At 41.5% G+C, this 62,717-nt stretch overlaps 4 protein-coding genes across 6 annotated transcripts; 2 read left to right on the forward strand and 2 right to left on the reverse strand.

The window, feature by feature from the left end:
- Positions 1-2,814: 2,814 nt before the first annotated feature.
- Positions 2,815-13,729, reverse strand: LOC117006558 (dual specificity protein phosphatase 3-like). The gene is made up of 3 exons (XM_033079085.2): positions 13,548-13,729; positions 7,929-8,155; positions 2,815-4,044 (listed from the first exon to the last, which is right to left on the reverse strand). The coding sequence occupies exons 1-3, from the start codon at positions 13,667-13,669 to the stop codon at positions 3,839-3,841; spliced, it is 555 nt and encodes a 184-aa protein (XP_032934976.1). The 5' UTR covers positions 13,670-13,729; the 3' UTR covers positions 2,815-3,838.
- Positions 13,730-13,762: 33 nt separating this feature from the next.
- On the forward strand, positions 13,763-20,223 carry LOC117006400 (ras-related protein Rab-18-B-like). Of its 2 annotated transcripts, none has more exons than XM_033078827.2 (7): positions 13,763-13,920; positions 13,991-14,046; positions 14,214-14,275; positions 16,292-16,364; positions 17,274-17,392; positions 18,281-18,347; positions 19,146-20,223. In XM_033078827.2, the coding sequence occupies exons 3-7, from the start codon at positions 14,237-14,239 to the stop codon at positions 19,319-19,321; spliced, it is 474 nt and encodes a 157-aa protein (XP_032934718.1). In that variant the 5' UTR covers positions 13,763-13,920; positions 13,991-14,046; positions 14,214-14,236; the 3' UTR covers positions 19,322-20,223. The 2 variants fall into 2 exon arrangements, with proteins under 2 accessions (XP_032934718.1, XP_032934717.1); XM_033078826.2 differs by having other exon boundaries at positions 13,763-13,879.
- Positions 20,224-20,870: 647 nt separating this feature from the next.
- Positions 20,871-44,203, reverse strand: LOC117006399 (MAGUK p55 subfamily member 3-like). Of its 2 annotated transcripts, none has more exons than XM_033078825.1 (19): positions 44,097-44,203; positions 41,399-41,509; positions 39,988-40,106; positions 39,411-39,488; positions 37,359-37,439; positions 36,717-36,854; positions 35,687-35,768; positions 34,824-34,909; positions 33,330-33,404; positions 32,191-32,387; positions 30,615-30,679; positions 29,476-29,496; positions 27,761-27,802; positions 27,185-27,343; positions 26,468-26,548; positions 24,958-25,051; positions 24,127-24,235; positions 23,175-23,297; positions 20,871-22,278 (listed from the first exon to the last, which is right to left on the reverse strand). In XM_033078825.1, the coding sequence occupies exons 2-19, from the start codon at positions 41,421-41,423 to the stop codon at positions 22,099-22,101; spliced, it is 1,755 nt and encodes a 584-aa protein (XP_032934716.1). In that variant the 5' UTR covers positions 41,424-41,509; positions 44,097-44,203; the 3' UTR covers positions 20,871-22,098. The 2 variants fall into 2 exon arrangements, with proteins under 2 accessions (XP_032934716.1, XP_032934715.1); XM_033078824.1 differs by having other exon boundaries at positions 20,871-22,281.
- A 4,417-nt stretch (positions 44,204-48,620) lies between these two features.
- On the forward strand, positions 48,621-60,545 carry LOC117006617 (G protein-activated inward rectifier potassium channel 1-like). Its single transcript, XM_033079155.1, has 3 exons — positions 48,621-49,335; positions 56,397-56,613; positions 58,416-60,545. Exons 1-3 carry the CDS (start codon positions 48,685-48,687, stop codon positions 58,982-58,984), a joined length of 1,437 nt encoding a protein of 478 aa, XP_032935046.1. The 5' UTR covers positions 48,621-48,684; the 3' UTR covers positions 58,985-60,545.
- Positions 60,546-62,717: the final 2,172 nt, after the last annotated feature.

The following is a 62,717-nucleotide window of genomic DNA, read 5'->3' on the forward strand; positions in this document are numbered from 1 at the left end:
TATATAGTCTTCTCTCTGTGCTAAAAACATCATTGTAAACTAGCAGAACTGATATAAAAAATTAAAGAAGGTGAAGTCCTGCTTCTACTTCTGGCATCAGAGGTTTAATTTGTTCTGGACAACAGAAGGCAGCTCAGTGAAAGTATCTAAAGGATGAAAATAAACATTGCTAATATTGTTTCTGCTGTTGCTCTTTGCTGAGGAGGAGGAAGATGTATTTGACACAAATTTGTTTTTCAGCTCAGAACCATGCATTATTATTATACACAGTGCTTTTCATCTCCAAGGCCTTTTATGAAGATGAATTCTCACATCACCAATCATAATTACTGTAGAAGAAAAGGGTGTCCAACTTTAATACAGACTTAGCACCCAAAAATGAAATTGCAATACAGTGTTTTGTGGCTGCTAGCTCTGCATTCAGATGGCATTAATTCTAATTTTGAAATAACTCCATGAAATGTTCACTTTTCAGCAGTGCACCATCTCCCTTTAAGTGTTTCTGGCAGTACCTGAGGAGCAGAGCCAGGTACAACATTTACCAACACTGTAGTCTCACTGCAGGACCAAAGGATTAAGAAAAAACTACAAAATGATATTTTTGCCTCCAATCTTAATTTTCAGTTACAGACTTCTTTCCTGTACTTATTCATCAGCTAAGAAAGGTTTTGTTCAGTGGGAGCAGATGAATTTAGTTTTACATTTATCATCACTTTGTCCATCTGGACTTTCATCTTTCTCCCTGTTGTAAAATGAGTGGCTTCTCATCTTCTCTCTTCCTCCCCCAGCTTCACTAACTCTTAATTACAAAAACCCTAAGCTGTTGCATTTTCTCTCGTTGAGACTTGGCATGGTAGAGATCTTGGTTCCATGATAGATGAATATTTTATAGAGACCATCCCTTCTCCACAGTACTATCCACACAAGAATTACCACACTGCCATTCAGGATGAATATATTAATGTCAATAATAAAGTCCTGATCACTATTTTAGTTGTGGCCAGGAAGTTTCAACTCCAAAAGCAGAGCATTGCTGTTTGCACCAAACAGTTCTTTTAAAATGCATCTTCCTGAATTAGCATTCTTGTAAGGGAGCTCTCACAGCAAAGGGCAGGTGCTCAGCAATTTCAGAGGAATAAAAAGTTCTCTTTCTTCCATTAAATTGTCTCATTTCTCCTCAATACATGCTCTTCCAATACATTCTCAATTGCATTTTGCATGGAAACAAAGCTCTCATTCCCATGTTTTAAACAATCTTTCCTTCTACAATCAGGAAGAGAAATTTAGAAGTATACAGCCTATCACTGTGGATTAGAGGCATACAAGATCTTCCTGGCCAGCTAAAATGGGCAGAGGAATTTACAACATGACTGTACTTGGAGAGCAAGACTGAGAGGAAGGGTATGATCCATTAATGGAGCAGTGGTCTGACATTTTAACTATTTTTAGCCTGCTCTAAAAGCAGAAGTGGTTTTGTTGCTGAGTTGCTTATCAGTAATGTTAAATGTGATGTACTGTCTCACTTTAAAAACCAATTTATAATGTTGTTACTTATTCCTCTCCACCCTCAGATTACAAAACATTTGCTAAATCAGTTTTGTTACACTGAGACAAATGGGCCAGAGTTACCATTAGAGTAACCAGTGTCCCATGAAGAAAAACATTATCTTGAATATAAGAACACATTCTCCTGTTTTAATTTTCAGTATTTCTTGCTACTGACAGCTACAGAAACATCACCATAAGATAAACAGGTTCAAATTTAATAAATCATTCTGATTCCAATCTGACAACTACCAGTCTTCTTACAATCTACCCCAGAGTAGCAAAGGTCTGATGTCTAATGGTTTCTTGGCTCTTTAATGGACTGGAATTTTGACTTCCAAGTAACAGGTGAAAGATAAAGTGCATCCATGTGAATTTCCCTTTTTTTCCTTATAGTGCAAATAGGTGTTAAGAATACATGGTGTGAGACAAGACAAAAAACAAAATCTATGTTTACAGTATAAATTTAAAAAGGGCAATTTATAAATTAGACTGCAGTATGAAAAGTTAGCATTGTAGAAAAGGTAAGGCCAGTATTCCTATTCCTAAAGCCACTACTCCTATTTCACACAACATGAAATTAGTAACTAGGAATTGTGAAGAAGCAATTAATCTATTCCTGATTAAAAGCATCAATGGGAGAAAGCAGACAGGTATGTAATTAGCCAGTGGAATTAACTACTGCTTATTGTTACTGAACCATCCTGATTGAAGCAAGCACTGAATACTGACTGACTGTGGATTTGTGACAGGAACACCATGAAGAGTGTTCCTCAACTGTCACTTGAAGGATACAACAGAGAAAAGGCTCCTTGAAGTGGCAGCTCCATCCTGTGCAAGGAAAACCAGTAAGACTGGAGCTCAAGCAGAAAAATCACCTCTGGAATTTAACTTCAAGAATGTTACCTTGCTCTACAGAGCCTGCACCTGCCACTCCCACAGCTCCAAACAATGTATGCATATCCTTTGTGATTTCTGATTAAACTGAGTAGACAGAACTTCATCTGGGATCACTGGGATGTGTTACTAACACAGTGCTCCTGTTTAAAACAGTGCTAAGATTATTTTTCATTCTAGAACTACATTAAAACACAGGTGAGAAGGGAACATCACCCTGGTTTGTGTGGTTTAAGTAACAGTTCCAGTCTGCAGTGGGAGATCAGTTGCATTAATCCAGTGCTGTAACTCACACACTTACACACTAAGTCAGGCACAGTGCAAACAAAGCTCCTTCCCAACACTGCAATGACTCATTTCTTCTGTACCAAACAGAATCAAGACATCATTTATTTGAACAGAACATAAATATTTCCTATACAGTGTGGTACATTACAATGCTCATTTCTGTTTAATGACACCATGCAAGCAATCCAAGAAGTGAAGAGTGCTCTTCTGCAAACTGCTTTGTAAGCACACCCGTGCTGGAAGTGATCTGCACTGTGGTCATTCCATTCTGATACTGAACAGTGACAGTAAAGAAGGGATAAAAACACTGTAATTCCATATAAGCTTTGAAAGCCATTCATATTAGGATATTTAGGACTTAATTATACATCCACCACAAGCACTTCTAAATACTAATATTATTTCTTCCTTGTTCAAGTTCTTCCCTCAGCATTTGCTCTTGACATTATTTTCTAGTATGATTTTGAAAGAAAAGGCCATTTAATAACAGACTATTTCATGTCCATTGTAACAGCAAGAGATAAACTATTCTTGGAAACACAGTGTGCATCAAACATGGGCTCTGGATGGTTTCACTATCACACTGTGTGTTGCATAAATCCACACAAAACACTCCAAGCACTTCATTTTCCAAGTGAATGCATTTGTGCATTTGTCTATATGCTTCCCATTCCTTGAAGCTCCTACACTGAAACTTTAGGCACGTGTGTACATGAAACAGAAGCATTAGAAATTACAGTGCTCCTATTAAGAGTGAGTGAAGAGATGTGTTGGGGCTTTCAGGAACTGGTGCTCTGGTGAGAATAAAGACAAAGCTTAAATGAATCACATTCAATGTCAATGCAAACCATATATGCTATGGAGTCTGAAATACGTGTGAAGACAGCTGTTGTCACTGGAGTTATCTCTCTAGAAACATCTCCTCATGCCAACAGCTCCAAACAGTGACACAATTTGGTACCATCTTTAAAGACAGCCACAGAGTTCAAGAAGGACACTTTCACTAGACAAGCAGCAATTCTGTTTCACTTTAGCCTGGTGCTTGCAACTTTGGGTCTCTAAAGGCTTGAGAAACTTAAAAAAAAAATAAATCCCGCAGCGCTGCATTCTAGGTCTTGAGCTTGCCCTCCTTGAGCAGGCGCTCGTTGAGCTGGCAGAGCTGCCGGAGGAAGCCGTCGTTGGGGCCGATCTCGCGCTTCTGGCGCACGGCGCACAGCGCGCTGCGGACGTCCATGTGCTGCCGCAGCATCAGGTAGGCGATGACCAGCGTGGGCGAGCGGCTGTAGCCCTCCCGGCAGTGCACGAACACCTGGCCTGCAGGGGAGACAGCCCACAGCAAGGGTTATGCTGCAGTCTGGGGCTGGGAGCAAGAGGAAATTGTGGGGAGCTAGGCTAGGCAGGAGGGTGATTTGCCAAAATATGAGTATTGGTCTAATATTGATATTCAACCCTGAGGAACAAAAGAGTCTCTAACAATTTAAAGTTGAAAGTGTTTATTCAGCTGTCCTAGGTTACAATGTAAGGATATGCCCAAAAGTATGTATTCTATCACCATCTGCTGAAACCTGGCAGGGCAGTGATTCTTATCTCAGTGGGAGACATCCTCTGCTAATGGAGCATCTGTTAAAAACCAGGTGGGGCAGTGCTCTTTATCTTTCCCATGATCCACCCTTCCTCCAGGAAGATATCTTCTGTTAATGGGCCATTGAGTCCCACTGTATGACTGATAAAACTGCATCATCTCTCTGTGAGATGCTCCACCCAGGGGGAGGAGCCAAGCATTTCCTACCTAGATAAAAATTTGGATCACCAAAGCAGCCTTTTCCCACTGGATTCCAGAGGAAAACTGAACCTTTCTGCATCATCGCTGGACCTTCAGAGGAGAGCTGCACCCTTCTACAGCACCACTGCTTCTTGGGTCCATCAAGGCTCTTGGGTGGAGCCTTGGCCAGGCTCTTGTACTGCCCAAGGTGAATCCTTTGAAGGTTTTTAATAAATTCCTACTTTACTCCTTTAACTCTATCCAGCCTCTGTTGCAGGTAGACTTTCAAGGCATCATCTCCAGTCTTTGGTGGTTTTGACAAGCTTTTCCCCTAAAGATGACCAGTACCACAAAGCCCAAATAATTGAAGTTTAAAATACACTGAAAACAAATATGCTGTTTCAAAGAGACCCAGCCTTTCTGCTGCACTAAGTCCCTGCTGCATACCTGGCCACTTCTCTGGCTATTTATGAGGCCACAGTAACACTCAAGCAGATGAAGCTGCCTACTCTGCAGAGACAGGAGGTAGAAATATCTAACCATGCTGTTTGCCAGCACCAATAAAATGCTTCCAGCTGATTGATTAGGGAACTCATCCTACACTTTAGGTGGGTTGCACTGAGTTTGCATGGCAAGATTTTGGTGGTGGGGGAGGCAAGGGGTGCCTTCTGTGAGAAGATGCCAGAGGTTTCCCCTGAATCCAAAAGAGGCAGAGCCAGCTGGATCCAAGAAGCACCTACCAAAGCCAAACCCAACAGTGATAGTGGCAGCACCTCTGGGGTAACATATTTAAGAAGGGGGGGAAAAAACCTGCTCCACAACAGCAGGTGAATGAGGAGTGAGGATATGTGAAAAAAACCCTGCAGACACCCAGGTCAGTGAAGACAGAAGAGCAGAAGGTATTCCAGGCACTGGAGAGGATTCCCCTGCAGCCTGTAGTGAGGCAGGCTGTCCCCCTGCCATCCAGGCAGGTCCTGCAGCCATGGGGGACCCCTGCCAAGGCCAGGGGACATGTCCACACGAAGCCATGATCCTATGGGAAGGCTGCACTGGAGCAGGGTCCTGGCAGGACCTGTGGCTCTATGGATAGAGGAACACAGGCTGGAACAGGTTTTCAGCCAGGAGCTGTGAACTTGTAGAAGAGCTGCACTAAAGCAAACTGCTCCTGGAGGGCTGTGCCCCATGAAAGAAGGGATCCATGCTGGAGGTAATGCAAAGCTGCAGCCTCTGGGGAGGCCTCACACTGGAGAAGTTCTTGGATGTCTCCTGTGGGTGAGACTAGGGCAGAATGAAGAGGAAGGAGCAGCAAAAATGTGTGATGAACTGACTGCAATCCCCATTCCCTGTCCCTTTGTGCTGCTTGGCAGGAGGAGGTACAAAAAATAGGGAATGAAGCTGAACATGGGGAAAAAAGGAGGGGTAGAGGAAAGGTCTTTTAAGGTTTGGTTTTGTTACTCATTCCTCTGCTCTGATTTGATTGGTATTAAGCGAAATTAACTTCCCCAAGCTGAGTATCCTTTGCCTGTGATGGCAATTGCTGGGTGATCTCCCTGTCCTTATCTCAACCCTTATCTTTTTATTTTTCTCCCCTGTCCAGCTGAGGAGGGGATGTGCTGGCACTGCTTGGGCACCTGGTATCCAGCCAAGGTTAACCCACCACATGGGTACATCCTACAGCAAGATATGCAAAAATAAAAAAGTGCTCCCTTTGAAAAATCCAATCTGATTTTATTGTTTCTCAACTTCTTCCTCTTTGACCTGCTTTTGCAAACACAGGAATTTTCTCCTTCCCAAATGCAGTGGGACATGTGGCCCCAGTCCACTCTTCTGAGTAAATTTTTTTTCTGAGACAAGAAAACAGCTGAAGCATACACACACACTCTTACCATGTCCACAACTAGCTTTGAATCTCACCAACAGAAATCCTGTTACCACATTTGCCTTAAAGTGCAAAAGGTTCTCAGTTCAAGGCAAATAACTAGCATGGCAGAAGAGCTAAAACAATTCTTAATATTTCTTGAAAGCCTGTGGTCATAAATTTGCAAAATTTAGAGATTCTTGACTATGTACATGGAAGAGAATTGACTTTTCAACAAATGGTCAGAAGTAAAAAGGTTTCTAGCCTTTCTCTGAACGGCTGCCTTCCAGAACTTCATGCACTGCAACACTAAAACACAATTGAAGGAGAATACTATTATTCTCCTCTCCTCTCCTCTCCCTCTCCTCTCCTACAAAACAATTTGCATTAGCCAATTAATCTTAGAACTGGCTCCAACATCACTCGGCCCAAAAGCTTCTTTGTTTACCACACTAAAAAAAGACAGTGGTGGGTGTGGTAGACAACTACTAAGACTGAAAGAATCAGCAAATGGAATCTGCTGCAAATTCAGACTGACTCTGAATTTACTGACCCTGAAACTACTGAGATTAAACTGAGCAGGTACAGTCATGGCACAGCAAACCCTTCTCTCCTCTTGCAGCCTGTTTCAGTGAGTCACAATGCTAACTACAAGAGTTGCATTGAATTTTTAGAATTTTCCATACTCCACCAAACTGGATGTAGAATTTATTTCCATCTGTCAAAACCCACATCACAGCTCCAGTACCCCTTTGCCCATTTCAGAGAAAGAACTTCTAGAATTGAAGTTCTCATTTCTCCTATTCAATGCTCAGTCACGAAACAAGAAAGAAATTAAGCATGTGTAGAAATAACTGGAATGTTGAAAGAGTTAGACAACACAAACACCATCTGTCCCACTGCACTGTGTCCTAGGATTTCTGCTCTGAGGAAACACACTACAGAGAAACATGGCAATAAACAATATAGCAAATATAACCTTCAACTTTTCTGCAATCCTAGGAAATAAAGAGGCAATCAACACATAAAATAATGTAATGACCTAATGCAATGAAAACAGTAAAGTGACAGTCTCTATTCTTACTGTACATTTGGAAAAAACCCCATGTAACAGGTTATGTGACTACTCTTCAGTACTTGTATTACTTCTGCCTTTAATTTGTAATTTCTGATGTCCTTAAGCAAATTTTAGATGCTTATTTTTTTTTAAAAAAAAAATTCTAATGTGATTTAACATTTCTAAGGAAAAATAAAAACATCTCTTCCCAGAAAGAAACTGTAATAAGATGCAGCAGCTGTTTCCCATTTCAAAGTCACCCCTACAGTGCCAGACTTCCCCTTGCCATGTACTGGAGACCTACATGTTTAAACACAAGACTAAGCTGTCCTGGTGTGGATTTTTGTGTTTAGAATACTGTGTATTCTTTTATTCAGGGCCTTTATCTGAATTTTTCTGATAAAGAAAGATTTCTGAATCTGCCAATAATAGGAGCAAAGAACCATTTTAAACAGCAAATTGCTAAGAAACATAGGTAGTGCACAGAAAACATGGTAGAAAGGTATTTCAGTTTGCCTTACCATCCTTCTGGGAAAGGGCTTTGTCAATAAAATCAGCTGCCTCCTCAAAATAGCGGCTGAGGTTAAAGTCCTGCGTGTCGTTGGCTTTAATGCCATGGTATCTGATGCCTGTGCCTTCATAGAACTCTGCATTAGTGTTCACATGCATGAATGACTTCCCCTCTGCTGCATTCAGAACATGGGTTATCCCCAGACGCTGCAGCCTCATAATGTTCTTGGCTATGAACCTGCACGACAAGAAGTGTTAAAAAAATGATTAGAATTTGGTGAAGCATCTCAGTATTTAGGTATTGACAACCAAACCCTTTTTCTGTTAACAGATGCCAAATACACTGTGCCCAAAAGTGAATTACTACAGGTTATAAATGCACAAAAATATTCAGAGCCATGGTCACTACCTGTGCATGAGAGCTGAGGAAAGCACACATGAAAGTGAATCTGTACTTGCTAGATCCTACTGTGGCATAAAATTGTAACTTTCTCAACATAAAATTCTGTTTAAAGTAGAAAAATACTAGAGATAACACATTAACTTCTAAGATTAACTGTTGTCCACATAAAATAAAGTAAAAACCGGCTATAAAAAGCCTTTCTTGTCAGGTACCAGTGTTGCAGAACTTGATAAGCAGCATTTGCTACTTTAGCAGCCCGTCCAGACAAACTGACATTTTAGGGGGCAATTTTAAGCACTGTGAAACAGCACTGACTTCTTATCAGGTCAGAGGAAGAAAATAACTGAGTAAATGTTAGTGTATCTTCAAAAGACTCATCTGAGGGCTACGAAGAAGTGCAGTTCCATACTCTGTGCTATTCAACACAAAGATCTGCCAAGGCTATCCAGCAACACAGAGATTTCATTCAGTCTTTGAGACTCAGTGTCTCCATCACAGGTGTTACAACTTCCAGTGTCTTAGCTGAAATCAGTATCTGAATGTGAAAGAATCCAGATGAGTGATGTTTAAGATGCTGAAGTGCTTAAGGAAGCATTGTATGTCAGCTGAGTCCTTTCCAGCTCCTCAGTTTTTCCAATTATTGTAGCAAAACCACCAGCTTCCATATTCAGGTGGCTAAAAAAATGACCTACCCCATCAGTGAACAACTGAGCTGGGTGCTACATAATAATAATAATAATAATAATAATAATAATAATAATAATAATAATAATAATAATAAATAATTAATAATAATAATAGTAACAATAACAATAATAACAATAATAAATTTAATTTCCTTTAATTACATCCAGTAACAATGCCATAAGCTTTGCTAAAAGCTCCAGGATGTACAATGGCAAACAACCCATCTGTTCAGTAACACCAGTGACCATGCACAAATCTCTGCTTGTGCCCTGGAATGCAATCTACAGTAAGAGGATCTAATCACTGATTAATAACAGGAGAGTATTGACTTCTTTTGCCATAAACCCACTACTTTTCATTCTGAGTCTGATTATTTCAGAATATGAATATGTCATTGCAATATTTGCCTCACTTTCCTGGGAAGGAAAAAAAAAACCCAAAACATGTTTCATCACACTATGTGATCGCCTAGTGAAATCTAAACCCCAATGGTAAACATTAGCAGAATGTGACAGAAAGCTTTAGCTGAAGGATAACTCAGTTCCTGCACACACTTTGTGGAAAGAGGTAGCTTAGACAGATTGTTTTTAAAAGCAGCTTTCAGTATGTGTCTAACTGGAAACAGAAATATTTTTGAAAAACTCCCTACAGCTCAACCCATAAACTGCAAATATTAATATTAAGCTGAAGTCCAGACAAGCATTTGTGCAGTATCATTTTGGACAAGTTTCTGTGAGATGGCAGTGCATCCAGGGCTTTTGGCTGGACACTTAGGTAACCTAAAAACTTAAAATAAACACCCAAATTAGCTGGTTTACATCTATATGAATCTCTGAGTCATTCACTCACAATTTTGATGTAATTCAAGGCCATGAACATCTTGAGAATTCCTTTCCTCCTGATGACTGCACACCCCTTAAGTTCTAGTGCAAGCAGATGAAGACTTATGCATGACTGAAGCTCCTACATTTCCTGCTGTCTGTGCCAAGCAACTATGGCAATGAACCAAATATTTGTAAGACTTCATTACCCAAACAAATGCTGTCAGATTTTCCATCTGGCAGGACATCATCTGTGCCAGGGGAGAAGTTTCAGTGTCTGGAGAATTCTGCTTTCAACACAAAAATCTACAGAGCAAGGCCAAACCAGAAAGTGTTAATTCAGCAGTGAGTTCCTACACTTTGCAGGGTGAGAATATGGTTTAATTAATATTACATAGATGAGCATATATCTGATTGTTCAGCATCAATAGGAATTCCCATCCTGAAATCATGGATGAATCTGGCAACAGACTGGCTTCCCTGGAGGTAAACTCATTCCCAGTGAATGATTTTTGCAGATTTTACAGATGATTTTCTTACACAGCTAGAGGTGAAAAAGAGAGAATTTTTATGCCATTTGTTTCTGCCTTTACAAACAGTCCTTGGATATCTCTCATCCTTAACATTTCATTCCAGCTGCATCATGTTGGATGTTGAAATGCTAGCTCCTTCAAATAGCAGAGAGATGCTAACATCAGCTTCATCTGGTTCCTGAAAAAAACCCACAGAATCTTGTCCATTCTCAATATGGAAGATTTGCAGTTCCTCGTCCTGTGGGCAACACCAGTAAGAAGTGTTTCTTTTGAACACAGATGAATTATTTTACCAGCAACAAAACACACGTTTTCATCAGCAATTAAGGATTACAAGAGGCTATGAACTATTTGCATATGGAATTATAAACAAATAAGCCAAATTTTTAATGGCTAAAAATGCCAGCCTATTAACACATTTTAATTTGCACTGTCCTATCCATGCAAAATTGTTTCCTTCCCTTACAGCCACTAAATTTAATACTAATTTTGGGAGAATGCCCTCCATACTCCTCACAACACACCTGTAATTCTAGCACATGAAGAACAAAGAATTGTTTCATGGGTTACCCACATACATTAAAGCAGACAGAAAAAGTAAGATTGGGCATTCCAAACCAGAACATTTTTACCAAACACAGGTCTGGAGACAGGGCCAGAATTGTTACAGGTTTCATCTGGGTAAAACCCCACAAACAAATTCACTTAGTCAGCAGTCCAGAAATCTAAGCCTGCTCATTTTCAGGCAAAACGCTGATTTTTACAACAATGAGTGTTCTGGATTAAAAGCCTTCCACTCTCCAGTGTGCTGACTGCTCCCTCTTGTCCCCATTTTTATGTCACCTGCGACCCTGATAAAAATGGATCCTGTTCAACCCTTCCGGTCAGATTAAGATGTTACACTGAAACACACCTCCAGAAACACAAAATAAAGTGCAGTGCATCCCAAATCGTTATTTTGTTATTGTTTGAAAAATACATAATTGTGCTAGTCTATCCTCTATATAATTCTTGGGTTTTTATTACATTTTTACTTTTGTCTTCACAAATATTATTGAATCTTCTTAATAAGTCAGAATTGCCTACGGTTAACACAGAAACCCATAATTTTCAAAATATTTTATTATTTTATCTCTGTATTTTCATTAATTTTGACTTTCATGTATTGCCTGGAAGATCCATTACTTGGCTCTGCCTGCAGCTTGAAGTCCCTTGGCAGATAAACTGTTATTCTACACTGTGACCCAATTTAAGCCCATCAGCCTGAGTGTGTCCATGCTGTCATTTTTATCTAAAGATGAGTTACAGCAGCACCACTCAGCAAAATATTCTAAAAGGTAACCAACAGAAGTTTCTGAGTCTCACTCAGAGGTCTGAATGTTTTCCTATGAGTTCCTGTTCAAATTCTATTGCTTTTCTATCATGTATTGGCACTCCAATTCCCCTATTCTGGTTGCTCTGTGAATATTTATTGTTACAAAATTTCTGCTGCTTGATATCCAAAATGTGACCCTGCACTGCACACAGCAAGAGTACAAAAGGAGGACATGAAGCTCAAAATGATGTTTGAGATGCATATTGTTTCAGAATTACTCATATTGCAATGCTGCTTACAGTGAAGAATTTATCACAACTCCACTTGATACAAAAAATCCTCTAAAGAATTAACATTATTTCCTGTATTTTGAGAATAGATTCCAATATTGAGAATATATTTCCGATTTTGAGAATATCAAAGTTCACAAAGTCATCTATTCAACTAGACCTCAGCATTACCTTAACTCTCTGTGGATGCTTCAAAGATATTATTGCCCCTTTCAAGTCTTGACAAATTAAGTAATTATCCATTCCAATTGTGAAATAATTTTTTCAGCCACAAAGTTATTTCTTACTGCTGCCCTCCACAATTTTCCAGCATTCTTATAAAAACAGTGACAATATAACTTCTGTTTGTCCAACTAGCAGTTGAACTGTTCCTATGCTATGAACTGCACTGGTGCTTCAGATATTTTTTGTCACTTATGACATAAAAAGTCCTTCTCAATGATCAAGATTGCCACTAGACAGAAATTTCCCATACATGCATTATCTGTTCCTAAACACCTTTGCATTTGAACATATTAAAAGTCCATACTCTCTAATTAAAATAAATTACTGGACAATGAAAACTATTCTGCAGTAGCTAACTACCTTTATGTATTTATAGTTTTTTTATTTATATATTTACTGTGCAAATCAGCTTGCAAGCTATGACTTCATTTTTCCGAGGTAGTTGCCACAAACATGAAGGAGATGGTGGCTCTCAGACACCAGAGGCTACTGAATGATTTCAGTCCCATCTCTAGACATGCATGTTCTGCACCAACTGACAGCAACAAATGTAATTTGGTTTGGCTTTGGAGAAAGTTAATGACAACCTATGATCTTGACTTGTATTTCTTTAGGAGGTGCAAGCCTAATATAGGAACAGGGAATCAGTATACTACACATGTATATTAAAAAGAAAAAAAAAATCCCCAATTTCACTGGGAAAAAGCGTACAAAGATGGACAAAAAGGGGGAAAGAGAATCAGGACAGGTCTGCAACACATAAATTAAAAAACCATGTGGTGTGAAACATAAACGCCGCAGAGATCCAGCAGATCCCGTCCTGCAGCCTGACTGTCCCCGGCTCCAAGCACCCGGAGCTGCTCGGTGACTGCCCAGCGCCTCACGGCCCGGCCTGGGACACAGCACCCAGCCCGGCCCGGGACACAGCACCCAGCCCGGGACACAGCACCCAGCCCGGCCCGGGACACAGCACCCAGCCCGGGACACAGCACCCAGCCCGGGACACAGCACCCAGCCCGGCCCGGGACACAGCACCCGGCCCGGCCCGGGACACAGCACCCAGCCCGGGACACAGCACCCGGCCCGGCCTCCTCTGCCCGGGACACCGCACCCAGCCCAGCCCGGCCCAGTCCGGCCCAGCCCGGCCCGGCCCAGCCCAGTCCGGCCCAGCTCAGTCCGGCCCCTCTGTCCACAGGACACCACACCACACCCGGCCCGGCCCCTCTGCCCACAATACACCGCACCCAGCTCAGCCCAGCCCGGCCCAGCCCGGCCCAGCCCCTCCGCCCGCCGCACCCGCCCAGCCCGGGCCTGCTCCGAGCCCCCGCCCGGCCCCGCTCCGGCGCACTCACTCACGCGTTCCCCACGTGGATGCGCGGCACCACCTCGTTGCTGTGCGCGCTGGGCAGGCTGTAGCAGCCGCTCTCGTTAGACAGGAGGTCGTTCAGCTCCTCCACCGAGATCTGGTAATCGCCCATGGCCGAGCCTGCGCCGCCAGCCAGCAGCCCTTGGAGCAGCGGCCGCAGCCCGGCCCGCTCCCGGCCCGCCCTCAGAGGCGGGGCCGCGCCGGCTGCCGGAGCGCCCGGGGGAGCGGGCGCTGCTCGGGGAGCGCAGCCCCGCGGGATGGAGCCCGCAGACATCACGCTGAAGCTGCTGCTGGTCGGAGACAGCGCCGTGGGCAAGTCCAGGTGCTGCTGCTGGTCGGAGACAGCGCCGTGGGCAAGTCCAGGTGCTGCTGCGGCCGGCGCGGGGGCCCCGAGCGCAGCCCGGGGCTGAGCCCGCGGTTTCTGTCCCCACAGCCTCCTGCGGAGGGTCACGGACGGCACCTTTGAGCCGCGCCTGAAACCCACCGTCGGTGAGCTGGAGCCCGCCCGGGGCTGCGGGTGTTCTTTTTGCCTTGTTCTTTTTGCCTTGTTCTTTCTGGGCCTGTTCTTTCTGGGGTCCGCAGCCGGCATCCTGCGGCTGCCAGGGCAATTCCATTCAACAGTTCCTTCTGACGGGCTTCCCCTTCTTACATCTTAGGTATTGATTTTAAAGTGAAGAAAATGGTGGTGCAGGGCCGTGCAGTACAGCTGGCCATATGGGTAGGTTTTGTTCCAGACAGATGGGTACATTTGAAAGACGTACAAGCTTCAGGAGCTCCTTTTTGTGCTTTCTTCTTCCTTGCTGCTCCTGCTCTCTTTGCTGAAGTCTCCTGCATGTTCAGATTGTATACTTAGGCTGCAGCACGTGTAGAATGAGTGTCTTGATCGTACTGTTACAAATACATATTATGGTATTGGCTTTTTGCAAATATTAGGGTGGATACTACATGTGTGGTGTTGAAATGGTTTTTAAGATGTAGTTTTCTTTAGGAGCAAAGTGTGTTTGTAGTAAGTGAACTACCTTGGTTGGATAACCCCCAGTGAAGACACCTGCTACTGCTACACCAACTACCAGCACCAACCACCTATAAAAATTAAAAACCACAGCCCAAATTAAGACTGATAAGAAAAATAAACTAAAACCACAGCCAAGAAACTCACAGGCTCTAAAAAGGCAGACTCAAGTAGTGGCCATGTAAAACGGTTCATGGAATATGGAAAAGAGTTTATAGAAAAGTTTGAAAATGTATGATAGGTCTATTAATATGCTGATGAATTTAAGGGGTGTCTCCAAAACAGCAGGGCTGATCTTGGCTGAATCCCAAGCACCCAGCTGTTAAAACCTTTTATCTTGTTTGTTTCTTATTGTCTTTTATTAAACCTTTTAAAATCTACCAGGAAAGTGAACCTCGTTTTTCACAGTATGGTACTTGCAGACAAACAAAAACACTTCTAAAGGCTTCCTGAGTCAAGCTTTGGGACTTCCTGCAGTTCTAGAAGAGCTTTGCAGTTTGTCAGAGCTCTGTGAAGTGTTCAGGATGTTGGCATGGCAGAGGTGGGTGTGCTGTGCCTGCAGGAGCCAGGAGCACAGAGAGGGAACAGAGAATGGTGATGCTCTGGGCCATGAGCTGCCTGATTGCCTCTAGGGGCTGTGCAGGAATTCAGTGATGCTTTATTCTGGTTAAAATCGTGCCCAGAAAATCCACAAACTTGTTCTTGAACTATTTGAAGGTTGAGTCAGACTTCTTGGGAAACTCAGATATTTGCCCTGAACTTAGTGATGCTGAATTTTCAGTATCTGCAGGCTGAAATCAGATTGCAGCTGAGTGATCAGGATTTTTTATAGTATAAAACAAACATTTAATTCTTCTAAGTGGAATGAAAGAACCTTAGGAAGGAGAGATTTTATGTGTATGGTCATAGATATTTGAGAAAGAAAATGCCATTACTAATTAATTGGGACTAAAATACAATCTCCCTAATAACAATGAATCAAATTAGGTAATTATATTCCCAATTTTAGTTTCTTTTTTAAAACAAAGAATAAATACATTACAATATAGCTGTTAGGCTGTCAATTGTAAGCTGTACGTAAAAGGAAATAAATCTTTAAAAATAAATTTGTGTTATTTGTTGCCTTCTTACTGTTTGTTTTGAGGGTCTTTTTGAATTTCATGTTGTACTTAGTACCTCACTTATTCTTACTTATTCATGGGTTTAAGTGAGACATACTGCAGTAATAATTGAATGAATTTACTGATTTTTAATTTCTTACCTATTTGGGCTCGTAGCAGTCTTGAAGTAGTTCTTTCAAACTCGATTTGTCTTGTGCTAAAGGAGCACAGGGAGATATTTGGAACCTCCCTGTCTCCCTTCCTACAGAAAATCAGTTATTCCTCGTTCAGTTCAGCTGGTTTTAAATCCATCTGTGTGGCTGCTTGCCTTTTATTTCTCTGGAGTCCCTTTTACTTTCCTGTTGTCTCTCTCATGTTACAGGTGTATATTTATCCTTTTTACTTTCTCAAGTCCTCCCCATGCTTTTCCACCCCTCCTTAACCTTTTGCTGCTGCTGTTTTCTGACTGCTTTCCTTATTCTCACATCTTTATATTCCATGTATCCTTAGTGCTCATGACAGTTTTAAATTTGCTCATCCTGTTTAGTTTAAAATACCTTTTTTTTTTGTTCTAAATGTATTTGATGTTGTGTGTTTGGGTTTTTTCCCCCTCCCTCCGTAGGATACAGCAGGACAGGAGCGTTTCAGAGCACTCACTCCCAGTTACTACCGAGCAGCTCAAGGGGTTGTTTTAGGTATGAAATAAATGGAAGAAAAGCATGATTACAGAAATTGTGGTCTTTGTTTTTTCCTAAATGTGCCTGTCCTTGCAAAAGGAGGTTATCCAAGATAATCAGAGGAATAATTATGGTTTTTACAACATTACTGCTGATTAGCTAAACCACTGGCTGCTTCAAAGTATTTTAAATTAAAAAAGACAGTATAATAGTATAATTAGTATAATAAGTTATTGCCTTTGTAGTTATTACTTGGGTGGTTTTCTGGTAATAAGGCTAATCAGGGGTTGTGCTGTGTTCTTTTCCCCATGATGTTTTACTTCTTTTTTTCCCCAGAAACTATGGATTTGGTTATTGTGATTATGGTAAGACTTGAGGTTTGTACACAGACAATGGATGGCTAAGCCCTTCCTGTGTGACAACAGCAATTAGAAAACAAAGGCATTTTTCATTTCAGGGTTTGTGAAGGCTAACCTTAACTTTGGTGTACAAAATATTCTTTCTCTGATTTTTAAACCTTAGTGATTTATGTAAATGCAGTGCCCAAAAGTTGCTTTTAACTCAGTCCATGTTTTTAGCAGCAGTGTGTGCATGTACTTATAGATAAAATTAGGTGACAAAATACCTATTTTAAAATACTCTGTGTGTCCCAATTCAGCACTACCAACAGGTAGAATATTTCTGTTGGTAAATCTGATTTTCACCCAGAGGTGCTTGTGTTCTGTAATCCTCAAGTGACTTTGGGTGAGCACAGCCCAGGGTGTGCCAGCTCTGGGAGCAGTGTGTGGTTGATGCCTCTCTCTGTAGTTCCCTGGAACCTTTTATTTTTTCCAGGCAGTAGCTAGGAAGTGTGGACTAAGTTGTCACAATGAAGAAAACATTGTCCAAGACTCTGCAGCTGTTAAGCTCCTTTTCCTCTGTTCTCAGTGTATGATGTTACAAGAAAAGACACTTTCACAGGACTAGGAGGATGGCTGAAGGAGCTGGAAATGCACACCACCAACAGCAACATTGTGAAGATGTTGGTTGGCAATAAAATTGATAAGGTCAGTTTGGGGATGCATCCTTTTACATTCTTCCCTGGATTATTTATTCATCAGAGTGTAAATGTGAGAGAAGTGCTGTAAGTAACACAACTGTTGTGTCAGGAGGTAATTTACTCTGCAGCTGAGTTGGGAAGGCTCCACTTCTATCATTTTAGAAGCAGATATTGTTAAAGATTTAAATGGAAGCTTTCCTGGAGAGATGCAGTTGATGATGTTCCATTAAGATGGTGCAAGGTCTGCCCAAAAACTGCTGTGTAGCACTGAACTTACCTACAGCACAGGTAAAGAAGAAAATGCTGCTTTCTTTCTGACAGGTGGTGGGGAAGGGGGCTCAGCTCTGGGCATGGCTGCAGGGTGTGCACTGGAGGGGCACTGCTTGCTGTTTGTTTCTGGGCTGCTCTGGCACATTTAGAGGCTATTGCACAGTGAGGTGCTCTGCTCTTGCCTTGCAACAAGAGACTCCAGTGTGGCTCTCCTGAGCTGGGTTCTCTTCTGCCCCTCCCAGTGTGCCCAGTTTCAGAACCTTTGATGGGCTTGTTTGACTTGACTGCTGAGCCTTTCTGGTCTGGATCTTGCTTCTGCTTGGTTCAGAACACAGCAACATTCATTTCCTGCTGATGTGGCACATGGTGTTGAACTTGGGATGATCCTGGTGGGTCCCTTCCAGCTCAGGACATTCTGTGGTTTGATGTTGCTGCTGTTCAGCTTCACCCCCTAACAGCCAGCCTGGCAGGGAGCTATGGAGTGGGAAAATCCAGTGGATTAATACCTATTAAAGACATTTTTTCCTTTCAACAAAACTTCATTGCTGCAGTGGTGCTTTTCTGGGTGCATTTTGAAGTGGCAAGTGTAGCTCATTTCAGTCATGTTCTTCATTTGTCTCTGCAGCCTGACCGTGAAGTAGAGAGGAAGGAAGGGCTCCAGTTTGCCAGGAAACACTCACTGCTTTTTATAGGTATGCATCTCTGGGGCAAACACTTCTACATCCAAATGTTTATTTTGGTATTGCCAAGCATGAATATACAATTGTATTTCAGGTTGATGAGTTGCAACCTTTTTTTAATACCTAATTAATATGGGTTCCTTTTGCTGTAATTTGTATGCAGGGATGAAGGTTTCAGCTTCTGCATTGACTGCAACTAGAAGCACTTTTTACTGCAAACACTGTATAAGCACAAATTTTTTATTCTCTTGAAACTTTCTAATTCAGAGCCCAGAAGACTGAAATTTTCCTCGTTATTGATGTCTGTAAGGACCTTGGCTGATGTTTCATTTCCAAATTTCTGTTGCAGCTACATAAAAAGACAAAATTCTTAGAGCAACAATAAAATGTACAATGTGAAGATAGAAAGGTGAGGAACAAACTGAATTTCTAAAGAGAAATCTTGAAAAGATTTCTAGGAGAAACTGAAACAAGGGACAACATGCAATTCCCTCTGTATTCTTTGTTTTTCAGCTTTGTTATGGAATAATTATCTTCCAGATTTACTGTCACAACCTAAGAACAATTTCTTTTTCTCCATTATGGAGAAAATGGGGAACTGTGGATTTCTTTTTAGGTGGAAAAATGTGATACTTCAGACTGGAATGTATTTCTGTTTGTTCCATTCAACTTAAGTGTACCTTTTAGAGAGAATGGAGAGGAGGTTCACTCATTTAAAAACTCCCATCTTCTCTCTGGTCCCAAAATAAATTTTTACTAAGTGGAATATACTCCCTGCAAATAAGATAATATTTTTCCCCCTTCCTCCAGAGACCAGTGCCAAGACACAGGATGGAGTGCAATTTGCCTTTGAGGAACTGGTCATAAAGATCCTGCAGACTCCAGCTCTTGGGGATGAGAGCACAGAGAAGAAGGGAGTCCAGCTCATGGAATCTTCAGCACAGCAGAATAAAGGGTTTTGTGGTGCCTCCTGTGCACTTATTTAAATGTGCAGGTGGCTGTTCTGCCTGACTAAAGGACTTGAAAAAAAAAAGGGGTGGGGATGGAATTCCAAGCACCAATCTGTGCTATGTTTGATGTGCATCAGTTGTACAGATCCAAAACACGAACTCATTAGCAAAATACTTTTTTATTCCTTGACAAAAACCACTTTCTCCTTCCCTTTTGCACAGCTGCTGTCTGCAGATATTTTTCTGGTAGCTCTCAGACTTTTCATAGTGCTGCTTAAGAATATTGTGCTCTTGCTGTCCATTCAACATGGACTTTTGCTGGAATTCCTGCCTTAATAAGGCATAAATAAGGTGGTATTTAGTTCTGGAAGATTACTGGGAAATTTCTCTTCCCTGGGATGGTATGGGAGGCTTTTCAGGCACCCAAGTTTCCTTAATGCAGTTACTCACCAGGAGTGAGTAACTCACACTGAGAACACAATTTCCTGATTTTGGATGCTTTTTAAAAGTCAAAATTGCTCCATGTCCCCAGATGGTAAACTGAGTTACCAGATAATATTAGGGTTATCAGGAAGAGGATGAATCTTTTAACACTTGTCAGGAAACCCCCCCTCCTTCCCCTGCAGCTGCCCCTGTGCTGCTCTCTTTGCACTGAGGATCAGGGATGGAATGCACTCCTCATTTCACTCATTTTGGGCTGCCTCACACCATGGCTGTGGTTTTGCAGTCACTGGTTCTCTGCAAACCCTCCTCCTCTTCCAGCAACCACAGTGACAAATTTCATTTTCTATTTAATAGAAAATGTGCTGCCTATGGGACTTCCCACTAGGCTGAGAGCGTCTGTCACCAATCCTACGATGAAATTACCTTTTGTCTTTTACACTTTCAATGGCAATACTGTATTTTGTTAACTTACATTAAAATAACTGAAAATTTAAGGTCTAACTTGTGCCTTGCTTGTTCATGCACGTTTCTACTATTAGACTATGTTAGATCACAAAGTAAACATAGCTTTATTTACTGCTGGTCATTTGAAATATTTTAAGATGTTATGATAACAACCTTGCTTTAAATAAATTCTGACCCTTAGCTTTTAAACTTAAATCTGAATCTTGTAAATATTTATATGTCTTGCAGACTATAAAAATCTGTTTGTAACCTGAAATACAGACCTAGGGTGAGATCAGTCTGGCCATTTCTTATTTTCATAAAAGGACTCAGTTTGAAATGCTGTTACTGAAATAGTTTTTAAAAATATTTCACTCAGTTTTTCATAGGATCAAGGTCCATCTGTCACAAATCACCTCTCTAAGAAGCCAAATCCCTTTTGGGGGCTGTGCTTTCCCATGGCTGCAGATCTGACACCCCAGTGCATGTGGAGGAGTCCTGGTGCATTTGCTGCAGGCTGCAGCACTGACAATGCAGGGACCTGACTGGGAAAAGTTCTTGGTTTTGGGGCAGTGGGAACAGAACCTCAATGCCCAAAAGGACCACACATGAAAGTTGCCATTTGAAGAAGATGGATGGGGGATGACTCTTCCACACATTTTGGGCTTTACATAATGTAGATTCAGTGACACTGGTATGTAAGAAATGTACTTTTAATATGCAACTTTCAGTTCTGCTAAATGTCATGGAACAAGAATAACATGATACTGTTAAGAGAGAAGGAACAAGACTGGTACACCAAAAGGTCTTGTTTAAAGGGCACAATACACAGGAAATAACAGACCTCAGCAGGCAGTGAAAACAGGAAATAGTTGCAGCTCCCATGCACCTGTACAATGCTCTCTCCTTGAATCCCCCAGTATAAAGCACAGCTACTTCCAGAATCATCTCTGAATCTTCCTCAGCCCCACTGAAAACTCCTGTATATTCAAGTCTCCTCAAACATATACAAGTTCCTCTAACAGTTTTCTTCTTCAGTCAATTCTGGAAACTTTTACCAGATTTGGAGCAGAAGTCATAAATGCTGGAAGGATGATGATTTTGATCTGTAGCTCCTCCTTTCAGTGCCCTTTTTGGAGCTGTTCCATTGGTGTCAAGGCTGTGTCTCACCAGGTAGCACAGGCAAAGATGTTTTGCAGAAACAAAGCTTCTTAACCATCCTATTTTCAAGCCATATGCAGTTGTTTTCATGTACACTATTAAAAGCTATGTTTTATGAGTTGGCAGTCATACAGCTACACTCAGGCTGTTCAGCATTTGTGACTGGGAAAGTGGGCATAACCTGTTACCTGTGCAACACAGCTTGGAGCACAAAATGTGATGGACATAAAAAAACCCCTTCTATAGCTGGACTAGTTTTTAGTGCCTAAGAGGATTTGCAATTAATGCTTCTGTGTGAGGGAAAGCAGGTTTTGCTGGGCAGCCAGTAACTGCCATGGTGTAACCAATCTCCAAAGAACACTTCCCACCCAGCTGAAGGAGCTTGTTCCCAAGGGGGTGCTTTATTCTGAGCTTTTAAATCTAGCCACAAAATCTGCGGTTAGAATTGTGGCCAAAGGACAAACCTTCCATCTTGTCAGTGTCTCAGCAAAAAATGCACTACTTCCAGTCTAAGGATCAACAAAAGACTGGACTGGCTTATTTAGTCTGAGTATTGACTTCTAAATGACAACTGCTATTCAAAATTTTCACTCAGAAAGGCAGTGTCAGCTTGTGACTTTGGTCTTTCCTCATACAGTCTTTATTTATTTATTGCCTTCTAGGTAAGACCAGCAGTTTTGAAGCAAATTCAACGTATTTCCTTTTCTAATTCAGGTATTTACAGAACATTTTTATACAGTCTTTCCCTTAAACATGGTAACAAGCTATGATCTAACCCAGCTGACTGGCACCCAAAATGAATCCGTGTTTAGTTTATCTAACACAGTTTTCAGCTCATTACATGCACTCTGGAGATCTTCTTTCACCAGTACAGTATCAATTAAATGCCCATACTGCTCTTCAATGAATGCTGCTGAATTAATAATTTCCTGCTGTTCTTCATCCTGCTGATCAACACAAGATGTTGGTTTGAAATTTAAAGCATGTCCTTCTGGTTATTAACATTTTAAAGTATATTAGCACAATGAGTCATTACTCTGAGAACATGCAACAAGAGCTGCTACCATTAGGAAAAGCTATTGAAGATATTAAAACTAAGATCAAGGAGCAGCATGCTGCTGGCAGCTGTTCCAAAAAATGCAAGGGGCCTCAGGGAGGGGGGAATATGATGGTGATACTTCACTTTAGGTAGTTAGAGTTGTTGCCTAACCCAAGATATGGGAACCACACTCCTCAAAAACAGAAAAGGAATGCTGCACATGCTGTCCCAAGTTCAGTATTTTGAGTGCTTACACAAAAACTTACCAAGTGAACTAAGTTCTGTAACATAAATTTAAAATCAAGTTACCCAAAGGAATGGCTTTATGCACTCTGTTCAGATTTACACATCACCAATCTGCAGCTGATCTAGGTTTGATCCTAAGAAATACAGAGTGTGTTTTGAGTGGACACCACTGAAACACTGGCTGACACTGCTGTGGTGTCACACTGGGGGTGTAAGAAATAGCCACTAGCATTTGATGAAATGTAGAATGTAAATCATCAGAAATATAAAATTATTTTTGGTTTATCTGAGTTCAGCAGCAACTTCTGCTGCAGCCTTGATGATTTACCCAGATCCATATGAAAGGGTGCCATTTGGCTTCATATTACTTTAAAACTTGAATATATAAAGAATCAAAAATTCCATTCTGAAGTTCCAGCTGAAAGGCTACAGGACCAACTTAGTGCCCCACTTCAACTCTTGTTGTGGAAGAGAAGCTCTTTCATGTAATACAAGTGCAAGCCCAAACACTTCATTCTTGTCTAAAAAGAAGAGATTAGAAGTTGGAATACTTACAAGGGGAGTTGAGATTTCTTCTGACATGTGAGATTTTAAGACATGTTTTTTCTTTTCTGAAATGAGAGGCTTCACAAAGATAACATAAGGCTTAAACTCAGGAGTCCTCAAGTGCTTTACTGCCTGTGAACAGATGATTTTTGTTATCAGACTTCTTTTTGCTGCATGTCAATGATAGACTCAAACTGCTTCCAGTGGTTTCACTGGTACAGGCTGACACACTGGTGTGAAGCCCTGGGTCCTGCACATCTGGCCACAGCAATCTCTTGCTCTTCAAACAAAGGCTCAAGTCAGTGTCCTGGCTACAAGAGTGCATGGAGCATGGCCTGAAGAGCATAGGATTCCAAGGGGCAAGGACATGGCAAAAAATAGTGAGCAAATTATAAAAGAACCTGACTTCATGGGAAAATTCTGGTTTGCTTCACCTAAGCAGCCAAACACTGCAAAATTTAGACTTGGAATTCATCTGAGGTAGTACCACAGCCTTTTCCCAGCCCAGTTACAAAAGCTGGATCAAAATTTCAAGTATTAACTCACAGCATGGAAGTATTAACAGCAGTCTGCTGGCACTGATTACAGTCCTCATGTCCTGGTGTGATTCAGGATTTTACTGTATTTCATACCTGAACCCAAAAATTGCTAAACTGAGATCCTACAAATGAGAGCCTTGGGTGGATCTGGGTGTGCTATGGCCAGCATTTTAAAAATGAGAACTAGAATGAAAAGAATAACTTTGTTCTGAGTGTAGGACCTGAGCAGCCTGGGACAGGGATGCACATCAGCCCAACACCAAGGGCAAAGTCCCACAGTGAGGGCCCCTAAAGGGACATCCAGGTTGTACCAGCTGGACATGTAGGAACTGGAACCACTGCACTGCTTTCCCAAGAGCCCTATTCTGCTCAGGCAGCAGTAAATCATATTTGCATTCTTTAAAAGAAGCTGCAGAACTTACTTCAGGTACCACATCCACCAAACAAACCTTCTTTTTGGCCATCACAGAGCGGATTGCCTCCAGACTTGTACCGTACAAATTCTCTTTGTATTCTCCGTGTTCCACAAATCTAAAAAGTCAATACATTTTTAAATACCACCTACAAACAATATTAAGAATATTTAACTTGGAACATTTGATAGCTGTTTTCTGAAGTCACAGCAGTCAAAGAGAGAGAGGCAGAAAACCAGGAATGGGTGGGGAGGGATTTCCTTTTTTCACTTTTTTTCCCCTTCCTTGCTTAGTAGCAATTCTTATCAGCACTACTGACAAAAAGGGGAAGAAAAAAGGATATTTTCCTCAGAAAATGGAAAAAAGCTGGCAAGGAAATGGACTGCAGTTCTCCCATCTTCTGGGAGACTTCTGGAAGTAAAGATCTGAACTCTGAGGAAACACACCCAGGCTCACAGAAAGTCTGGTATAACCACACCACACATTTTCAAGGAGACTTGTGAATAAAACTTCCTACCCATCATATTAAACAGAGTGACTGGCCCAATTAAGTATCTGTTACTTTCACTAGATTCAATTCTGACCACCCATAACACTTATGCAGGTTTAAATTCTAACTCAGGATGCTCTTACTGGTGTTATTCCTAAATTGCTTCCAGTTGAATGTTTGAGTTTGCTCTAACAGTCCAGACTCCATAAAGAGCATTTTACTTAGAAAGCTGAACCCATCTAATACAGCTTGTCCAACCTGTCACCTGATTTTGGTACTCAGGTGATGTAAATCTGAACAAGCAGTATTTTAAAATAGTCAATTATAGCAGTATTTTAAAATTAACTCACTTGTTTTGCTGCACATCTGTCTCAAAGGACTGCTTAGAAACAAAATTGTATTCTACTCCCTCTCTCTCATGACTTTTCCTTGACCTTGTTGTATCTAGAAGAGAAGGGAAGCAAGACATAGGAGACACATCAACCTTTGCAAATGTTTTTTCTACTTAGTTCCAGTCACATTTTCACAATTTCAAACAAGAAAGTTACACAGTGGCAAATTCAAATGAACACAATATAAATCAGACCATATAATTTTGTTTTAAACTCAATCTCAAATATTGCAGGACCAAAAGTGAAGTTGTTTTGCTTCCAGGAGTGCTGTAACTAACCAAAAAAAAAAAAAAAAAAAGGAAGCATCCTTCTTACACCTGATAGATGCAGCTGAATAAATCCTAGAGAAAACTGTTTGGCATTCTGGACTTTCATTCTCTTGGAAAGCTCAAAAATAAAACCAGGAAATACAGAAAGTCCTATTATGCTACCTTTGAATTTGCAGGAAGAATACTGATGGATATTTCCTAAGGTACTGTGTGCATAATGATGTGAGTCCCTTACTTTTGGTGTAATTTCTTTTTGTAATTGTTATTACTGTAGGAGAAGCTTTGATGATCATTCTACAAATCTATGCCAGACCATAAAAGTAATGTCTGCTATTTTTTGTGTGTATGTGTTTAAATTCAAGTGGGAATAACTCATTTGAGCTCTTTTGCTAACTGCCTGAAGTCAGTCTGAAAAATGTTCTTTTTTAAAAGGTATTAACATATAAACAGTGCCCTCAATGTTAATTTTTTGGATTCAAAAAGTAGCTTGTTGGGGAATAAAAATGACAATGGATTTTTGTGTCTGTGTGTCTCTCATAATTCCATTTTTTTAGAAAATAATCCAGTAAAAGAAATTCAGTGCAACTCTAGTCACAAAGTCATGCAAGAATCACTAAATTCTCTTACCTGACTTGCTTGTTTGAACAGCCTAGATACACTAATCAACAACTTCAAATCTTGCCCTAATTTTGACTTGGTTTATTGCTGCCTGTTTTGGGTTTTTTTTAGCTGCATGTGCAATGCTTTACTCAAGAAAAATTACACTCTTTTAAACACACAATGTTTTGGCTGACTTTTAAGATCCTATTTATCACACCAGTTCTCTTTGCTAGTCACATTCTATTTTTTCTTCCTGCATTAAGTTTTTCTTTTAACAGACACTGAGAAAATGCGATTTCCCCACTCAAGAAAACACAATTAAAAAAACCTCACTGAGCTGACAGAATTCCAAAATGTCCAAAATGCAGATGTGCCAAGTTACATAATGATTTATTCACCTATTAAGGGCAAATATAGCATATTACAATGAGAAAAAAAATTTGAAGTACTTCAGAAATAAGCATCTAATCAATAGTCAGAGCACAAATTATCATTAGTGCTGATGGCACAACATTCATTAGACATGGAGTTTATGGAATTTTATAAATTTCACTTAGGAAATAAAGATACAACAAACAAAGTTAGGAAATTTTACTCACGTGGAACTGCAACACCATACTCCTGGGGGTTCTCTGACACAACTTTTTGCTTGAGCTCACTTAACCTGGCTCCCAAACAACCTAATAAAATAAAATAAAGCTGACTGAGAGATTTCTGTGAAAAATGAAATATTGCAGAAAATAAATATATTAGTTTTACACAAATAATATGATTCAGGAGCGAGCTTGATGAAACCTCTTCATGAGGGAACTCAAGACATTCTGCTTTGAAGATCATTAGGAACAAATTTAATTCTGTGAACAACTGCTGGACAATCACCTGGCAGACACTAAATCAGAAAATCTGTGATCTTAGCAGTCAGTTCTATGAGATACTCTTGAGTTTTAGTGCTTAGCACAAGGCTGATAATCTGAATTAAAACTGCATGCAAAGTCTTGTTAGATAATTCTAACATCTGCCTCTTCATCAAGAGTTCTGACAGCCCAAGTAAATACTGTAGTGAAAACCAAGGGAAAGTGAATCCAAAAAATGAGAAATAGTCCTGCATCATTATTTTTACAGATTTGGAGAGTTTGAGTCCTTTTTTGTTTTTTAATGTAATTTAAAATAAAAGAGTGAGCTCTGACAAAAACAAAAAAACATTTTTAAAAATTCCACCACAACAACCACAAAAACCCTCAAACCAAATATCTGGAAGTGCAGGATAAGGTAAGAAGGAGAAATGTGAAAAAATTTGAACCAACTGGGTATCTTACCAATCAAAACCACCAGCCTCTGCTGTTCACCAGGCTGTTGCTGATATTTTGTGACTTCTTCATATGTCAGGAACTCTGCTGCATCTTGCTCTGCCTGCTTGCCTTCATTCACATTTTCCTTCTCCTTCCGACTTAACCTAAAGCTCCTGCGCAATCCAGCTGTGCAGAGCAGAAATACATTGACATGTCCCCACTCACCCCAGATTTTCAAGCTTGTTCAGCTACAAGTGATTGTCTCCAAATGGGAGTTATTCCCATAAATTCAGTTTATAATCCATTCAGTGCATGTATGTTCAGATTATAGGAGAAATGTTTGGATAATAAATCAATAATAAATCCCCCTCACAACATTTAGCTGCCAAGCATTGGTTATGATAAAATCAGATTATGCCTCTTCACAGAGATAATCCAGTCTATGAATGTATAGGAAATTAAACAGTCCAGTTTTAATTGTTTAATGTGGAGGTGGATTTTTTGGGAGGTTTTATTTGGTGGGGGTGTTTTGTTTTCATTTTGGTTCTGGGTTTTTTTGGGGTGGGGGTGCTAGGGAAGAGGTAAAGGGTTTTGGTTACTCACCTATGTAGTGTCCATTGAAATATCCTTCACAATCACAATCCTCTGTAAATTAAAAAGCAAGGAAGTGGAGGGTGGGGCACAGGGGAAAGGAAATATTTTAGGCAATGTGTGTGATACAAGTCTGGCTCATTAGCAAGGAAAGAAATTTTATATCCTGCATTGTTTGCACATACTTTTTAAACTTAACCATTGCTGATGGTTAAAAAATATTTGCCTTGGCTAGTGGTATATATTTTAAAAAGTCCTTGACTTTGATATTGAACTAGAGAATTTTATATCTTGGTATTTACAGTTCCCACAGTTTATGCTTTTCAGCATTCATGACATTTGATTAATGCTGCTGGTAAAGTATGACACTCAGGGTTAAGTGAAGACGATGACTCCACAAACACAGAGCTCTTTTTTAAAAAGGAATAACTTTATAAATGAGTATGATTATGTAAGAAAATTGACTCTTCTGATATTTCATTATCATTTGGGCTTGAAAAAAAGGGGATCAGAAATGACAAAGATGAACTCTAACCCCTTTCATTTTGACCAAGTTAAATTATCATTGCTTATTAACTCTGTCTTAAAAAAAAGAAAGATTTGATGCTTTGGCCATATGCATGTATGTAAAATAACATGTTAAAAACCCCCAACCTGTCCCTCCTCAAATTACAACCACCCCCAAGGCCCCTCAAATGTGCAGAATAAAACCTTGATACTTAGCTGCAAAAAATACACTGTAATCCTAAGACAAATACTGAGTTCTCATACTTCCTGAAAGAGGGATGCCTGGTTTGTCAACATTTACCCCCCTGTGCCCTTGCAATATTTACAGAGCTCTACTCATTTTGAGGTGGTGCTGTATGGGACAAACCCAACCATTAGCAAAAATTCACAGCACTTAAACCTCTAACCAAAAGTGCCACTTGAGAGGACTTTGTTTTTAAATGAATATTGCATGAAGGTGTGTAATCAAACAGTGCCAATGTGTACTCCCAAAACATTCTGCCTACACTAAGAAAAAAATACAAATAGCAATGACATCAATTCAGAGCTGGTTTTTTGTTTATTTTCTGCTGTTCAAGGCAGGCTCTTTCAGACTTGTGTTCTGACAGCTGGCCATGACTGCTATACTCTGATTACACAACATGATTAGTACTTTCATCAAAGTCTATGGAATGCTAATACTTGGAATATGAATAGCAACAAGCAACTGTAATGTGAAAAAAAATCACAGTATACAGAATTCAACAGGAAACACCTGATATTTGGAAAAGCAGCTGGTAAATGATATCTAAACTGCACAAGCCCAACAGAATTGCTCATAATGAAAATAACACAGAAAACAGCCAAATGAACAATGAAGATAAATCACTTAGGATTGACATGGGTGCCCTAAAATGCTAAACCCCAGTATTTCTTTATTTTTCAAACATACCAGATACAAAGACTGCATTTAACTTGCAAGTCTTTGAACCTCACTCAGAAACCTACAGAACATGTAAATACCTCTCAGAAGACAAATCTTTTCTCTTGAATCTGAAGCAAACTTGGAAGTTATCATTACTTAAGTCATCAATCTGAATTACATTAGTTTAAATAATAATTCACAAAGAAAATGTCCTAGGAACAATAGATCTACTGCTCCCTTTGGAATTGCAGCAAGTATTTTAGAAAATTATTGGTTGTTTCTATTCAGACAGAAAGTGAGTTAGGAGAGCACCTACCTTTGTCAGAAGATTGATCATCTATAGTTAGCATGAAAGGCAGAGTTGGGATGATATTAAAAGATGGACAAATAATTGAGCAAAATTACAGACAATGGAAAGGAAGGTTCTTTTCATTTGCTTAACAGGCTTTTCTAGCTTTAAAAAAGTGCTGCAAATACAGTACCCTTATCAACTGATAAAAGAATTCTGGGCTGAAATGGAATTATTATAACCAGTTATCAGCTGAATTGTCTCCAAAACATCTGAGATAAAGCTGAAGCAGCACTCATGACATGCCTCCTCATTTAAGTATAATGGAAACTAACTTGGAAAAGCTTCATTTCAATCACTAATGCTATTTTATAACTTGATTGAGCATCTTCCCTCCTTGCAGCACAAGAGTACCTGTATCTCATCATGCACCAAAGGCAGAAATTCACTTCTATTACTCAAAAGAGAGCATTTCCAGAATCCTTGCACAATCCTCGCTGCACACAGTCACAGGCTTCCCCTCACATCAATACTGCCTGTGCTGAAGCACCCAAGAGCAACAGAAACACATTTTGGGATAATCCTAACATCTTCTGCTTTCCAGCACTTCCCAGCAATTCCCTCACAAGCAGAGGTTTTGTGAATAATTCAGTGACACAAACTGCAGAGCTGTAAACAACAATCACTCTGAAGTCTGCTTAAGAATAGCTCTGTAACATTAAGCCTGAAATACAGATTGTATTTCCAGCTCCAGTGATTTTTATCCTCCTTAAAGCTACACTTTATTTTCACATGAGTTTAGAGTAGTTTCATGCACTCACATATGCATTAGGTGATTTTTACAGCCTCCAAGTTTCAAACCATAGAAAAAGTGTGGACACTAGCAAATTTTAAGGCATCTAAATATGTAAGGCCTCATGTTCTTGAGAGCAGGAAGAGAGGGATTTGATTTTTGAAAACAATAGGCACCAGCAATACTGAATAAAGCTCCAAGCCAAATCCTTCCCTGGGGCAGCTGTGTCCATGCATATCAACCAATGGCAGATTGTATTCAAAATACCAATCAGCGGTGAAATACTCTCAAACACATCAGTCCTGAAATAACAGACAAATACTGAGAACTTAGTATCAATTAAAACATCACTGAAAGAACAGAACAGACTTACATAATGGTTTCTTCAGAGGTCTGGTGTTCTGCAGAGTGCCTGTTGTTCTCCTGTAGATCAGTCGTCTGAACAGAAAATCATTGTATTTTAGATATGTAAACTCAGAATTATGAAGAATTCACAGCATGTTATACACATAGCATGGAAAAGAATTAAATAGTGCTTTTTCTTAAAATTATAATGTATCTGATTCAACTATTTAAAACATTTTAAATAATATGACAGTCTCAGATTGTTACTGCTAATGAATGAAGATTCTAAAACATTTTCTGCTTTCATATATTACAGCATAGAAATCAATAGTTTATCAATCAATTTTTTTCTATTTCCCTTTTTTCCCACATGATTTTTTTACAACACTAAGAAAAGTAGATAACCTTTGTCCAAAGCAGTCATTGCAGCTATGCATGTGTAGAAATTATCCACCTTTCTCCAGATCAGTTTGAAGTGTTCTGTTATTAATCAAGTTATCCAGTTTGTGTGAAAATGTAAGAACAGAGTACCAAGTAAAATTGTCTTAAGTGTTAAAATCACAAACCAGACCACAATTCCTATTTGCTCAACTCCCCCCACCAAAAACCCAACACCAAAAACACCCCAGCACAAAAATCCAACCCTCAAGAAACCCCTCACTGCTGGCAATTGAAACCACAATTTCTTCCCAAGTGTTTTTTTGCAATATTTGTAACAGACAGAAGATGCTGCTCAGGCATTTATACACTCACTCAGGGGAAACAGACACTGAAGTAATTTCTATATTCCTACATACATCTTTCTACATGTTTACAATGTCCAAAAAATTAAAAAGACTGCAGTGCAGCAGTATTTTTTGCAATATATGCATGCTCAGGAAGAAGGGAACAGCTGTTGAGGCAGAATTTGCCTTATGTTTTTCAAAGGAGCTTTCATGTAAAGGAGCCAAGACCTCCATTAGAAACCTTATGGAAATCATGCAGGCCAGCAGCAGCATCAGACCTGCTCAATTTTTAGATTATAACACCTACAAGCCAAAGAAGTGATTTGCAGCAAGAATGACAAAGTGGCTTAAAACAGATTCCTTCTCAAATACAGGATTTCTGTACAGTAAAATAAGAACTGAGGGATATTTTTTTCTGCAGAAAACACACATATCTTGCTGTGAAAAGAGAGAAATTTCTAGCTCTAGAAGGTATCCCAGTCCAAGCTAAATACTCTCTTAGAGGCCAGAAGACCAGATATTATGTGCATAAATTCAAAATAATTAAAATAAATCTGTGCAAGTACAAGGTTGTGAAATACAGTGTCTCCATAAGCAAAGATGGTTAAGAGACTGATACTCCACATTTCATTTCATACATGTTTCCTTAGCAAGTGCTTCTGTCCTCATGCTACAAAGCATTAAGACAATGGCAAAACACCCAAATCAAGCTAGGAAGTTGATTCTGTAACTGGAGAAGATGGAGCTTTTTAGCACTTTCCCCTGAGCAGCTGTATTTACCCCGGCATGACCATGCCCTTCATTTTCTGTGAAAAAAATCAATATATCAATATAGTGACACTACATATGAAAGAAAATCTGTAATTTTTGCTGACAAACCTTTCTTGGAACTGTTTTGAGGGGATCAAGCCTGCTCTGAGGTTGGTGTCCCCCACACGCTTGGCTTGCCACCACGTGGGATCATCCTGGCTCACAACTTCCAGCACGTGTCTCCTCTTAAAGGGCAGCCCAGCCTCCTGGCAAGGAATGGCTCTGTCTTCTTTGGGGTTATAGCAGAAAAGTGCCCTCATAAACACCTTGAAAAGAAAGTCAGCATGTCATTTCTTTTTGTCCTAGCTGGAATTTCAAATATCTGCCTTTAAAAGGCTTTCCTTACTGCTGACTGCATATACACATTATCCCTCCTTCAAGCACTCCAAAACACAGACATCTAGCAGCTTATGCAGAAAAATTAATTAACTTTCCAGCACATACCCAGTGATTATTTATCAGAATTGTGGAACATGAGACTCCAAAGACCAAAGTTCCAAGAAACACAGATCACAATCTACATTAAGTACAAAATGCAACAAAGGAATGATTGAAAAAAAATAAGGGGAGGGAGAAAACAATAAAAACAGACTTATGACAATGTTGCCCAATTGTAAAGACTGTCCTTAAAATGTTCCTTTAATGCATCAAAATCCACTATTCAACTTTGGATTTGTATCTTAATACCATGAATACATAACAGCAGAACCACTTCAGCAAGTGATTTGTGGGCTTCAAGGAAAAGTTCAGCAACCAAAAGCACGGAGGCAGAGAGACTGACAGAGGAATCTCATGAGGAACCAGTTGAGCATTAAGTTATTGCTGGTCAGGTAGGGCAGATGGACTGGGCTGATGGGGTCACATGGTGAATGCAGCTGTTTGTGCAGAGCTCCATTTCCACTCCAGTGAGTGGCAAAATGCCCAGAGATAATGGACAGATTGCAGCTGCCATGGTGAGAGGAGACAGCAGAACACTCAATTTAATTAAACCAAAGAGAAGAGGCAGATTTCAGAAATGCTATAGAAGAACGTGTGCAAAGATGGAGAGCAGAAGAGTCATACAAGTAATTCTGTTTATAAAGGGCACTGCACAAGAAAGCACTCTCCTATCTCTGCAGCTCAATGATGTGTCTGTGGCACTGCCCCCTGAAGAGCAGGCAGGCTGCACTTACAGAGATGGAAAGTGCTTCAGGATTCCAGCTGCATACCTTGCTGTCCTTTAGACGATCTTCTTCTTTGATGGCTGGAATTATCTTTAATGTTATTGACCCTCGAGACTGAGCCTGAGGAAAACAGAAATGGTTTTTTACTTTGAGAGCAGGACAAGGATATCATGCAGACTATTCAAGCTCCAGTTAAGGAGCTAGCAGATGTCTCCTTCTCAGAACTCTAACAGGCCAAGCTAATGCACTAATTAACTGCATTACAGAGACTATCAGGATGTTCCATGACTCCACAACAGTGTCTTGCCCATGGAGACATCCTTGGCTAAGACCTGCATTAAAATCCCTTCATTTGCTTTTAGCCATTGCATTAATTTCTGCGCTACAGCTGACAGGACATTAAACACTTCTGTGGCCTTTAGTACAACATTGACTTAAATTTTTGCAGACTAATAATTTTAAAGTGCTGCTTTGAAAAATACTGTTGTGTTTTCTCCATGTAAGGGCTAACTTGTTAAGAGTGAAATGCAAACATCTACAAAATAAACACCTACTTTCACTCTAGAAATCTCTGCTAGGAGATGACAATTATTAGTTATAGGAAACTAAAAAGTACTTCTAGGTCCTTCAGAAATCTAAAATGGGTTTATCTGTTTTAGATGCCTTATTTGGCATGACATTAAACTGTGTTGTAGAGAAGCTTGCAATTCTGCATAGATTAAATGCAAAAACAGACAAACATTTGTAGCTTTTCTTCAAAAAATAAACCATTAAAAGTGTTACACTTCAGGCACTAGCTCACACGGGACATATGTAATTAGAAATTACACAGGACAGATAAGCAGCATCCCAAGATCCCCATAAATTAAATTTTACACACTATTTCAAAGTGGTTTTGACATCCCCCCATCCCCAAGTTAAAAGCAGTCACTGGCATTACTCAGGGTTATTTGATCTAAATTGAAATTAGGTGATGGAACTGATACCAGTTTCCTTACTGTATCCCTACCTCCACTCCACACCAAGACAAGGGGGAAGTCAGAGATAAAGAAGCATAAGAGCTACAACCCCCAACAAACACTTTCTACCAAGATTTGTGGGTACTTAGACAAGCTCAAAGCAAGAAATTGCTCCTGTCACCAGGAATCTGCTGGTAAAGAACAGACTGACAGCTCTACTGAACACACAGACAAGACTCTCTTCATCCTCCTAACACACCACATTATCAATCATCTTCTAGGAATGTATTTATAATTTGCAGTTTGCTTGTCATAAACAAAGCATTAAAGAGAAGTTCTTGACAGAGCAACACGTTAACTTTGTATTTGTATCTTACTTGGTACCAATCCAGTTCGCAGAAGTTTCTGAAGTCAAAAGGAGAAGACTAATCCACTGGGAGAAGAAAAACTCTTAATGCAAAGACAAGCAGGGATTGCATCTTTTAGCTCTATATTTTAAACTCATGGTTAAATTTCATCATCTACTGTAATTACTAGATCACCAAACAGAAAAGATCTTGAAATGAAAATCAGTGCAGACCAAAATCTGACTTATTTCTTCTGGTCGTTTGTGAAGCACAGTAATACCATTGACTTCTCTTAGTTCATCTCCAACATGGACAAGACCTGAAAAGATGGTAAGTAAATTAAAATCGGTCTAGAGACTGGAAAGCACTACTCCTCTGATGTCCAGCCTAAGTCAGCATGTACTTCCTCTCCTCCCTCCTCCAGACTGATGGATTTAGCACCAAAGCCAAGTGCCTTTGGTGGAAATGTGCCTCACAGTCTCCTGCCTTTATTCCTTGTTTTTCATGCAGCACAGCCTCAAAGGAGAGCAGCATGCAGACAGGCAACTTGTGCCAAGGTACTCTGGAAGATCACTCTTTGGATCTGTATTAAGTGGGCAAAACTGGAATAGTTTCATGAGTGTGACCAACTCATGGGTCTGATTATAAAGGCAGGAATGACATGTCTGTCAACTGACAGATTAATACTTCACACTCACAGAAAGAATGCTGAATTTTTTTAACAAGCCATGAAGAGGCTCTACAAGATTTAGGTTTGTTTATCCAGTTCAATAAGAAATGTTGTACTTGTCATATATACATAGCCACTGTTATCTGATATAAAAGAAGTACTCAGTAAAGCAAACAGAAAACAACATGATACACTGAATAAAGGAAACTACAACATTAAAAGTATAAAACATTCTTTGCATTCTTCTAAAGCTTAAACATACTTCTTCCATCTCTGTTTTAATTTTTTCCTAATGGCCATTTAAATAAAAAGCATATGTAATTAGATTAACAGATTACTGATGAAATACAGATCTGCTAAGAGCATGCTTAGGAAACTTGAGAGGTTTACAAATGCAATTTCAGGAATGTTCTACTGCAACCATACCACTGCGATCAGCTGCACCACCTCTCATGATCCTTGCTACAATCACAGCTCCTGTATGTTCATCTCTTCTGATGGTAGCTCCCTGAAATAAAACATACCCACCACCCAAAAAAAAAGTAAGAAATTTGCCCTGAATTCAGCAACCAGTGAAATAATGTATATGCTATTATATCTTTTAAACTGGAATTAATTTGTTCTGTGAATTTCCCTTTCTCCAAGGTGATTTCCACCATTATTCAAGTTTTGCCCATACCAAGTGATTGTGGGCAGGTGCACTCACCTTCCTCTCTACTGACTTTCCTAAGTGTTTACACTTTTTGCATTACTGTGGTCATCAAAGTCACTCAAGTGTGCAAACAGGTTATTGTAACAAATTCTTTCTTTTCCTCTTCTGAATCTTTATACAATACAGTCAGCACTTTTATATGCAAAAACAACAAAAGCCAAATAATTATTTTTTCTTCCTCCTACCTCTGCTGGCAATACAAAGTTTTAATCAGGAATTCAACCACTGCTCCCTTCTACTATTGTGATACACAAAAAGCAGATTTCTTTCCCAATACTGTTTTTACTTAGGAAACCAATTTTTCCATTTTCACTTGTATAAAATTAGGACCCTGACAATGTAATGCTTTCATACATGTATCAAACATACTCTTACCACACATCACTGACTTTCATGCAAGTGAATTCATTATGTCAATGAATGTTAGATACAGTATGAAAAGAATTAATACATATAATCAGCATAATTGCTTCAACACATACAGTTTCTTCACTGTGTTTCCTGAGTTAACTGGCACTATAAACTATGCCCATAAAGCATCTAAATGCAAAATTCTGAAGGTGCATTTATCATTTACAAAATTATTTTTTATTTACAAGCTTCAGAACACTCCAGGTTTCTGAAGGCTATTTGATGACATCTTGCACTGTCTCCTCCACACTCACACTATAAAGTTTGCACTATTAAAGTTTTATAGTTTCACTATAAAGTTTTATGACTAGAGATGGGTGATCCAATATGTACCAAGGGTTCTTTATTTTTCACTAGCCGAACAATTTTCACTGATTCCTCATCAAAATCATCATCAAAATTATCAGGTAGAGGTGGAAGAGCTGGGTCAAAGTTCTTCTGTGCTACAGTGTCATGTACTACAAGCATTGCCTGCATAAAGGAAATAAAAAACAGTAATGTAATGGAGAATACTACAATTCCCATTCTCACCTTTGCAGTATTACAGCAAAATGAAACCTCTCCCTTTCTACCCTCACCTCTAATCCTCCAAAAAAGATTTAGCAATCACCTTACCCATCATGTAAACTATATACATCAATTTATTTAAAATAAATCCACACAACAACAAAGCTCAGCCCAAAAAAAATTAATTTGACTATGAAAAGCAAGAAGGGATCTTTTTCTTTTCCTTTTCATTTCTGATCCCTCAGAAAACAGTAAGGAAAGGAGGGATAGAAGACAGCATGGTGCATCATGCAGGAAAGCTGTATCTTTTCAATTTCCTAAAGTCTGTGCAGGAAATCCCAGTGGAACAGAAGTTTAGAAGATGTTTTTCTTTCTCCTAGGGAGGTTTCTATATAACCTTTCTGTTACAAAATATTCTATTACAATTCTGCAAAGGTATTTCATTAAAGTCCCCCATGTGGTTTTTACCCTGAGATGTGGTGTTGACAACAGCTGAAGCAGCTCTTTTTCTTCATTATTCACTGGTGCTGTCTGCAACTCTTCTATTACCTTTAAAATAAAAATTGACAACCCCAAAATTAAAGGAGTCCACCAAACAAGATGATGTATTTACATTTCTGTTGAGTGTTTGCTAATATTTATCATCCATCAAAACTCATTCCAGTCCATAGTGCATGAAACCCGAACAAAACCAAAGTTTCTTCAGTAATTTTTATTAGACAGTATAGAAGACAGCATTAGGAATCAGAATCCCTAAACATACATTTTAAGAGTTATTCCATCAACATAACTTCAGGAGTGAGTTTTGAAATTTTAAATTCTACATGGAATATGTACATGATACCTGAAACAGCACCCTTGTGCTTGTATTATTTGATAAAAGATTTTAAACCTTTCTGCAATCATCTAGTATTAGGTGTGTGGAACATGCAACACAACTTTCCTTGTTCCCTTGCAAAACCTGGACACCAAAATATGCCCTGGAGTCTCAGGCCTTTTAAACATAAGATTAGAGAAATAATGCAGGCACTTCTGCACTGGGCTGATTGGGTGGGAGGAGAGAGAAAGCAGGGGAGGGAGGAGGAAGGGAAAATGGGGTGAGGGAAGAGATTTCCTTACCCTGTTAAGAGTTCTAAACAGAGAAGTCATATAGTTCTATATACTGTTCTATAAAAAACTTCTCTGCTATTCTGAAGATGGAAATTTTTGTATGACTTGACAGGTAGCAACACTGAAACTTTTGTGGAGGTGGTGCACTGTGTGTGGGAACAGGCAGAGGGGTGTGCTGCATGTTAAGGTGGGGCACTGGGGTCTCCTGACTTTGAAAAGGGAAATATTCCAGCTCCCAAACCTTCCACTGCCCCTTCCCACACTACAGGTGCATGTACAGAGCCAGCAAATACAGAGGAAACTTCACTTCACAGAACATGGCATTGTGTCACACAAACCCAAGGCACAGCTCTGCTCTGTGAACAGATGGAGATGAACTGATTGGGAGCAGCCCCCAGGAGAACAGCCTGAGGATCCTGGCAGGTGAAACATCACATACATGATGGCAGTGTGTGCTTTGTGTCCCAGCCTGCATGAAGAGAAGCCCAGCCCAGGTCAGGGGAGGGGATTCTCCCCCTCCTTCTGTTCTCATGAGACCCCCTGACCCAGAGCAGTGTCCAGCTCCAGAGCCCGCAGCGCACAGACCTGCCCTAGTGCATCCACAGGAGGGTCACCAAAATCCTCCTGTGGAGGGCTGGGACACTTCTCCTATGAGGAAAGGATGAGACAGTTGGGACTTTTGAGCTAGGAGAAGAGAGGGCTTGGGGGAGACTTCACTGCTGTCATTCAGCACATAAAGAAGGCTTACAAGAGAGAAAAGCTCTTTACCAAGGCCTGTAGTGACAGAACACAGGGCAGCAGCTTTAAACTGAAAGACAGCAGATTTAGATTGGATATAAGGAAGAATTTTTTTATGATGAAGGGGGTGAGATGCTACAACACCTGCATGGTGACAGGCTGGAAACAAGGCTGCCAAGAGAAGCTGGGGGTGCCCCACCACTGGAAATGCTCAAAATCAGGATAAACAGGGCTGTGAGCAATCTGATCTGGGGAAGTGAGCCTGCCTGTGGTGGTTAGAGGAGATCACCTTCCAAGGCCCCTCCAACCCAAACCACACTGTGCCAACAGCAATGCTGCCTGGTTTTAATGGTTTTAAGCCTGAACAAAAATCTGAATGTTCAGCTGGAACAGCCTATTGTCAAAACAGGACTGAATGCTTTTTGCAGCCTCTCTTAGGAGGACCATTTATAATATCCTTCCCTTCTACCTGAATGTGTCCATCTTCACCAGACATTTAATGACTTGGGATTTCTGAGCTCTCATTTCCTTGATTAATCATGGCCAACAGATTACAAAGACAGTTGGGGAAGATGAGAAATATGTTCACATACAGCACAATTGCAAAGTCTGATTTGTTAGAAAAGCAGGTATAAATAATAGGAGAATTATGAGACAAGATTTTTTACTCACATCTTCAACTAATCCTGCTGCACTATGTAAAACAGGAGTTGGACTCTGTCTTTCATAATGACGGAGTTTTTCATGAATCTGAAAAAAAAAATTATTCACGGATATTTCTACAAATACAAAATTTTCTAAATATACCTACACTGGAATATTTTTCTATTGAAGGAACATAATTTAATCTGAGATGTGTCAGAAAAATAAACTCTCTTAGGGTTATTTTTGTTTAGTTTAGGAGTCTTTTAGTTTTCTTTTTGCTCATGGCAGTTTCAGACAGTCAGAAAATCTGTAAAGACTTTAGGAGCATAAGGGAAAAAATGAAGTCATTTCACACTCCTTTTTAGCTATGGGGCACTGTATCTTCATTTTAGCAAGAAGAGCAGAAAAATTTATTTCTGAACAAAATATGTTAGTTGTCAAACATCATTAATGTGTGTTCTTAAACACACATATGCTTGGGTTGGTACAGAATTCTTTAAAAAAAGCCTGGCAGAGTAAACATTGATAAATCAAGGGAACAGAGCAAAGTAAACTGTAAGGAGAATGTACATAAATAACTAACTAAATAAATATAAACTTTTACCTTCATCAGGTAGCTGAGACTCCTTTCACTGAAGACATCCCTCAGGAATCCCATTTCCTCTTTATGATTTGAATCAGGTCTTAGCTGAGATGTCAAAAGGGCCAAAGTTTCGTGCAATCCTAAATTTAGATTCAGAACAGAACAAAACCATTGTACACAACATTTCTCATGGGACCTAGTAACAGTCACTGCATTTACTTGGGTACCACACTGGTGATCATCACGTTTGCAGAGAGACTCATGTTTATCTTGTGTTTACCCATCATTTATCATTTTGCAACACTCCATAAGTGGCAAATACAGCATCATATTAAGGCAAAAGCTAACAAAGCAATAAATAAATTTTTTAAAATTATCTTTCATGTTTCCCACTTCAAATTTATTATGCTTTGTTTCCAGAACCCTTTGTGTCCCTCTTACACACTTTAGAATTTTTAGTGCCACAGCAGACTCTCAGAATGACTGAACCACCTCCTTTGCTGCACAGAGAGCAGCTCTACTTCCCCAGCAGCTTTGCCTGCAAGTGTTATCCTGCCCCTTCTACCTCTGAGGCACCTGTAAGAATCCAGGCCTGACCAGAGGAAGAAAGGACAGGTGTGCATTTCCACTGTGGTGGAATCAAAGCTTATGGCTAGTTTTCTAAAAAGTGTTTAAATCACCAATACCCCAATTTTGCAGTACACAGGCCAGAAAAATGCCAGGTTTTTCCTGGTGAACCATGTCTGGGAAGACATGGCCAAAACAAAATATGAAACTAAAAAACTAAAAAATGGGAGAGGGTTCAAATCTATTCCTGTGACTATTCTCTCTGTGAATCTTAGAGTAGATTTTGATCCAGAAAACTCAAACTCACTTCTGCTTTAACACTAAGCATCATTTAGTATCTGACTTCATCCTGGGCAGCATACTGGAGAAGCTAGTAAAGCAGCTTTGAACAAAGTCACTTACTTAAAGTTAAAAGAAAGAATATTAACAAAACCACTTATTTTAAGTTAAAAGAATATTAACAAAATTAACCAACTCCATTTTATTTATTCAGAATATTAAGAAATGACACAGCAGAGAGTAGATATATATGGGCTGATCTTAGATAATAAGCACATGTAGAAGGCACTGTTACACTGAGAGGTACAACTTTGCCTACAGAAGCCTATCACAATATATTCAGGTCTATCACAATATATTCAGGTCTATCACAATATATTCAGGAACTCTAGGGCTCTTAGGTAACTGTTTCCTGACAAACTTTATTAATTTTCACCTTTTGCACCCCACCTTCCTTCTTGTAGGCAATTTCTAGAAAACTTCAGTTCGATTATCTTAATTCTCTTACATTTGAATTAATTGTATGTGTCAAACACCTATAATAAGATTTGAGTCACTGTTCTGTTGAAAGCATGCAGTTGGTTACCTGAGTCTTCTGAAAGCACTGGCATGGCTCTGTTCTTATTCTCAGACACAAATGTTCAACTCAAACCAACAGGATTGTTTCTCCTTTCTGGATTGCAATTCAGAGGCAGTCCTGAAATGAACAAACATAATAGCTAAGCTCAAGCATGCAAACAAAATGTCAGGCATATAAAAATAGCAATTTTTCAAGTTTTCAGTTTAACCTGAATGAAGCAGAGTTCTGCAGTTTTTCTGCTATGCAAGCAACAAAATGAAAAATACTAGGTTATGTAATAACCATATTGTATCTTGGATAAAGAGAGTATCTCTCAATTTGAACAGGTCTAAATAACTGTCTGAAAAAACAGCAGAGAAGGGATGCTTAAAAGCACTGGAAAATACCCCATGCAAGAAGATGCCACATCACAAAATGCTCTGGGGCTTCCTAAAAGCACATCTCAAAGAAATGAGCACATCCCTGGGGTTCTGGTGAATGCTACAGTTACAGACAGCTCCTAAAGCTGGCAGGGCTGTCACTACCAACCTTGTCACAGGTACTAAGGATGGTATAAAAAAAAAGCTGCTTCCACTGTTCAGAAATTGCTTTAGATATTTCTCTTGCAGATTTCTCTTGTCACTGAGAGCAATTTTTAAATTAAAAAAAAGCAAAACTGAATCTAAGCATATAATTCCTAGATGAAGTAGTGTGTTTCAGGGCACTTACAATCTTGTTCATGCTTATAAAATTCACTGGAGTAATATCTGCATAAAAACAAACTTCCATAACAGCACACATCCTCCAACTGCTTGCTGAATACAAAGAAGGATTCTCCTTGTGTTTCTATTTGTAGATAAGTCTCTGATATTTTGATTGTATGAAACGAGTTTGATGATCTTCCAATTCAAATTTTCTTGACTAGCTGTCTGAAAATACCACAGCACTGCATGGCAAATTAGCATTTACTTATTTAGAATTTTTTAGATTCCCGAGTTTCTCTACAACAAGTGAAATGCTAGGCTCAACAGTCACCTGTGTTTCAAACCCTGTATTTTCTATCACTACAATTAATTAATCTACCTGGGTATCAAAACATAAGTGGAGTTCTCTAATAAATGAACTCAGTGTTGAAATTTCACTCTAATCCATGGATTGTACTCCAGTGCATTATATATTCCATACCTTTATTTAAACATTCTTATTAACTATTGCTTAGAAGAAATAAACATTTCACTTCCAAACACACACTTCATGCCAAAAGAAATTTATGGGCAATTCATTCGACTGCTTGACTGTTCCTTGACTATGGCATTTCATTTGACACGTATTTCAGTCTTCTCAAATGGAACTTGAACTGTGCTTCCTACAGTCAAACCTACTCAGCACCAAACCCCATGAAAAGCCAAGTTATTTTCCAGATTGTTAGTGAAAAAACAACCCACACAGGAATCCGGAAAACACGTATTTCAGCATCTTAAAAACCTGACAGCAAACTCAGGAGCATCAGAATTTGTCGAGTTAGACACAGCAATCAAAATGGAGGCTTCCCCTAGAGGCATCTTCCATGCTCTGTAAAAATCCCATTACACAGAACTGCCTGGAATGAACACTCCAAAGAATGAAAGGCATTCCAGACCCAGGGCTGGCTCTCAGAGGTATTAAAATCAGCCACAGCATGTGATATTTTGCAAGATGGGTCTCCAAACCATGAATCTGTCCTCTCATTGCAGTATCAATATGTTCAAATACACTTTTCCTCTTTAAAAATATCTACCTAAATCTTAATCATTTTTTCATACATATCCTGGCCCAGCTGCTCCCAAGACTGGATGCCTGAAGCACCTTTCTTACCTAGAAAAGGGCTGTTAATATTGGGAAAGGGTTAAATAAACTGAACTGATGCTTGCCATAGGGTCAAAGCAGGAGATAAAACAGAAGCAGCATGACCTGGCGTATCCCCATTAATTTGCAGAATAAACCCATTGTGGTTCACAGCCTGAGACAACATAAAGCTTCTTAATCCAGACTGTATCATTCAAAGCTGTAGCTGATTTCAGACACAATTGCAGTTTAACATTTTACCTCGCCTTAGCTCAGAACATGCATCAACATGCTCACGGGGCCATAGGTGACAGCTGATGGCCACACAGGATTTCTCCTCCCGTCTAAACCTGAGTGAAGCTCTTTGACAGAGTACCGAACCTACTCTAGCATGGAAAATACACTGCTCTGGAGGCTGAGCGAAGCGTGGAGAAAACCGCACATCGCTCCCTGCGGGCACCACGGGCCGGGTTTTTCCCCGAGCCCCAGCCCAGGGGGCAGCTCCCGGCCCGGCAGCCTCGATGAGGGACCCGCCTGAACCCAGGGACAGAGCACCGTGGCTGTTCCGTCCGGAGAGAGCTTCATGTGAGCTCCAGCGAGCCCGGCTCCGGGGAATTCTACTGGAGTGACAGCTGCGGGCCCAGACCCCCTCACAGCTCCAGACTGCTGCGGACCGGACCTCCCGCACAGCAGCGAGCCTGACCCGCTTCCCGAGCACACTCCGGGCCCACACCCACCAGGGACTGAGCCCTCAGCTCGGCCCGAGCACACCCGCCAGACCCGCGGGCTCCCTCACGCCGGGCCGCGCCTGGAAAGCGGCACCGAGCCCGGCCCGAAGCGCCGCGAAATGGCGGCGGCCCGGCCGCCTGTGCAGCCGAGCGCGGCCCCGCGCCGCCGTTACCTGCGGGAGCGGCCCGGGCTGGGCTCCTGCGGCGCTGGAGCTGCCCCGGCCGGGCACGGAGCTCCCGCAGCCTCCAGCGCAGCTCGCTCATGCGCCCTCAGAGCCGCTCAGTGCCCGCCTCCGTACCCGCCTCCCTGCCCTCAGCGGCCATGGGCGGCGCGGCCGCAGCGCTGCTTGGGGTTGTGTAGAATGATTTCGCAGCGGAATCCAACAGCGGAATCTAACAGCGGAATCCAACAGCAGAATCCAACAGCGGAATCCAACAGCGCCCCGGCAGGGTCAGCGCCGCCAGCTCCGCTCCGTGGGTCGCCCCAGGGCTGGCGGCTCGGCTTCCCTCACAGGGCCTTGCTGGGCTCAGCCTTGGGGACGGGCAGGACAATCCAGCAACGCCGGAGCTTTCTGTCCAAAAAGGAGACAGAGGAGTGTGAAAAACACGCTTCACTGTTTTGGTAAAATTTAAAAGGTTTAATATAAAGACAATAGCATTCCTCAAAAACAGAACCTCCACTGCAGGCAGGGAGCTGTGCAGGAGCTTAAAGTTTTTGCTTTGCCACCCATGGCTTTTATGCATATAACCCGTAATCTCTTGGTAAGCTCCATCAACTTTGTTCAGCTTGTCTGAAAGGAGCTTAGTTAAACTGAGATTTATGCCACTGACAGCACATAAAGCAAAGGGTTAAAAGAGTTGGGTGTTTGGTGAGCTGCAAAGAGCACACGTTTGTTTTGGGAACGGTCTTTTAAATACGTTTTACAAGACATTAACTTGTTGCATATTTTTAGTTTTTTAATGCATAATTTAACTAGTTCAACTTTTCCTGAGAACTATTTAGCATGGCTACTTCTTGGGCTTGCTTTTTTAGAGTATGCCTGGGTTTTGGCTTGTGGTTTTAATATTTTTTATTATTATTTTTTAATTTGGGTGGTGGTCTTGGCTTCTTGCAGCTGCTGAGTGTTGATAATTGCAATAAAAACACATTTATGGGTTGTTATTTTAACTTAGCAGGTAGTTTAAGTATACTATTTCTAAAAAAATGTATGTTCAACTTTTGCTATTAGAAAAAAACCTATATTCATATAGAAAAGCTATTTTAACATTATACATATAGAATTTATTTCAATAATTACGAAAAGCCAACAATATGTTATGCTTATACTTATAACAGGAGTCCTTCAAACAAACCTGCTGCCCAAAGTCAGTACAGATATTAAGGACCCATTTCAAAGACATTTACACCCTGTTCTGTGTACTTAGAGATTTAAACTTACACTCCTGTGCTCTGATCATTGAAAGTAAATGCAGACCTGTAACGCTGCAGACCATTGTCATTGCATTGCAGTTGGGGAGTTATTTTAAAAATCATCTTGAAATTGGGGTACTGTTTTTGTGATTTGTCAGTCATGCAGAATAACTGTATTTTCTTACAAAAACGGAGAATATAAAATTCTATAGGTGAATGTGTTGCCCTTTCAGAGGTTGCTCTTTCTCATGACATCTACCCTTGCACGAAGAAAGTACACAAATATTTTCCAAGTAAAAGCATGTCTTGTGTCTGCTCTTAATAAAATAATGAAGTGAAAAAATTCAGTTTCTGAAATCTAGGAGATAAAAATCTCTGAACCTTATGAATTTGTTTGCCCATTCTAGCATTGGGCTGAAAAAGATCCAAAATGAGGAGAGGAGAGAGGAGAGAGGAGAGGAGAGGAGAGAGGAGAGGAGAGGAGAGGAGAGGGAGAGGAGAGGGAGAGGAGAGGGAGAGGAGAGGAGCCTATTTTGCTATTTCCAGCAGCAGCTGAGTCAGACTGAAATACTGGTTTGGAGTCTGTAGAATTTACCTCCAACATACCCACTTTAGTTATGGATAAGGTTTTTTCCCCAAGTTTTGGCTGGGATGGAGTTAATTTAATAGCTGGCACAGGGCTGTTTTGGAATCAGTATGAGAACAATGTTGATAAGACACAAGATTTGGTTGTTGCTAAGCAGTGTTTATCCTAAATCAAGGACTTTTTTGTGTCTCATTCTCTACTAGTGAGAGAAAAGCTCACAAAAGCTGAGTGGGAGAACAGCCAGAACAGGTGACCCAAACTGGCCAAAGGATGTTCCACACCACAGAACATCACATTCTGTACATAAATTGTGGGAGTTACCTGAAAGGGGCACTGATAGGAGTTCAGGGACAGGGTCTGCCATCAGCTGGCAGGTGCTGTGATTGTACTGTGCATCACTTGTGGTTTTTTACCTTGTGTTTTACTACTAGTACTATCATCATCAACTATAATTATAGTATTTTACTTGGTTTCAATTATTAAACTGTTCTTAACCTACAAGTTTTATTTTTTACTCTCCTCCCCATTCCACCGGGGTGGAGCCAGCAGCTGTGTGGTGCTCAGTTCCCAGCTAAATCACAACACTATGAGTGCCATCAAAATACGTTCTAAAATCAAAATTATGCAGTCAGGGCTATCTTGTTTGTGAACAGTCATTTGTAGAATTTTTTTTTAATGTCTACTCTAGCCTGGAAAGACTTGAAGTTTCTCCCTGCTTGTGAAATAGGTTGTAACATAAGAAAATTCTGAAGGTTTTTCTGACAAATGAAAACTACCAACTGGAACTTTTAGGTACAAACTATCCTTGCTAATACTTGAGACACAAATCAATACTTGCTTGCAGCAGGTCTGCTCTTTTGAAATACAGCTTCGTCACTGCAGACCTCAGTAATATTAGTACCTGTAAGGGCAGAAATTCATACTGAGCATATTAAAGCTTGGATTTGCTAAGGTGAGCTAGATCTGTACAGGGCAAGTCCTGATCCACATACTTCTCTAGCAAGCTGAAGATTTGACAGGAATTCAAGCAGCACATTTCTGTCCTGGCTGAGCTCATGGAAGAAACACAGCACTCCTGTTCCATCTTCCCTTCTGTGTAAAACTGACTCTGTGCCAGCAGGTTTGAGTGACCACAGAAAGTACAGATTGCAATACAGGGAGCAAGGCAAATTGCAGGAGCATTTCTCAAAAACAGGAGAACCTCCACTGCAGGCAGGGAGCTGTGCAGGAGTTTAAAGATTAAAGTTTTAGCTTTGGTACCCATGGCCTTTTATGAATATAACCCTTAACTTCTTGGTAAGCTCCATCAACTTTGTTCAGCTTGTCTGAAAGGAGCTTAGTTAAACTGAGATTTATGCCACTGACAGCAAATAAACTCCAAAATATTACCATCTCCATATGTGTTTTAAAAGGCTTGTTATGCTTTAGCATTTGGTGAAAATACTGAAATTAAACTTCTGCAGATTAATATTTTGTTCGGTTCCCAGTCTAGCACTGAAGCAAAACATGATTGCCATCTATTGCAGACTCATCTCCTAAAATCTCAGTAACTGCAGGCTACAGTTTTGTAATGACAATGCTCTGCTGAAAATCAGGAGTTGAAATGACTGACCTGAATAATACTGTTCACCTACAGCTGAGAAGTAAAACACTAATTATTTTTGAGAGACATTAAAAATAAAAAATGCGGTGGAAGGGAAAATCAGCAGCATAGCCCCATTTTTGAGCTTGTAATACCTTTAAAATTTCACATTGCTGATTTAATATGTCCACCAAAAACAGGAGAGCTGCACCTCTTAAGCTTCTAGGGAAGGATCTTTGGAACAGCTTCTCTGTTAAGCAGCAATACCTGGATATAACTACAGTCCAAATCCGATGGACTAGGCTGGACTGTGGTAAAGGCTGTGGTTTATTTGGAATACTTATTTTACTTGAAATGCGGACAGAGGACTAGCACCTTTGAATTTCTTTGTGTAAGAGATGACCTACCTCACCATTTCCCCTTTCCAATTCCCCCTCTCAGCGGAGGGCTCGGTGCCGCGCACATTGTCACTGTCACTGTCACCCAGGACAGCCCAGCTGGGCCCCTGTTCTTGGGGGAACCGAGCTGTGCACAGGGCTCTTCGGCCTCGCCCCGAGCTCCCTGAGGCCGAGCGAGGCGTTGATGGCACACGGCAAAGAGCCGCCGGGGTTCATCCCCCGGGCCCGCCGCTGTGCCGCCTCCGCACCCCGCCCCCGGACCAGCGGAGCCCGCGGGGCTCGGCCCGAACCCCCGGCTGGACCCGCTCCTGCCCACCTCTCCTCAACCCAGCCCAGCCTGGCTCACCCCGTCTCGGCCCGGCTCTCCCAGCCCAGCCCGGCTCTCCCACCCCCAACCCATCCCGGTTCTCCCACCCCCAACCCATCCCAGCTCTCCCCGCCCCAGCCCAGCCCCAGCCCGGCTCTGCCCGCCCCAGCCCAGCCCAACTCTCCCCAGCCCATCCCAGCTCTCTCCGCCCCAACCCAGCCCGGCTCTCCCCGCCGGCTGTGCGGTCCTGCCGCGGTCTGCGCGCTCTGGCCGCCGCTGCTCCGGTGGTTCCCCAGCCCTGCTGGCGATCGGCAGCGCTGGCATCGCCGCTCCGGCTCCGCGGGCATCCCGGCGCTGCCCGAATCCCGGGGGCTGGCGGCGCGCCCCGCGGCTGCTGCGCGCAGGCAGCGAGGTGCGCTCGCCCTCCGGCCCCGCCGCATCCCCGGCGCGCCCGCGGAGCCCCTGGGCACCGGCGGCATGTCAGCCGTGCGCAGGAAGTTTGGGGACGAGTACCAGGCCGTGGGCCTCGCTCGCTGCAGCGCCCGCAGAGAGCGGCAGCGCTTCGTGGACAAGAACGGGCGCTGCAACGTGCAGCACGGCAACCTGGGCGGCGAGAGCAGCCGCTACCTCTCCGACTTCTTCACCACGCTGGTGGACCTCAAGTGGCGCTGGAACCTGCTCATCTTCCTGCTGACCTACACGGTGGCCTGGCTGGTGATGGCCTCCATGTGGTGGGGCATTGCGTACCTGCGCGGTGACCTGCACCAGGCGCACGGGGACGCGTACAGCCCGTGTGTGGCCAACGTGTACAACTTCCCCTCCGCCTTCCTCTTCTTCGTGGAGACCGAGGCCACCATCGGCTACGGGCACCGCTACATCACGGAGCGCTGCCCCGAGGGCATCGTGCTGTTCCTCTTCCAGTCGCTGCTGGGCTCCGTTGTCGATGCGTTCCTCATCGGCTGCATGTTCATCAAGATGTCCCAGCCCAAGAAGCGAGCCGAGACCCTCATGTTCAGCCGTGCCGCCGTCATCTCGCAGCGCGATGCCAAGCTGTGCCTCATGTTCCGTGTGGGCAACCTCCGCAACAGCCACATGGTGTCTGCCCAGATCCGCTGCAAGCTGATCAAGGTGAGGCCGGCAGCGGCGATGGGTGGCACAGGGCACTGGGGGGCACAGGGCGCTGGATGGCACAGGACACTGGGTGCTACACGGCATTGGGTGGCACAGGATGCTGGGGCACAGGGCTTTGGGTGGCACAGGACACTGCGTGTCACAGGGCTTTGGATAGCATAGGACACTGGGTGGCACAGGGCTTTGGGTGGCAGAGGACACTGAGTGGCATGGGACACTGGGTGGCACAGGATGCTGGGGGCACAGAGCACTGGGTGGCACAGAGCACTGGGGGCCACAGGACACTGGATGCTACAGGGCACTGGGTGGCACAGGATGCTGGGGGACACAGGACACTGGAGGGCACTTAGGAGCACAGGACGCTGGGTGGCACAGGGCACTGGATGGCACAGGACACTGGGTGGGACAGGGCATTGGGTGCCACAGGATGGTGGGGGCACAGGGCTTTGGGTGGCACAGGGCACTGAGGAGCACAGGGCTTTGGATGGCACAGGACATTGGGTGGCACAGGGCACTGACTGGCACAGCACTTTGGGTGGCGGTGGGCAATATAGGCAGGGTTGGGCCAGGTGCAGGGCTGGGCACAGAGGAGAGGTAGCCTGGGACTACCCCTGTGTAGCCCCTGGCAGCTGTGCCCTGCACTGGGGGCAGCCGTGCTGTCCCTTGGCATGAGGTGAGAGGATGTGGCTGTGCTGTGTGCAGGACTGTGCAGAGTTTCCGTGTTGCTGTCTGCAGCAGGAGCCATAAAAAAGCCGGGCAGGCTGGATTGTGAGGCTGGAAACTGTGGATTGAGAAACCCAGTTTGGTCAGGATGGATGTGGCAGGATGCAGGACAGCTGCAAGGAGGGGTACTAAGGCATGCTGCTCAGCAGATGATGGCTGGGAATAAAGAATTGATTTGTGGTGGTATTAAACTGGGATAAAGATCAACCTTGACCTCCTCTTCCTCTTGGGGAAACTTGCAATCCCTTATCCCAGTGTTGCACCTGGTGACCTCACAGCATTTCAGAGGGGTTGTATAGATGCTTTGGTGGAAACACCCTTTGATTGTCACCAGTATTAATCACTGACAATGGCCAGTATAATTCAGGATGCAGGAAAACTGAAATTCAAAGGAGATCATAACAAGCAAACAAACAGAAAAATCAGGACAGAAGAGTTTAGCAGTCACAGAAGTCCAGAAGCTAAATTGGGCTGGAGCTAAGCCCAAGACTAAGCAATGGGATTAAGCAGTGTAGCATCTCACAGCAGCTGTGACTTGTCAGGGGAGCATGCTTGGTGAGGAGCTCTGTCCAAAGCTCCTCAGCTGTTGATCCCAGTGATGACATTAATTTCAGGATATCATATTTGACTGTATAAATGTTCTGTACTCTGTCTGGTAATTCTCTCTGGCCTTTTTGATAATCTGCATAAACAAGCATGAAGCAGTAGGTGACGTGGCAGTGGTAAATATGAAAGGTTGTTTCCTTCTGTTCTGTGCTGAATGCTAGACTGAGCTGTTAATTTTTCATGCTACAGAATACCACTTAAAATGGAGAATCTGCTGAGATTTAAAAAGAAGTTGTCTGTATATATGGGAACAAACTGTGAGGAGTTACACTGGAGCAATTTTTGTAGGAATTGGAAAGCCAGCTGAACCATGGTTTTTGTTGTTTTCTAGCAGAAATCTCCTCTCAAGTATTTAATTCTATCATTCAAAACGGAATGCAGATCAAAGTGGAATAAAAATGGGGTCACTTTGTGTTTCTACAGAGATGGCAACTAATTTTCTTTTGAAATAAGACACTGAATATACAGCCTGATGTCCTTTCTGCTGACAATTCTATTGCTACACAATGCTGATACACAGATGACTGGGACAGAAAACTGAAGGACATTTGATGGACCTACATGACCACTGTGTTTTAGGATAGCTGTTTTGTAGGCCAGACAATGAATCAGTGAGCAATTCTTAATTTCTTTTTGGTGTGATTATCATGCCCATGTGTTGTCCTCTAGCTGCTTTGAGACCTTTGACAAACACAAGCTATGATCAGAAGATTTAAAATTGAATGTGCAGTAGCTGCACCCTCAGTCCTCATTGAAAAGTGTGGTGTTAGTTCTCAGAAAGGTGGGACTCTTTCTGTAAATCCTTGTCACCGAGCTGGACACACCATTCTAGGAGCCAGTGGTGGCTGTTCAGATGGCCCTTGAATTTCCATCAGCTGCTTTGAAGTAGTTCTGTGTGTCCTCTAAACTTAGGGTGAATGTGCCAGAATTTGCTTGCTGTCTTCAGCAAATCCTTGTTGTGCTTTGAGCTCTGGCCTCTGTCCTTCCCTGCAGTGCTGCCAACAGCTGATCTTGCTAAACTTCTGCACCTGATCAGGTAGCCAGAATTTTCTTTTGTACTGGTGTCACAGTGAAGGAATGTGAAGAAACACATCACATTTTTGTACATGAGCTGGGAGATGTATTTAGTAGGGAATGTGCTGTTTTGCTCAGACCAATGGAGCTCCAAGGATTTACCTTTGTAAAGTACACTCACCTAAGTTTGTCTGAAAAGCATTTACTGACAGTCTGATGCATACCCTGACACATTCAGTAAACTGCAATGGTGCTGCCCACTGGGCTGGCTTTTCTTTATACATTCAGTAAACTACAATGGTGCTGCCCACTGGGCTGGCTTTTCTTTGGGTCCAGGGGCTGTGCAGCAGCATGGCAAAGTGATATCTGAGGCTCTTTTTGGACTGAGTTGTGGAGAGTTTGGGAAACAGTTACAAGACTAATGGTGTGTGTTTCAGCAACCATTAGGTTTTTTCCAGAAACCTAAGTTTTTCTAGTTACAGAAGCTGTAAAAAGCAAAATCCTGGGGCAAGAAATGTGAAAAAAAACTCTTTGGAACTAGCTGCTGGAAATGTGCAATCTCAGGTCCTGGACTTTTTAATGTCCCAGTGAACTGTATTTTTCTGCCTGTTGATTCCTGGACCTTTCTAGTGTGCCTAAGGCAGCAGCCACCAGTATGGCAATCAGTTTTGAATTTAATTGAATTTTCTAAAACTCAATCACAGTACATATTTATACCTTCTCTTGATGTGACTACGTATGCCATTGATAAACATGACAGTGTTGCTGTGTAAAATCATCTATACTGTGTTTCAGCTAGTATGAGACATTTTGATTCAGAAAGCTGAGGAATGTAAAATCATCATAGCCTGTTTTCAACATGTGGTAACAATAGTTTTGAAAATACAGTTGTGAAGCATGATAGCCACAGAGGCAATAAGGTTTGGGTTAGAACCAGCAGGCACCTGTTCTTTAGGCTGCACTTGCTAACAGCTTTGAATAAGCTGAAAGCAAACAAAATTGTAACAGAAAGTTTGTAGATGGCAGGTGACAGGCATTGGAAATAAGTAAGAAGATTACAATATCTTAAGAAGATACTGTGATTTCCATAAGCTGATAAGTAGGGCAGAAAGTGCAAAAAAAATATGTTTTTAATATTACAGAATTGTTCAGACTGGAAGGAACTTCAGGATGTTTGTGGCCCAACCTTCTGCTGAAAGTGAGCTAGGAGATCAGACCAGGTTACTCTGGGCTTTTTCCAATGTAGGTAGGAAACATCTAAGAAAAAAAAACTGCACGGCCTTGCTGGGCAAGCTTTTCCACTGCTTAACTGTCCTCATAATGGAAATGTTTTTCTTCAATCCAATCCAAACTTCCCCTGTTTCAGCTAATACCTGTTGTCTCTCATTCCTGCCAGGCACCTCTGTGAAAAGCTTGACTCTGTCTTCCTGATCACTTCCTCTCAGGTTTTGGAATGTTTCTCTTAGATCCCCCTCCATGCCTTCTCTTCTCTGGGCTCAACAGGTCCAGCTCACACAGGTCATATTTACAGCATGGGACAACTAATAAAATAAAATACAAATAAAAAAGAAATAAAATAAAAAGCAGCAGTGATCCCAGGAATTATCTATGGTAGAGCTGCAGGTATAATGTCACAGCAGAAAAACTCCACACAAATCTTCAGCAATGATATCAAAGTAACAAAATCATATTATTGCAGTAATATAAAATATAATAACACTTCTTGCAAGCTGATAGTCTGAGTGTGGGGGAGGAGCAATGAGCATGTACCAGTTTAGCATTTTCTAGATTTTTATGTTTCTCTATAACATGCTACAATATTAAGCTTGACAGTGCTGCATTTTTGAATCCCACTTTTTCTGCTCCAGTGCTTAATTAGTCCACCTGGATAACAAAACATAATCATGTGAGTTCTCTAATGACTGAACTGACAGAGGGTTAATAATAATAAAACTGCATCATGTCCATTAAAGGGAGATATGCATGTTTATGCATAAACAGGGTTTAGAAAAGCAAAGAGAATGAATAAAGGATAGAAGTGAAGATTTGAAGAGCATGATGTATTAGTTCAGACATTAAAACAGATTAAGTGGTGATGCAGTGGAAGTCTGCCTAGTAATAAAAACTGAAACAAAGATCCAGTGGCAGAAAGTTAAAGGCACAGGAGCCTCTTCTTTTTGTGGTTTTTTTTCCTTAGCTATGAAGCAATTAACCTTTGGAGAAATTCTTTGAGACCTTTAGATTATCCATCTCTGACCACATTTAAATTGCAAGCTAGGGCATTTCTAAGTTACTGTGCCCTTGTTCAACATGTATTAATCTGCAAAATTTACATGTCTTTGTGTTATGTGGATGGTCAAAATAAAGAATCACAATTGTTCCTTCCAGACTTATTCCTGACGTTTTATAGTCCTCTGTCTTGTTTTGTGATCCTTTGAGTAAAGCTGTATATGTAAAAAACAAAGGTCACTGGCTAGGAGGCTGAACCTCTTGGGGCTATTAAGCTCTCCTCATTCAGGTTAACTTATTTTTATTCAACAAACAAGTTTCTGTAAAAAATCCTCCATGCCCTGCATAAATCAATCCTGTATGTAAGATACTGAATAGCACAAGCACAACCTTCTGCTTTCTCCCAGATCTGTTACCTCTAATCATCCTCACTGGGTTTGTTTACTGTTGAATGGATTTGATTGAAGACTCTTGCACAAAGAAAAATGATGTGTAGATCAAACAGCTCTTAAGTCAGTCAGGAACAGTTTGTGCAGAAGTGCACATTTTTGTCCAGGTAAATGCATTTGATAAAGCTTCAGGACAATTTGAGATCTAGATGTTTGTTCGTACAGATTTGTTACCTTGGAGCAAAAATCGTGCCTGGGCAATCGATTTGTGCACCCACTGCAAGAACAGCCAGGGAACCAAAGCAGTGCCAGAATCTGCAGCTCAGCCCTGCAGCCCTGTCCCTCAGCCCTGCAGCTCATCTCTGCAGCCCAGCCCTGCAGCTCAGCTCAGCCCTGTCCCTCAGCTCTGCAGCCCAGCCCTGCAGCTCAGCCCTGTCCCTCAGCTCTGCAGCCCAGCCCTGCAGCTCAGCCCTGCCCCTCAGCTCTACAGCCCAGCCCTGCAGCTCAACCCTGCAGCTCTGCAGCCCAGCTCTGCAGCTCAGCCCTGCAGCCCAGCCCTGCAGCTCAGCCCAGCCCTGCAGCTTGCCTCAGGAAAAAAGAGGTTTTTGCAGTAGACTGATTCCACTCTTGCATATAGCACAGACTGTCATGACTGCTATGTAGCAGTAGTGTTGATTGCTTTTATCTCTCTTTCAAATCATAAATAATTTGTGAAAATGCTCTCACACGCAATCTGGTATTTTCTCTGTCTTCATCAGTAAAGCAGAAATTGGCTCTTGTCCTCCTGTGCAGGGAGAACTTTGTTACTTAGACGGGAAGAATGTTTCTTCCTCAGGGACGGAACAAGCATGTAGAACACAGATGAAATCACGGATTTTATTTAATGATGAGCTGTACTCCAGCTGCTGCCTGGCTGGGGATGCAATCTCCAGTAAATACCAGGCACTTATAAAGTCAGCATTTTTAAGGCAGGAGACAATATGAAGATAGATCCTTGGGGATTTTCTTTAAAGACAGAAATTTTCTTAAAAGAACTCTAATCAGATCTAAGTTGATGGTAAAACTGCTGCCTTTGGCTTGCTCTCAATAAACAAAGTTTCCAAGCAGTGGAACCTGTACATTTGTCAATACAAATGCAACACAATTTAAACTATTAATTTACTAATTTATGATAGTATAACTTATAATAATATTTATTTATTTATTTATAATCAAGCAATCTTCTTAAAAAATTAAGTGCTTTTTAATCAAACCATAAGCAGGAAATATATTAAATAGGATTTATATCAGCTGTGCAAAGCTTCTAATTTTGGTGGGCCATTTCCACCAGAGACCTTCAAAGCAGTCAGGTGAGGAGGAGCTGCCTGGCCAACTGGTGTAATTTTTAATTAGACTTTGAATACCCAGGAAAATTTGGAGGGAACCCTATGGGGTGGAAGGAAGCTCCCATATCAGTATTTTAATTGGACCCATGAAATGATGGGAAGAAAAATGAGGCACTTGGCTTAATAAGTTCATTGTTAAGGTCAATATACAGTAGGAGGTACCTGCAAGGGATGGTGGCACCATCAGTATCAATTCAGGTGGATTTTGTGAGAATGCCACTTACCAGATGTGCTGTACAATTTCTGTGTTTACCTTTGAGTTAGTACATCACAGTGTCTGCCAAACAAAAGTAACATCCAAAAATAATGGAACGTAAATTCAAACAACAGAATAAAATGTGCTCAGCTTGCAGATTTTGGTCTTGTTAACAGGAACTTTTGCCACAGGATATTCATGTTGAACATCCATTACAAGACATGTAGTGTGTGGTACATGACATTTTTGTCAAAGTGTATAAATAAAAATATATATTTATATGTCACAGTAAAGTTTGTAGGTGGTGATGAGATCTACTGGCATAATGAGAAAAGTCAAAATTGGTCTTGCATGGCAGCCTCACAGTATTTAGCATTACTTACATCTCCATTATGAAGCCCCCAGACCTAATTCATGGAGCTGATAATGTCATGGAAGAGGCAGGTTTAAACTTTATTGCACTGATTTTATGTTTTGCCTCACACAGTGATTATTAAATGATCTTTTTATCTTTAGTCCAGACAGACACCGGAGGGAGAATTTCTGCCACTAGACCAGTGTGAGCTGGATGTTGGATTTGGAACTGGAGCTGACCAGCTGTTTTTGGTTTCCCCTTTAACCATCTGCCATGAAATTAACTCAGAGAGCCCCTTTTTCTCTCTCTCACAACGATCACTGAGGAGTGAGCAGTTTGAAATAGTTGTCATCCTCGAAGGAATTGTTGAAACTACAGGTAAGGCAGAATAATCTGCATACTCTGATTTTCAGTCCTTGTTTTCAGTGCTGATATTTTTAGCAAGGCAGCTGTTAGTCCTGGATGCTCCAGCATATCCTGCCATATGCTGCAGAGTTTCAGTGGCTCTCCCCAGCCAACAGAGACCTCCCTTCCCCACAGAGCTCTGCACTGCCAGTTCCCAAAGTGGCCAGTGAGAGAGCCTGGCCCTCTGTGGAACAGCTCCTCACTCTTAGAAGGCTTCTGTTTTAAGGAGCACCACTCTGAAAGGAAGCTGAACTTTAAACGTTGCTGCAAAATTCCTTTCAGCCTAGCTTGCATTCAGAATAAGAAATCCAGTTTTACAGCACAAATACAGACCTTGTAGTCAAAAGGATTGTAGGCATATGTGGTTATTGACAAATATGAGAAGAGTTTTGTTTCTTTTTTAAATTTGGGTAGGTGTTGTCCAGATGACACTGATTTTGTGGTCTTTTGTTTTGAGGACTCAATTGTTTTATGAATCCCATGAAAATGGGTTCCAGTTATATGAGGAGCTCTTTATCAATGATCCATAAGTACTGTTAAAGTCCAGATCATTCAGTATGGTCATCAGCATTCTCATCTTCTTCCTTCTTGTGAGGATTTGTTAAACTTTGATTAATCACAGAGCTTTCTTGTACTTTCCACAAGATTAGCAGCTGCCTCATTCCTGCCTTGGAGAAGTGGGGTCCCTTTGGTGCAGCTGTGTGCAGTCATCTCTGTCTGATTGCTCTCCACTAAACAAATACACAATGCACTGGGGCAGAATGCTCTTTCACTTTGAGGATGGCATCTTTAGATCCCTGCAGAGGCCTCATCTTACCCTGCAGCTGAACCATTTATTTTAGATAAACATGCATTCATAACCTCCCTTAATGCAATTACCTGTCTGGATATTTAAAGGGAGACATTTTACACTTGAGAATCCATGTGGCAGTAACCAGAGAGCAAATCAGAATTTGGGTTTACTGACTGCTAATTCTGCCTCTGGAGAGAGACTACCATGACAGGAAGCCTTACAGTTCTGCTCACCTGGGATATTTGTATAAATTATTTGCAGTGCTGTTGTGGTGAGATGGTAACAGATTTGCCACTGTGGTTAGAACACATTTTAGCTGTGAGTTCACAGATGCAAATTCTACCAATGATGTATTGTGCACTAAGTGCAACAAAATCTTCAGTGAGTTTACAATTCCACCTGTGTCTGAGCATGAAAGAGTCTCTGCACAGCTTTTGTCTTGACACAGTTTGGAGAAAATGTAACACAGCCTACAGAAGAAATGCAAGATCATGTTTTTTATTTGTTGTTGTTTCCCTCAACACCTGATCCTTGCCAAAAGATTCTGTAAGCCTCTGCCAAGCAATAGCTCTTTCTCCCAAGAAACAGTATTTATTATTCTCTCAAGGCTGAATTTGGATTGTTCAGCCTGGAAAAGGGAAGCTTTGGGATGACCTAATTATAGGCTTCCAGTACTAGACATGGTGAAGAAAATGAATTCTGTCTCAGCTGAAACCAGCACACAAGCAAATATTACTGTTTTCATTTTACATTTTGCTTTGTCTTGGTTGCAAGTCTGCAATATTTGCATAAAAATCTAGTCAATCAATTAGAGGCACTCCATTGACTCTCAGAAGATTATCTAGGAACAATTGCCCCATTTTATAATCTATAACATTGTTGGCTTGCTTGCTGCAGTTGATTTTTATCTGTCAGCCTTGTCATGTATTTTTTGTTCCATGTGCCAGTCTGCTTGCTCAGATGCTCTTGTCCATTCCCACAGGGATGACTTGCCAAGCCAGGACCTCCTACACAGAAGATGAAGTTCTCTGGGGTCACAGGTTCCTCCCAGTAATGTCTCTGGAAGATGGCTTTTTCCGTGTCGATTATTCTCAGTTTCACGCCACGTTTGAAGTCCCCACTCCTCCTTACAGTGTTAAAGAGCAAGAGGAAAACCTGTCCCAGTCATCTCTCTTGAACAGTCCTTTTGATAAGAAAACCAGAAGAGAACAGCTTTGTCCACTGGACTGTGCTGATGCTGCAGGAGAGAAGAACAAACTCCCTGCTAAACTTCAGAAGATCAGCTCGAGGAAGGAAGGTCCAGCAAGAGCCCTGGGAATGAGTTCCAGTAACACAGAGAAGACTCTCAGTACTGGAGATCTCTTGGAAATTCAAGAAATAAGTCCCACCTCTGATGATGAAGACACTGATAACAGGATGCAGCTGAAAGCCTTAAAAATAAATGCCAAAGCTCTGACTCAGTCTACCAGTGAGCTGGAGTTACAGAAGGATTTTCCAGGTATGGGTGCTCTAGAGGTGAAATTGGAAGATAATTTTCCTGCCAAGCTTTGAAAAATGAACTCTGATCACTTCTTTCAAGAGCTGAAGAAACAGGAGTTGTTGCTGATGAACTGCATTTGAGACTGCTGCCCTTAAAGAGTTGTTTCAGAGTAAATTCACAGCTTGGCTTTGCTACTTTCAGGAAGAATGATCCTTTTTGTATAATTGTTCTGTACAGATCCAATTTAGGTAACATACCAGACTTTGAGGGGCAGTAAGGTTACCCTGCCATGCCAAAGAGATTCCTGCCCTGATGATGATCAGCATGCTCATTGCAAATCTACCCTGTCTTCCATGTGTGCAGATGCTTTCTCACAAAGCAAGGATCAGATCCTTAGTCACAGAGATGGACCCAAGAAGGGTTTAACAGCACTGAAACCTGGTTTTGTGCAGCTCAGATCCTGGACTGCTCCTGATACACAGAACAGCAGAACACAAGAGGAATCTGTGACCCTGCTCAGTCCTAGTCCTGCTCTCTCTCAGTGACCCTTTGGAAGAGCCTCCCTGGTGCATCCTTCTTTCCCAGTGACTGTGGCACGCTCCCTCTGTGCTCCCAGTGTCTCATCCAGGATCATTCAGGTGGAGGAAGCAGTGTGCAATAACATTTGGGTCATTTGACCCACATAAACATGAGGATCATTTATCCTGTCCAAAACTAGACCTCAGCATTTGATTTGGTGGATCACATGCTGAATTTTAATGACCATACCACCACTCACTGTGAAGGAAACTTGAGATGAGTAGCTCAGCTTCATGGCATGTTTTATACTGCAACTCATTGAAATTTCAGGTTGGAGACCTTGTAAGTAAGTAAGTAAAAGCAAAGTGCTAAATAATGCTCCATCATTACACATCTCAGAGTTTTACTAATGGATGGTAGTCTTTGATGTTGCTGATTTTCATTTTGTTACATTTGCCTTCTCCATTTATATATTATTCTGTGATTTGGTAGATTTGATATTTATTGCTGTTCAGCTCAAACCACCTCTGTCTGTGACAGAGGCTTTTTTCTTTCCTGGTTGGTAGTAGTAATAAACACACCCTGCTGTTTTGTAAAGTGTTCAGTAGCTCAGCATACAGAGTGTTCATCAGCAGAGCACCAGCAAAGCACCCACCAACAGAAGGATCAAATTCTGCTCTTGTTATGTGGACAAAATTCAGACAAATTTGAAAGGGCTGGCAGTGGCCATACTGTTTGGCAGTGAATTTCTTGATGGTAAAGTGGTGTATCCAAGCTAGGATATCCAAGTGTGTGTATCCAAGGATATCCAAAGTGATGTATCCAAGCTTGGCTTGCAGAACTCACTATTTCTTGCTTTTGATCTGTCTGTGGTGTGAAACTGGAAAATGCTATTTTATGCAGGGATAAGATGTGCTGCTTGTCGTTGGTTATCTGTTCTCAACATAAATTTCAACAATATATATGTGCTAAAATCTGTATTTTCATTTATCAACTGTATTTGTATGGAGTATTTAGATGACAGCATGAAGTCTTAAATGATGATGACTCTCCCTACACTCCATAACTGCCAAAATTAGTATAAAATAAAATTACATCCACCTTGGGTCTCAAGCATTCTTTACTTCAATGTGTGTGTTGACAGCAGAGCAGCTCCAGGAGATGAGGCCCCATCCTTGGGCACACTCCCCTCTGCTGTGGGGCAGCAACTGGGGGGGCTTCACCTGCTTGGGGGCTTCCCTCCCTTTGTGGGGCTGGGGCACGTGCAGATGGAAATGGCATTATTAGATTGGATTATTAGATTATTAAATTGGATTATTAAATTGGACTATTAAATTGGATTATTGGATTATTAGATTGGATTATTAGATCACCAAGGTGCTGCCCAGGGCAGTTTCACTCACTTTGTGCCTTCTTTTGGGGGTGAGTGAAAATGGGGAGCTGGGGAAGCCTGGGAGGGTGATGGGAGCACCCCAATGTCACTGGGACACTGATGATGTGGTGGGGGAGCAGCTGAATCATACAGGGCCCCTCCAGAAAAGGGAGCTTACAACCCAAAGCAGCATAAAAAGGGGTAAAAAAGCAAACTGCATTGTAACACATTTAAAAGCCAGCTAGTCCTCCAAGACGCTGCAGACTAAACCAGCTGACACCTCCAAGACCATGGAGAATAAACTGAAAGGTTTTGTGTGTATATCTTCATACTCATCTTGCTAATATATATTTGCTATTTTACTTCATCTTCTTAGTGCTTTGCATTCTACTTTCCCATCTTTCCTGGTGGCAAATTTCTGATCTTCTGATGTAGTTTCTATTTCCTACCATCTTCCTTATCTACTGAATGTGATTTTCATTTTCTCTGCTTGCACCCTCATGATGGTATCTCATTTTTCAGGTGTGTCATATGTGAGTTTACTGACAGTAGTTTTCTAGGCATCTTTGTAGGTTTTTCTTTCTAGGAATCTTAGCAGTTTTCTCTTTTGTAGTGTCTACTTCTATTCCTCCTTATTTCTGCTTCCTATTCCTTGTTACATTAATCTTTCTTGTTCCTATGTTCATCTGTTATGTCTCTTTTAGACACTTTCTTATCTTTTTTTCTCTTTTTCTCTTAAACTGTGGGGCAGTTGGATGGGTGCAGTTGAAGCTGTAGCCAGCAGCAGCTTTCCCAGCTGGCACTTTCGTGGGCTGTGTTTTAGGTGGATGTTTGTGGCCAGACTCTGTGAGAGCGAAAAACTTTATTAGTGCAGAGGGGTTTGTGTTGCTGTTTCAGTGTGATGCAAGTCAGAATTCTCACTTGGAAGGAGATGAGCTAAATCCTTGTGTCCTGACACAGCTGCTTTGAGAGCAGGGACGTTTTCCACTTGGCTTTGCCCTCGGGGCGGTTTTGAGCTGGGCTGGGTGTGTTTCCTTCTTTTGCAGGTCCACATCCCCATCGTGTGGTTGTTTTGATGGGTGCTGACAGTGACAGTGCCCAAGGCAAAGCCAAGAGCTTTTCTTTCCTGGCACCATTTGTGTGGGAGTAGTTAATGAAGGGGTTCAGTTTTGGATCCAGGCTCTTGGAGACTGAAAGAATGTGATCCTGCGTAGAGCTGGGAACAAAGGTGAGCTGTTTGTTGGCTGTGCAGTTTATAGGCTGCAAAAGTAAAAGTGGATTCCAGCACAACTCCTTTCTTTTAGAACATTTTCTGTGGGACCACGTGCTGAATGTTCTTAATTTTGTAATGAATCCTGTGAGATTGATGTGTGATGCAGTTTGTCAGCTGCAAGGGGAAAATGAAGTCCAGTGCTTACTTTTTGTTCTAGGACCTTTGTTATGGGAGCAATTGCTCGAGGTATTAACTTTTGAATCTGGGCTCTGCAAGAGTGAAAGGATGTGATGGTTCATGCACCTGAGCAGGAGGGTGCACAACTGTGTGGGGTGTCCTGCTTTTTACAGGATGTGATTTAAAGGTGGAGACAGCAATAGCTTATTGAGAGGGTATTTTGTGACCAGTATTTACACTTGATACAGTTAATTTTGGTTCAGAAGCTGAGCATGATGGAAAGAATGTGACATGCACTGAAAGGAAAGGAAAGCTCACAGCTCTTTTGCATGGTGGTGTTGATATCCTTCGATGTGAACATGAAACCCAGCAACCATTTTCTTCTGTTTCCAGATAAAAATTCCTTTGTCTTGCCTTCCCTACCCCTGCCTTGCCTGCCTTGCATACAATTTTCTTGCCTTAACCTCCCTTGCCTTACCCCTCCCTTCTCTTGCCTTGCAGACCCATCTCTTGCCTTGCCTTG

The sequence above is a fragment of the Catharus ustulatus genome, chromosome 23 (assembly GCF_009819885.2).
Source record: "Catharus ustulatus isolate bCatUst1 chromosome 23, bCatUst1.pri.v2, whole genome shotgun sequence".
NCBI classification, from domain to species: Eukaryota; Metazoa; Chordata; class Aves; order Passeriformes; family Turdidae; genus Catharus; species Catharus ustulatus.

What these genes read in the sequence shown, in the direction of transcription:
- LOC117006617 (XM_033079155.1), top strand. Translation starts at nt 48,685, where the DNA reads ATGTCAGCCGTGCGCAGGAAGTTTGGGGACGAGTACCAGGCCGTGGGC. An exon ending in TCCGCTGCAAGCTGATCAAG is followed by an intron (nt 49,336 to 56,396) that starts GTGAGGCCGGCA and finishes TTTTATCTTTAG; the next exon opens with TCCAGACAGACACCGGAGGG. An exon ending in AGGAATTGTTGAAACTACAG is followed by an intron (nt 56,614 to 58,415) that starts GTAAGGCAGAAT and finishes CCATTCCCACAG; the next exon opens with GGATGACTTGCCAAGCCAGG.
- LOC117006399 (XM_033078824.1), bottom strand. Translation starts at nt 41,423, where the DNA reads ATGCCAGTGCTTTCAGAAGACTCAG. An exon ending in ACCTCTGAAGAAACCATTAT is followed by an intron (nt 29,497 to 30,614) that starts GTAAGTCTGTTC and finishes TGCTAACTATAG; the next exon opens with ATGATCAATCTTCTGACAAA. An exon ending in AAGAAATCTCAACTCCCCTT is followed by an intron (nt 22,282 to 23,174) that starts GTAAGTATTCCA and finishes TGTGTTGATCAG; the next exon opens with CAGGATGAAGAACAGCAGGA.
- LOC117006558 (XM_033079085.2), bottom strand. Translation starts at nt 13,669, where the DNA reads ATGGGCGATTACCAGATCTCGGTGGAGGAGCTGAACGACCTCCTGTCT. An exon ending in CGCATCCACGTGGGGAACGC is followed by an intron (nt 8,156 to 13,547) that starts GTGAGTGAGTGC and finishes CTTGTCGTGCAG; the next exon opens with GTTCATAGCCAAGAACATTA. An exon ending in AGCCCTTTCCCAGAAGGATG is followed by an intron (nt 4,045 to 7,928) that starts GTAAGGCAAACT and finishes TCTCCCCTGCAG; the next exon opens with GCCAGGTGTTCGTGCACTGC.
- LOC117006400 (XM_033078826.2), top strand. Translation starts at nt 13,815, where the DNA reads ATGGAGCCCGCAGACATCACGCTGAAGCTGCTGCTGGTCGGAGACAGC. An exon ending in CAGTACAGCTGGCCATATGG is followed by an intron (nt 14,276 to 16,291) that starts GTAGGTTTTGTT and finishes CTCCCTCCGTAG; the next exon opens with GATACAGCAGGACAGGAGCG. An exon ending in AGCTCAAGGGGTTGTTTTAG is followed by an intron (nt 16,365 to 17,273) that starts GTATGAAATAAA and finishes CTCTGTTCTCAG; the next exon opens with TGTATGATGTTACAAGAAAA.